The sequence below is a fragment of the Ailuropoda melanoleuca genome, chromosome 2 (genome assembly GCF_002007445.2).
Source record: "Ailuropoda melanoleuca isolate Jingjing chromosome 2, ASM200744v2, whole genome shotgun sequence".
NCBI lineage: Eukaryota > Metazoa > Chordata > Mammalia > Carnivora > Ursidae > Ailuropoda > Ailuropoda melanoleuca.
In genome coordinates, this window is record NC_048219.1 from 19009405 (window position 1) to 19079404 (window position 70000).

The 70000-nt window shown below is 46.4% G+C and overlaps 4 protein-coding genes and 1 long non-coding RNA gene across 7 annotated transcripts in view; 3 read left to right on the plus strand and 2 right to left on the minus strand.

Moving 5' to 3' along the window:
- The window catches only part of RIMKLA (ribosomal modification protein rimK like family member A), a 36200-nt gene extending 13187 nt beyond the window's left edge, over positions 1–23013 (plus strand). Inside the window, exons 2-5 of the mRNA XM_034650400.1 lie at positions 2199–2429; positions 6397–6483; positions 12639–12842; positions 15000–23013. Coding sequence (XP_034506291.1) covers positions 2199–2429; positions 6397–6483; positions 12639–12842; positions 15000–15490 — 1013 coding nt within the window. The 3' untranslated portion in view covers positions 15491–23013. The remainder of the gene's footprint in view (positions 1–2198; positions 2430–6396; positions 6484–12638; positions 12843–14999) is intronic.
- Positions 23014–26798: 3785 nt separating this feature from the next.
- ZMYND12 (zinc finger MYND-type containing 12) lies at positions 26799–56664 on the minus strand. Its single transcript, XM_019808105.2, has 8 exons — positions 56423–56664; positions 47298–47439; positions 45743–45914; positions 37963–38132; positions 35178–35300; positions 34834–34945; positions 28910–29055; positions 26799–27133 (listed from the first exon to the last, which is right to left on the minus strand). Exons 1-8 carry the CDS (start codon positions 56530–56532, stop codon positions 27005–27007), a joined length of 1104 nt encoding a protein of 367 aa, XP_019663664.1. The 5' UTR covers positions 56533–56664; the 3' UTR covers positions 26799–27004.
- LOC109490914 lies at positions 28125–28662 on the minus strand. The gene is made up of 3 exons (XR_002144268.2): positions 28638–28662; positions 28299–28362; positions 28125–28180 (listed from the first exon to the last, which is right to left on the minus strand). It is a non-coding gene; the product is annotated as an uncharacterized LOC109490914 (long non-coding RNA).
- Positions 56665–57004: 340 nt separating the features above from the next.
- On the plus strand, positions 57005–60445 carry PPCS (phosphopantothenoylcysteine synthetase). 3 transcript variants are annotated; one of them, XM_011234969.3, is made up of 3 exons: positions 57005–57159; positions 57774–57877; positions 59604–60445. In XM_011234969.3, exons 2-3 carry the CDS (start codon positions 57785–57787, stop codon positions 59922–59924), a joined length of 414 nt encoding a protein of 137 aa, XP_011233271.1. In that variant the 5' UTR covers positions 57005–57159; positions 57774–57784; the 3' UTR covers positions 59925–60445. The 3 variants fall into 3 exon arrangements, with proteins under 3 accessions (XP_011233271.1, XP_002927452.1, XP_034506303.1); XM_002927406.4 differs by having other exon boundaries at positions 57013–57604; XM_034650412.1 differs by lacking the exons at positions 57005–57159; positions 57774–57877 and adding an exon at positions 57897–58094.
- A 1995-nt stretch (positions 60446–62440) lies between these two features.
- Positions 62441–70000, plus strand: part of CCDC30 (coiled-coil domain containing 30) — a 123227-nt gene continuing 115667 nt past the window's right edge. The window contains exons 1-3 of the mRNA XM_034650427.1: positions 62441–63582; positions 68034–68161; positions 68382–68437. The gene's annotated coding sequence lies outside the window, so the exon portion shown is untranslated. The remainder of the gene's footprint in view (positions 63583–68033; positions 68162–68381; positions 68438–70000) is intronic.

The window sequence follows — 70000 nt, forward strand, 5'->3', positions numbered from 1 at the left end:
CTGGTAAGATTTCCTAGGTGTCTGTGAATCTGCTTGAGGCTGAGCTGTCTCCGTCCACCTGTGGTTGGTATTTCCAGAAACGACTGAATTCTTTTCTTCCCATTTAGAAGTTTAACTGTTCGTCTGTGGCCTCATGCTGGGATTTGAAAGCCAGACGTTTCCGCTGCTTCTCATTTCTCTAGGTCACTTTTCTGTTGCAAAGCCATTTTTCTCATCAGGTGGTACAAAGCTCCATAAGCTGGCCTCCCTTGCTCAGTGGAGTGTGTGTGCCCTGGCCGTGCCAGCCCCCCGCGTGTGGATGGCTCTGGAGAGTTTTTGGAGCAGATTTGCATATATTACCGCGTCCCATGATGTCGTCCTGGGCTCTGCTTCTGCCCTGTTTACTCACCATTCTCACCAACCGCGATACTTTTCTCTCTTTCTTTTCCTACCTTTTGAGGATGCTAATACAGGGTTTGCTTTCTTTCTCCTTTTATTTTCTTTTCCCCGGGGGCTGTAAGTGGCAAAGGAGAAAAGCCTGTATAAGTGATTCTGTTTTCTGATGGCCAAGTGAAGATATCCTGAATGCTCTTTATAAGTCATCCCTGAGAATTATGTTCCAGTTCCTCGGGGTCATGCTGTCCACAGAAGTACTGAACACAGTGCATCTTAATGATTACACCTGCCCGCTTTTGTTAAATCGAAGGAACATCTGGAATGGGGGGAAACTGCGACTTCGATCCACACGGTAGTTTCGGGGTTCTTGTTTCTTTGGTTCCTCTCGTTTTGTTTTGCTTCGTGTCTTTGTATTGACATTATTCATCCCCCAGTGGAGCAATAGTAACTTTCTTCATCAGCATCTTTTGTGTTCTCGGAATTATCTGGTTGCGTAGCACGTTGCTTACAGAGTGGAAGGCGCTGAGGTTAAAGCCCATATAGAAGATGGTTTTGAAATTTTTTGAAAGATTTTCCTTAGAGCCTTTTAAAGACTCTTTTAAGGCTTCCTAATAAGACCAACCACGTAATTCCCTGAACTCACTTCTCGTTGCCCTTCCCATCCCATTTCTGGTCTCCATGGTTCCAAATCTGTCTCCCTGTGGCTTCTGAACAATTTAGCAAACATCAGGTGCCCGTCGTGCACCAGGCGCTGTTCTAGGGGCTGGAGATAGAGGAGCGAACCGACAGACAAACAGCGCTCATGGACCGCTGTGTCTCTTGGGGTCGGAGAAGACACACCAAGGAAGTCTGCATGGAAGCCCTACAGATACTCCTGGTCCTCCACGTCTTCCCTTCAAGCTCACACTCCCAGTTTGCCAGTATGACACAGGCGTAGGTCCTTTCGCCACAGGGACCAGTTGTCTGTGGCTGCATTCTACTTTTCTTTGATACCAAATTGATGTTTAGTAGACTGAGTTTTTTTAAAGTTTTTTTTGTTATTATTGTAAAGGCAATATGCACTTGGAGACATTTTGGAAAATACAGTTAAGTATAAAATAGGGAATCCCCCATCATCCCATTACCCATTGTTAAAATGTTGGTATATTTCCTTCTAGTCTTCTCCAACTTGTATTTATCACTTTGCGTCTTGTTCTTTTTTCTACTTAACATTGGCATTTGTACATTCATTATATTCATAAAAATCATTTAAGTGGTTACATCATTTTCCAGACGAACTTTTGTCTTTGTTGTTGTTGTTAAGTAATCTGTGTGCCTGACGTGGGGCTTGAACTCACGACCCCAAGACCGAGAGTCACAGGCTCTACGGCCTGAGCCCGCCAGGCGCCCCTCCAGACAGACTTGTAAAGGTCAAGTCCTGGGAGACTAGTAAGGATTCCTTAAGTGGGCTGCACGGCTTCCATTTCATGACGTCTCCAGCCTCCTCACCCACCACACTTTGAGTACTACGAGGGCTGCAGGGAAGGAAGGTACGGGCTATATTATCTATCCCCTGTGGATTCTTTCTAACTTGGGTTACTCTCGATATACTGCTTTTCTTGTTTTTCCTCTGTCCGCTCTTTTGTGTTTCCTCATAATCGTGTGCTGCCCATTTGTGTGGAGTGTGGCATTGACTGTGGCTTTCTCGTTACTACAGGATTTCCAGTGCCATTTTCAAGGCTGTCTTCTGCTGGGTTCAGTCTTGAGGAGTCGGCTGGAGCCAGTTCCTCTGGTGGGACTAGACTGGGGCCAGCACAGAGCTCACTCTTGTCCTTCAATTGCAGGCCTTCAGCTGAACCAGAAGGCGCTCACCACTTTCCCAGATGTGGTGCTCGTGCGGGTGCCCACCCCTTCAGTGCAGTCGGACAGCGACATCACGGTCCTGCGCCACCTGGAGAAGCTGGGCTGCCGCCTTGTCAACCGCCCCCAGAGCATTTTAAACTGCGTCAACAAGTTCTGGACTTTCCAGGAGCTGGCTGGACATGGGGTTCCCATGCCAGACACCTTCTCCTATGGTGAGTGTCCTTGGGATTGGCCCGGACCTTTCCAAACCACCTGCATCTCTCTCTTTTCTCTCCCCCAAAGCGCTCTAGTATCCGGTTGGTTTTCATTGGGGATTTGTTCATCGTAGGTGATTCGGCGTCTCTCGAGTCTTTAACACGGTCGCTCCCTCCGTCTCTAATTCGCTGATGCCGTATGTGTGTGGTCCACACTGCACACCCGCTACCATCCTAGGTCCTGGGCTAGAGCAGTGAGCGAGAGCGTCCTGCCCCGAAGGTGCTCCGGGTTCGTCAGAGGTGGAGGGCAGCAAGTGAACAGGCAGCGTGCTGAGTGTCACGATACGTTAGCACGTGGTGGCCTCGGACACACGGACGGCTCCACGTGCACTTAGGAGACATCGAGGGAGGCTTCCCGAAAGAGAGGATAGCTAAACTCAGCTGAAGTCATCCAGCGGAAGCAGCGGGGACAGGGGAGTAACCCAAGCGGAGAGCAGAATGTCGATGGACCTGGAGTCAAGTGAGAACCTGACAGATGGGCGGTATTTTGAGTAGTTTGCAGATATTTGGGTGATGGAGTCGAGATGTAAGAGTAGCGCATGCAACACGGGAAGTAGGGGAGAGTGAATCCGGAGGCCGACAGGGCCTCACGCAAGGGGGTGGCCTGGTCGGAGCGTGGAGCATCACTCTGGCTGCACGACGAAGAAGGAATCAGACGGGCAGAGTAGACAAGGTATGTGGCGGTAGGCTTCGTAAACTATCCTGGTGAGCCGTGACGTCTAAACAAAGGGGGCCATGGTAAGAATGAAGATAAGCGAAGAGATCCAGGAATTACGAAGGAGATTGCAGTAACAGGACATGACGATTGGCTGGATAGGAGTTCTGTGGAAGGAATATAGCAACATGCGGGTTTCTGGTGTGGGCAGCCGGATGTGAAAGCAAACATTCACTGAGGCTAGAAACACGGGAGAGGAGAGGCAGGTTGGTGGGTAGGGGGTGAGGGTCATCGGGCAGAGATGATTTCAGTTTGGGGCACGCTCTTTCTGAGGCGTCTGTAGTATAAGCAAGTAAGAGTGTTCTGTAGGTGGCAGATAAGTGGATCTGGAGCTCCTGAGGGAGCTAGGGAATTCTAGGGAAGCGGATTTGGAAACCTTCGTTACGTTAAGTGGAAGTCACAAGAATGGATGAGATCGCTCAGGGAGAATATATAGAATGAAGAGAGGGCTGAACCATACGCCTACAGTGGTAACTTCGATGTCTATTTTACCACAATAAAAAGTAAAATTCAGTGAGAGGGTTCAAGAGGGAACCCTTCAGAGCGTGGACCAAGGAAGAAGAATGTGTACAGGAGACCAAGCAGGAGCAGCTGGAGAGGTGAGAAGGGAGAGGAGAGATGGCAGATGCCAATGGAAAGATCATTCCAGGGAGGATGGTATGATTAAAAGTGCTGTCTGGTTCTGAAAGGACAAGTAACATAAGCGCCGAGATGTGTGTTGGATTTAGCAACAGGGACTTGATGAATCCAGCTTCAGTTTAGTGATGGGGAGAAGGGCCAAACTGTCAAGGGCGAGGGAATGAATGAGAAGTGAGGAAATGCAAACCTGTTTGAGTAGCGTGACAGAGATGCAAGCTTGTAGATATGAGCTTGTTTGTTGAAGATGGGAGAGAACCCAGCACGTTTAAACTGGCGATGGAGGGGCGCCCGGGTGGCTCAGTCGGTTAAGCATCCGACTCTTGGTTTTGGCTCAGGTCATGATCTCCAGGTTGTGAGATCGAGCCCTACGACAGGCTCTGCGCTCAGTGCGGAAACTCTTGAGACTGCCTCTCCCTCTCCCTCTGCCTCTCCCACTCATGCTCTCTCTCATAAATAAATCTTTAAAAAAAATTAAATGGCGATGAAACTGGGAACTGGGAGGCTGGAGACCCATCAGAGAGAGCACACTTAACGGTGCAAGATCCCTGAGGAGGTGAGAGGGAAAGGGGTCTAAAGCACAGGTGCGGGGATGGCCTTGGATAAGAAGGACCCCTCTTTCACTGTCCTATAGGGGAGGAGAAGAGAGGAGTTAAATATGTCAGTGGATGTCAGGAAGTTGGGAGTTCCCTTTTGTTTAAGGAGATAGAAGTTTATTACATACACTGCAAGGGATCAGTGGGCAGGACAGGAGAGGAGAGACTGTGTGCCAGGAGGCAGTGGTGGGGGGCTGTGGTTAAGGGGGAGTGTGAGGGGGTGTGGGAACATTCGGAATTTTTTTTTCTTCATTCCTGTGCCTGGTTGTAAGTAGCCCGTTGGTCAGCTAGGGCTTATGGATATTTTGGGGTCACCTAACGAGCTTGTTTGTGTTCGGCCAGAGGGTCACTATGGGCCCTTCTGTTGCTCAAGCCTGTTGTCTGGAAGCAGCCTCTGCGTTCCCCCCAACAGACCGACAGTGGCAAATCTCTGTCATTTGGGCGAAGGTCTCGTCTTCCGTAGCTTCTTCACGCTGGAGAGGGGGGCAGGCTGTCCCTGACTACACTGGTCGTCCGTCTGGGGTTCTGTGCAGTTACAGACCAGAGCATGGTATTATATCAACATGCGGGTCGGAGATTTGAATGAAATTCCTTGGTGGCCAGGTCCGTGGGATTTAGGGGGCGGGGATCCTCCAGTGGTAGGTGCTGGGATCCTTGCTGAATCATCATTTGTACATGTAATTGTTGGATTTACGTAGACACGTAGGAACAAACGCTTTTTGTCTGAGATCAAGATGGCAGCTGGATGCGAGGGAACAAAGGGGAAAAGCGGGGGCCTGAAAGAAGCCAGGCGGCTGAGAGTCAGGCAGCATCGGGAGAGGGTCCCAGCCGAGTCTCTAGCGTGTGTGGATTCATTCTGGACGAGCTTCCACTGCCAGACGTGCCTCGGGTTAGAGACCTCAGGGGGACAGAGTGGGAGAGGAGAGGAAAAGGGTCCTTTGTCCTCACAGGCCCCGGGCTGTCCGACCTGTTCACCCTCAGACCTTCAGACCACATGGGGAGCTGCCCTGGCCAGAGACCTTCAGCTGTCTGAGGAGGACTGAGGTTAGCCCGCCCAAGGGCCGAAAAGAGAGAGGAGATGGAGGGAAGGATCCCTCCGAGGGGCAAGAGGGGAAATCCCTCACCCTTTCGGGCAAGGGCAGTCTGGTGGGTTCCCCCTGGGGCTTCGGATCCTCACCGAGGAGTAACCTCCCCCAGACGTCATCAGTACCCCAAGGAGTACTGGAGTCTATCCCCTGAGGGATCTCAGAGAATCCAGGCAGAGTCCTGGGCCACCGAATGTGGGGCATCTGAATCAGACGGGGCCGGGGGCCCGGGCTATGGAAGGATCCACCAGGCAGAACAGAGCAGATAGTTTACTGAGTACGGTGCGAGGGAGCTGCGGGCGGGACGGCAAAGGAGAGACTGGCTGCGGGAGTTCTCTTCTTTCTGTTTTTTTTTTAAAGATTTATGTATTTGAGAGAGAGAGGGAGTAGGGGGAGGGCCAGAGGGGGAGAAGCTCAAGCAGACTCGCCGCGGGGCGCAGAGCGGAAGCCATCCGGACCCCTGAGATCTCAGCCTGAGACGCTGACCCGCCTGAGCCACCAGGCGCCCCAGGAGTTCCCTTCTGATAAAGTGCGCTCTTTGTGCAGATGCCCCGATCGTGGACACAGCCTCGTCATGGTTTTGTTTTCATCGTTCACGCTTTGCTGAACCACGGCCATTTCACTGGACACAACTCCTGCCCCCCTGTGGGGCTGTTAGGAGGGTTACCCGAGCTAGAGCACGTGGGGCCCTTGCCACCTCCACGTACTTGGTCAGTGTTGGTTTCCTTATCTCTCTACTCCCCCGCAAGTTCACGGCTGGATGGAATGGGTTTGAATTGCTTTAATCAGAGGAACAGGAGGCCTTGAAGGAATTTGCCCAGAGGGGGCCGTGCTGGGCCGACCACTCCCGAGCATCAGCCTGACCTTCGCTGACTTTCACCTTCTCTTTGCAGGTGGGCACGAAGACTTTTCCAAGATGATTGATGAGGCTGAGCCCCTGGGCTACCCGGTCGTGGTGAAGAGCACACGCGGACACCGGGGTCAGTGCTGCTTCTCCTTGGCTTGTGTGAGGGCCGCACCCCTGCCGGCCTCATCGGGCTCGGCCGAGCGCTGCTTAGAGAGGTGGAGCGTCCCGGCGCAGGGCTCGTGGTGCCGTCCAGGCCTCTGTCCCCTCCTCGCTGTCCCCACTGTCCTTGCTGCAGCAGACCCTTCTCGTTCACTCCCTGGACTCGGCAGCAGACTCCTGACTTGACTCTGACTGGTCTCCCTAACCCCAGTGCCAGCGTGTCCTCTCTTCTTAGGGCGTCATCTCTCTGAAGCATCTCCTCTTCACTCCCTCAATAACAAGCGCTTCCCAGGGCCTCGTTGCCTCTTAGACAAAGTCCGGATTCCTCGGCGTAGCACCAAAGGCCCTGAAGCTTCACCCTTCCTTCGCAGCCTTCTCCGGCCACGTGCACCCTCCATAGGCCGCTGCAGATGGCTTCTCCTTTGCTAGCTAGTCCACGTACTTTCTTTTCTTTAAAACTTCTGTCCTTTTCCCTTTGCTAGCAATGCTGTCTTCCTCTGGCCTCTAGTGAACCTCTGTTCACCCGTAGAGGCCAGCTGGCCTCTGCCTCCACTGTCGTTTCTTTCCCCTCCACATCCCTGGTCCCCCTCCCTCTCCGCCAGCTCTTCCTTTGTGTCTCTGTGGCGCTTTGTCCACGCCTCTAGCACAGCACTGCCCTTTATGACAGTTACCCAAGTGGATGTCCCTCTCCCCCCGGCTGGCTGGGAGCTGCTCAGGGGTGGGAACCCGGTCCCAGGCCCCTCCGTCCCAGGGACCTGCTGCAGCGCTCGGTGTAGAGCGGGGACAGGTAACGGAGAGGAGCACGCATGCTGCAGGAAGTTCTCCTGCAGCGTGGGGGTGGGTACCCCTGACGGGACCCAGGGGTTACACTTCCATGCTCAGGGCATCTGCAGTGAGGGGAGGCCCCCGAAACAGACATGCACTGAGCAGGTGCTGGGCTGTAGGGACTGTGCAGTGAGCTGAGCTAGCCTCCATCACTGCTCTCAAGGCGCTGCAATGTGCAGGGAGCAGAGATGGTTGAGTCGCAGGGTGATAACCTCCATGGCAGGCTCGTCCAGCCTGCTCATGCCTGACAGAGGGGGCCAGCTCGGCCACAGGGCAGGGAAGGCCTCCCTGGAGGACAAGGAGACTGAAGTTGGAGTGTGGAATTCAAACTGGAGGAAGTGAGTAAGCAAACATACGGAAGCAGGTGTGAGCTAAGCAACCTGGGAGCCAAGGGGTCCTGTTGAGAAAGAGGAATGAGTTTGGGGGGCAGGGTGGGGCCCTTAATGCTATTCAGATAGATATGCTACGGTGCTAAAGTTCAGCATCTAATTTTTTTTTACTGTGCTAAAATATATATAATTGAGATTCAACTAATATTTTTTTTTTAAAGATTTTATTTTTATTTATTCGACAGAGGTAGAGACAGCCAGCCAGAGAGGGAACACAAGCAGGGGGAGTGAGAGAGGAAGAAGCAGGCTCATAGCGGAGGAGCCTGATGTGGGGCTCGATCCCATAACGCCAGGATCACGCCCTGAGCCGAAGGCAGACGCTTAACCGCTGTGCCACCCAGGCGCCCCTCAACTAATATTTATTGAGTGCCAGGCACTGTTATAGGCTCTGGGGATACAGAAAGGAACAAAAGAAAAACTCCTGTCCTCAAGGAGCTCACACTGTAGAAAGGTAAGACAGACAATAAATGGAAATTAAATAAAATATTTGGTATTTTCAAACGTTTTAAAAATTGAGATGTAGGGGCGCCTGCATGGCTCAGTTGGTTAAGCATCTGACTCAATTTCAGCTCAGGTCATGTTCTCAGGGTTGTGAGATCAAGCCCTAGGTCAGGCTCCGTGCTGAGCGTGCAGCCTGCTTAAGAGTCTCTCTCTCCCTCTCCACTCCCCCCACTCCTGCTTGCATGCTCTCTCTCTCAAATATAAAAATAAAAAAATTTAAAAATTGAGATGTAATTCACATAACAAACAGTTCACCATTTTTAAGTGTACAATTCAGTGGATTTTAGTATATTTACTATTGTATACAACCATAGCTGTTACCTAATTTCAGAACATTTCCATCCCGAAAAGAAACCCTGTACCTATTAGGGGTCAATCTCAACTGTCTCCCCTAGACTCTGGCAACCACTAATCTACTTTCTGTTTCTATGGATTTGCCTGTTTTGGCCATTTCGTATCAATGGGGTCATCCACTAGGTGACCTTTTGTGTCTGACTCCTTCGACTTAGCAGCGTGTTCTCATGTCCATCCCGTGCGTCCGAACTTCAGTGCTTCTGATCCCTCAGAAACAGTCCGTTGTGTGCGGAGCCCACGTTTTGTTTATCTGCTCACCAGCCGATGGGCATCTGAGTTGTTTCCACGTTGTGGCTGTTGGGACTAATGCTGCTGTGGACGTGTGTGTACAGGTTTCTACGTGGACATACGTTTTCATTTCTCTTGGGTATCTACCTAAGCCTGGAATTGCGGAGTCAGATGGTAACTATGTGTAACTTCAGAGGAACTGCCAAACTGTTTTCCACAACGGTTATGTCATTTTACAGGCCCGCCAGCAGTGTGCGAGGATTCTGATTTCTCCTCCTCCTCCCTGATGTTGTTTTATTCATTCACTCATTTATTTAGGATTAATTTTTTTTTTTGAGCACTAAGTAAAACTTTTTGATTGTGTATATTAATTTGAACGTTTGTAGCCTGAAAAGTGGGCAGGCCTAACTCTTAGAATATACGTATATGAATGTCCCCTTTGCCTTGACAAACTAAGCTAATAGTCACCAGACTTCCATCATAAAAGCAAGCCACGAGCCAAAATACATGTTTCCCAAGCATTAGTAATGTAGAGGCCCACTTTACTTATTTTTTTTAAATGAATTTTTAAAATATTTTTTGAGGTCTAATAGATATACAGCAAAATGGTTCGACATTTGTATACGTTGCGAGGTGCTCAGCACAGTAAGTCTGGGTAACATCCATCACCGTACAGAGTCTTTTTCTTATGACGAGAACTTGTAGCAACTTGCGAATATGTGATTTGGTTTTATCATCACCATCCCAGTGGGTGTGAGGAGGCATCTTGTCATGGTTTCGCTTCCTGTCTCCCTAACGATCCGTGGTGTTGAGCACCTTTTCATGTGCGTATTGGGCATTTGTAGATCTTTGGACAGCTGTCTATTCAAATCCTTTGCCCACTTTTCATTTGGGTTATTGGTGTTTTTATTGCTGAGCTTTTTTTTTTCTTTTTAAAGATTTATTGATTTATTTTGGTGGGGGAGGGGCAGAGGGAGAGAGAATCCTAAGCAGGCTCCACGCTGAGTGCAGAACCCAACTCAGGGCTAGATCCCAAAACCCTGAGATCACGATCTGAGCCAAAGCCAGGAAGAGTTGGATGCCCCTTTTTATTGCCGAGGTTTTAAGAGTTCACAACATATGAACATAATTTGAACATGTTTTTTCCCCACCCTGTAGGTTGTCTTTTTACTTTCTTGATAGTGTCCTTGGATGTACAGTAGGCTTTGATGCCGATGGAGTTCAGTTCATCTATTTTTTCCTTTGGTGGCTTGTGCTTTTAGAGGTCGTTTGTGGCTACCTAATCCAAGGTCACACAGATTCACACTTGTGTTTCCTTGTGAACGTTTTTATAGTTTTAGCTCCTACCTTTGGGTCTTTGATCCATTTTGAGCTGATTTTTGAATATGGTCTGATGAAGGAGCCCAACTTCCTTCTTTCGCACGTGGGTATCCAGTGTTCCCAGTATTATTTGCTGAAGACTGTTCTTCCCTCCACGGGATGCTTTTGTAAGTCTTGTCATAAAGCACCTGACGGTCCGTGTGAGGGTTTGCTCTGGGCTCTCAGTTCTGTTCTGTTTTTTTTTGTTTGTTTTTTTTTTTTAATTTTTTTTTATTTTTTAAAGATTTTATTTATTTATTCGACAGAGATGGAGACAGCCAGCGAGAGAGGGAACACAAGCAGGGGGAGTGGGAGAGGAAGAAGCAGGCTCATAGCGGAGGAGCCTGATGTGGGGCTCGATCCCGTAACACTGGGATCACGCCCTGAGCCGAAGGCAGAAGCTTAACCGCTGTACCACCCAGGCGCCCCTCAGTTCTGTTCTGTTGATCCGGACGTCTGTCACCTTATGGCAGGCCACGCTCTCTTCATTACCATAGTAATGAAGTAAGTTACTGTTGTAAGTCCATTACTACAGTAACAGTAACTTACTGTGGTGAGTTTTGAAATTGGAAGTTGGGCTCCAACTTTGTCCTTTCTTCTTTTTTTTCTAGATTGTGTTGGATATTTGGGACCCTTGCCTTTCCATGTAGATGAATTGTAGGGTCAGCTTGTCAACTTCTGCAAAAAAGGAGGTTAGACTTTTGGTGGGGACTGTGTTGAACCCAGAGATCAGTTGGAGAAGTGTTACTATCTTAACAATATTAAGTCCTCTGGTCCCTGAACAGGGGGGTGTCTTTCCATTTGTTTAGCTCTTTAATTTCTCTGAAGAATGTTTTGTAGTTTTCAGTGATAAGTCTTATACTTCTTTGGTTAAATTTATTCCTAATTTTTTGTTCCTTTTGATACTCTGGTAAATGAGATTGTGTTCTTAATTTCATTTTCAGGTTGTTTATTGCTAGTGTAACACGTAGTATCTTAGGGAAAAATGGATTGGGAGTAAACAAATCATAGCAGCATTTAGACTCTAGTATATGGAAATAGATCTAAAGAAGGCGTTGGAGTGGTACGGGCTGTGCCCTTCAGAGGGTTACTAATCTTATAGACCCTTATTTCCCTCTACAGTCAAACAAAAATAACTACCCTGTCCTAATGGCTTCACCGGGCTGGTATGAAGTGTAAATGAACTCATAAAAAAAGTGTGTTTGGCTCAGAGTAGATGATTAATCTTGGTCCTCTTTCCCACCCCCTTCCCCTTTTTCCTCTGTGCCTAGAGACTAGCTCCTTTAGTAACTGCAGACTAAGCCCCGTATTAGAACCTGCCACCTGCAAGGAACCAAGGAACCGAGTCCCTATATCTAGCCCCCATCTCTGCTGAAAATCCTACCTAATGTCCAGGGAACCCCCAGTGCCTATACTTGAACCCCAGCCATCTGGGGTCAGATGCCAGATCTCCTGGTGCCTAATGTCCAGCGATGGCAATGAGTTGGAGGTTACTTCTCAGTCTCCTGTGCCGCGAGGGGCTGATGTCCATCACTCTTTTTATTAAGACTTCAGAAGGGTCCCACTCCTTCAGTGTGGTGACACAGATCTTAGGAAAACCATCTCTTTGTTCCATATTTACTAACAAGGCTCAGACTGGGTGTGCTCTTGTCCGATTTGCAGAGCAAACCCATCAGGGACTCTGCTCAGATCTGTCAGCTAATATGCAAATGGAAAAGCAGAGGCCAAATAATTATAAAAGCATTGGTGATTCAAGCAGGAAATAAAGGATTTGGAGTCAAGAAGGAACGCTTTCCCTGGATTGCAATAGAAGTATGGATCATTTCTTTTAGAATTAAATAGGTATAGCTAGATAATAAGTTTCCTGTGTTTAAAAGGAGGAGGGGGTCTGTCAGTGGTTCCCTCTTTGACCTCTTTGACCTCCCAGGGCACTTCTTGCATAGACCTGTCTTCACGCTCTATCCTCCTGTATCATAGTTACCTTTTGTGGGTCTCTCTCTACCTAGCCTTGGAATTCCTCCGAAATGTGTTCAGTTAGTTATGTTCTGTAAACGTGGACTGACGCCTGCTTTGTACTCTGAGCCAGTGTGAGATCTGGGGTCCTAACAAGTGGGGTAGGGACGGACTCTGCCTAAGCAGCATCCCGGGGTGATAGGACATGTGGCTTTTGGAGCTGAGTTGACTGGATCCTTAGGATTTTATTGTGGCCTCTTCTCTGTGTTTCTGGAATACAATGTTATCTCATCCTGAAAAAAGAGTTGTGGTGGAGGGAGAGGAACCTGAGTAAAACCAAGAGAAAATAAGGTTTGAGGCCTTGATAAGAAGCGAGAGTCTGGTCAGAGAAACAGAAGGCGTGAGGTAAGACACGTTCAGAAAGAACCGGCAGCCATGTGGGACAGGGAGGTGGGAGGGCGAGGACCCTGCTCAGACGCTTCCCTAACTACTCCTCTTGCTCTTGTCTTTCATCTTAAAGGAAAAGCTGTTTTTCTTGCAAGAGATAAGCATCACCTCTCAGACATCTGCCATCTGATCCGCCATGATGTGCCCTACCTGTTCCAGAAGTATGTGAAGGAGTCGCACGGCAAAGATATCCGGGTGGTGGTGGTAGGGGGCCGGGTGATAGGCTCTATGCTTCGCTGCTCCACGGACGGCCGGATGCAAAGCAACTGCTCTCTCGGTAAGGCAGAAAAGCTCACACTCCGCTTCCCCGCGAGGGACTCTCCGTTGGGGTGCGTGCGCCCATTCAGTAAATGCCGACCGATCCCTCCTGTCTTGTCAAGTCCTCCGCAGGGCACCAGGATCACAGATAAGAATGAGGGGGCGCCTGGGTGGCACGGCGGTTAAGCGTCTGCCTTCGGCTCAGGGCGTGATCCCCGGGTTCTGGGATCGAGCCCCACGTTAGGCTCCTCTGCTATGAGCCTGCTTCTTCCTCTCCCACTCCCCCTGCTTGTGTTCCCTCTCTCGCTGGCTGTCTCTATCTCTGTCGAATAAATAAATAAAATCTTTAAAAAAAAAAAAAAGAATGAGAAACAAGCCCTGTCCTGTCACAGCAAGCAGCCCAGGAAAGGGACAGACGGGTGTAGGTGCCGTGACAGAGGTCAGGCCTGGGTATCAGGACACTGAGATTGAACCCTGACTCGTAGGGGTTGGGACTCAGCAGTCAGGTTTAAACCAGCGAGTGACATGGGGAATCCCTGTTTGAGAACAACCGACACGTGGGTAGAGGAGGGACTGAAGGCATGAGGAGTTCGGAAGATTTTTGCAGTCGCTCTGGCGAGGGGTAACGAGCGTGCGCATCGAGGCAACGGCAGAAGGCAGAGTACGTCTGCTTTTGCATCGTAGTTGAAGATTGCGCTTTTCCTATATGTCCGATCGAAGGTGCAGTTTATGTTCAGATCAAATGCATAACTCCATCCCATGAGCCTGTTGTTTATCTTGTGTTCTGTTACGGTGAACGGAGCTGTTGCAGGAGGGATAGACATTCTTGTCCCCATCACAGAAAGTTATTGTCGCCCTCATTGAATGAATGCGTATGTTGGTAATATGAAAAAAAATGCCCACGGTTATATCCGAAATGGCCCTGTGAGTGTACCAAGGCTAGTGACTAATAAAGAGGCTGAGACACAGTTCAGTCCTTCCTTCACCAACACCGGTCAAGCAGTCGCCACGAGCGGACTCCGTAGGAGTGCGACTAACGGGAGAGTCCCTGCCCTGGGACAGCTTACGGCCCCACAGAGGACAAGACGCGAAAGCAGATCAACTCTTTAATAGCCTTTTCCTTGTACATTCTAACAGGTGGGGAAGGGACAGTGTTAAGGTGAAGGCATTAGTTGTTGGACCTGAGAATACAAGTCTTAAGTCTTTCCAAGGAGACTATTATCCTGAGGTCTTAGCTCTGTCGTAGGTAAGGGCAGGCAGACACTGTGCATACGATTTTGTCTCATAAGCCTTTCCATCTCCCTCTTCCTAAAACATACTGTTACTTTTTTTTACAGATTTATTTATTTGGGGGGGGGCAGAGGGAGAGAGAGAGTCCCAAACAGACTCTGGGCTGAGCATGGAGCCCGACACGGGGCTCAGTCCCATGACCCTGAGATCATGACCTGAGCCGAAATCAAAAGTCAGACGCTTAACCGACTGAGTCACCCAGGTGCCCCAACACAATGTTAATTTTGCTTTTTCTGTACAAAAGGAATCCATTCTCATGTAGAAAATTTGGAAAACATAGCAAAGTCCTAATGAAAAAGATATTTATCATTAAAAAATATTTATCATTAATCCCACCCTTTAAAGACAGGCATTGTTAACATTTCTGTATTGTCCTTTCCAGCAATATCTTTCTGCACGGCTGTGGTCGTGCTGCATGGTCTTAAATCCTTCCAGGTATTTTTCCATGGGGTCACCAGCTCTCTACGAGCGAGCGTTATCATTCATGATTGTAAAATACGCTGCTTTCCTCTCTTGTGAGATATTTGTAGTTTCTCATTTACTTATCAACAAATGTTTAGTGAGTGCCTATCATGTCCCAGGATTTTGATTGTCCGGTATCTTAAATAACCCTGCCACCAACATCTTTGTGCATAAAGCTTTTTTCCATTACATAAGATTATTTCCTTAGTGGTAGGTCAGAGGAAGTAAACATTTTAAAAACTCTTAGATAAGAAATGACCCTATTGTTTTTCCAAAGGGCATCCTGATTTCCAAGCAGATCTTCTGTCAGTACTAAGAATACCTGTCGCCCTGCCCCTCCTCAGCATTGCCTGTCTCTTCTTTGAAGGGTCATTGTGTCCTTGGTGTCTGATGTCACCCTTATGTCACTGTGCTTTCCCCACAGGTGGTGTGGGCGTCATGTGCCCGCTGACAGAACAAGGCAAGCAGTTGGCTATTCAGGTGTCCAACATCCTGGGCATGGACTTCTGTGGCATCGACCTCCTCATCATGGACGACGGCTCCTTCGTGGTGTGTGAGGCAAACGCCAACGTTGGCTTCCTGGCCTTCGACCAGGCGTGCAATTTAGATGTGGGTGGCATCATCGCGGACTACACCATGTCCTTGCTGCCCAGTAGGCAGACTGGCAAGATGGCTGTCCTCCCGGGACTGTCCAGTCCCAGGGAGAAGAAGGAGCCAGACGGCTGCGCGTCAGCTCAGGGAGTTGCAGACGGCGCCTATGCCGTCAACAATGGGTCTACCTCTAGTGAGAGCGAGCCCGAACTGGGGGAGATCCGGGATTCCTCAGTGAGCACGACGGGGGGCCCGCCCCCCATGCTGCCAGAACCCGGCTACAACATTAACAACAGGATTGCTTCAGAATTAAAACTTAAGTGAATTCCTGCTTTTTGGCAGCATTTAAACCAAATCCTACCGCTTCCCTATAGTTTTGAGTGAATAGAATCTGGACTAATGTGATTTCATTTGCACAGAAACTAGAAATCCCATCTGGGCACTCAGCATTCTTTCTAACGATGATTTAAGCAAACGGCTTAGCTTTGTGGTTTTTACAGAGACTAATTATAAAAACACTCACCAAGAGCAACATCCTGACCGATGGACTCGAGACCGATGTCTGCTGCGAGCACTTGGATACTACGGCTGACGTTTAAGGCGCTGACTGTGTGCTGCTGCTTCTGGCTGTTACCAGCAGAGCCCGTGAACTCAGCTCCCGGCAGGAGGCACCACCGGATGGAGGCGGGTGCAGAAGAGATGGGTCGCGACTGCAGTCCCGTGCTCTTCCATACGCGCGTGTGTGTGTGTGTGTGAGATGCTGGAAGAATACACGGTTCAGTCTCTGCTCCCCGTCAATCACCATCTTGGCCATACTTCTCTGACACTCAGGATATGGTGTTTAAGGGAGCTTCCTCATTAGCATTTTCGATGAAGCACTTTGTAGAAAGTTTGAGGTGGGACGCTATTTGACTTCACTGGCTGGCAGATAGATACCCTGCTGCGTAACCGGGGCTTTCTACAAATTGCTTTGCCACTCCGAACTTACAGACCCTGCTTCAACTAATGCCAGCCCCAGCAGCCTCTTGCACCTTTGCTGCCTTTGGCCTCAGCTGGAAATGCACTTCAATGAGCTAGTGGCCACACACTTTATTTCTTATGCGTGCACTAGAATCGAACGCCATGACTTTCCTGTCAGTGGACTCTGTTCATTTGTCATCCAGAAGCCGGTGGGTTTTTATCATAGAAAGCTACTGGAAGATAATCATTTTCCCCCTTCTCTCCTAAAACTTTGTGTACTGCTCAGCTGTAGAAAGTTTTCTTGTATGCGCTGGTGTTGTGGGCCTGTTGGTAGAGAGAGCCATTGGAGACACACTCTAACCCCCTTGACATTCTAGTCCTAGCCAGGTTCCAGACACCTGTCCGTACCCACTTTTTCCAAACTGGGGAGACTCAGGGATTACTCATTGCACATTTGGGGGGGGGTTGGATAATGTAGAAAGGACACCAAGTGCTTTTCATTTCAACTCTTTAAGCAGTAGATGACTGTCCTTCTCTTGGGTGCGATCGTGGAGATGGCGTTTAATGACGTATCCTGAGAAGGAGCCAGACTCCCTTTTTAACCAAATACACGAAAACATGAGCGCTCAAGAGTTACCGTAACCCCTGTTACTTCCTCAGGAGACCGCACTCCTGAGCTGGGGTGTTGTATGGGCCGAGAACAGGTAGAATTCCTCTTAGGAATTGTCTCTGAAGCCACGCAAGGAAAGAGGCCTCACAACCTTATAGTCAGACTTCAGTTTTCACGCCACCCCTCCCCGGGGCGTAGTCCCAAGCTCCATCACCTATTTTGCTTATCAGATTTACCTTCTAACGCTCTTTGGCTGTTAAAAAAAATCATCCCTCAAAACATAAATCTACCCGTAAAGGACAACAGTGAGGAAGCTTTACAAGTGGACAGTTTCCAAGGAAGGCTCTAGAAACAGTCTGAGTTAAGGTCAGCTTCACTGGAGTAAACATGCATCTTCCCAAGGTGACTAGTTTGAAGGCAGCAACACCCGTTTGGGTGTATCAATTCCTGTACTTACTCTGCTGTCAATGTAAGATGTGTATACAGTCAAAACTATTACATTTTTTACAACACATTTAAATAGAAATTGGCTTTTAAAATATTGTGGCTAAAAGCACATCTCACCAAGTGACACTTAGACAATTGAAAAACGTTTGGCTCCGTGTCCTGGAGATGTTGTATTACACAATGGTAGTTGAAATGCAGTCCAACATGGGGTGCGTGCCACTCCGTTGTGACTCTAGTAATGTGTCTTGTACAGCTGACAAATGATTATACTTAGCACCTTTGTGCAGGTTAAGACATTCACCTTATCTCTACCACTCAGGGTGGGTTTAGAAGGATAGTTCTAGGTCTGTTCTTGTTGGAATTGTCCAAATGCTTTCTACGTAAACATCTGAACCAAGTAATGACCTTCTGGAAGCTGCATTCACGCATTCCCACTGTTCAGTGAAAGCCCAGTCTCCCCACTTTATCCAAAAGGACACTAGCAGGCCCTGTCCCGAGCAGAGCAGCTAAGGGATGCTTCCAGATTTGTCAAAGAGGGCCCATCTTCCAGCTGCTAGTGACATGTATAGTCATTGTCACCATTGCTTGAAATCTAGCCCAGCCTGGAAGCAGAGAAAGCCGGATCACAGCTCCCGCCTCCCTGCCCTGCCACCCCCCTGGATTTCCCATACCCGCTGTGGGCCCTGTGAGCCTTGGTCATGGGTCTAGGTAGGCTACACTCATTACAGCTGCCTGCAAGGCCTGCTGGAAGGAACATGGGACACACAGCCAGTTCCTGGTTCTGGCTCCCCCCTTAAAGAGCCGACAACCTTGCACAATCAGGTAGGCTCTGCCTTTCGTTTTTCCATTCTTCCAATAGGGGACGTGCCTGTTTACCTCTTGAGGGTGCTTTGAGGTTGAAGTGAGCTCATTAATGAGACCGTGCGTCACGTGGGAGGTGGTAGGAGAACTCCTCCCACACCTGGTTTTGTGAGTCTCTCATCACCCCTCCTCCGAGGGAGTCGAGGAAGAAAGAGGCCACGAATTCTTGGCGTTAGCACACGCAGCAGTGGTAGGGGGCCTGAAAAGGGATGCAGCTTCTCAGAGGCCTTACCGCCTGAAAGGAGTAAGGCTCGGTGTATTCACACAGCCTTCTGGATGTATCGTGTGTAACCTGAAACTCCTGACCCCTGTACCAACCAACAGTCTTCCCTGTGTAACGAAATTGCAGCATCTGTGTGCGGTCTTCCCATTACCTGATAGTAGCATCTTAAAACTGGTCAAAACTTGAATGCCAATAGCTCCGTCACTCAGAATATATATGATTCTGCACTTGGGAAAAATGTCTTCATGCTATCTGTCTGATTGCTGAGGGGTACGGGTTTGCGAGTATGTGGATTTGGGGCTTTAGGTCTTTAAAGTCTGATAAAACAGTGTAAGTGGATTATAAGCTCTTACTATCACCATTGCAGACTCATCACTCCCAGCTAAGAGGGGATTCCATGACAACTGGGGATGGGGAAAGGAGGAAAAGGAAGGAGAAAGGTCTTGGATAGTTTTATGCTGTTTCAGGGGAAGAAATACATTGGGATTTGGAATTCCAGGGGGAACACGAACAAATGGCTCTTCTGGGGGTTGTTTAGATGGAAGAATCATGCACACGTATTCATTAGAGGTAGGGATCTTTGACGCTCTTCTGTTTAAAGAAAATAAATCCCATGGATTCTCCTCGGTCTTGGGGAAGTGGGAGAGACATGGCTCGGTGCTTCCTTAGGTCCTGATGGATGCTGGTCTTGATGCAAGTGGAGGGGAGATGGAGGCGGCTTGCAGGGGGTTCCAGGGTCCCCCAGGTAACCTCTGCTTTTCTGCAGAATGTCCTGTGCGGGCAGGCCTGGAGCCACAGTGCTCTGAGGGGGGTCTAAGGAGCCACGTCAGAGTGAATCCAAAGCCAGTAGAACGGGGCACCGCAGCTTACCTCCCTTGCAGCTGCAGGTGACGCCTCTGTTCGCTGTCAGTCTGTGCAGATGTCTGGGGACGAGCCCTGACAACAGCCGTCTTTGTCACTGTCATGAAGCCCGTGTTCTTCCATCTGCTGCTACAGCCTAATAGCTAAGGCTTGTGCCGTTTTTGACTTTCTCTGAGACTCGAGATCAGATCATGACTTTAAAATGCTTTTACCTGGAAGACCCCCTCTCCCCCCAGCTCAGGAATATGTTGTCGGAATCCTTCCTGAAAACTGCATCATGCTTCCATTCCAAGTCTCTGGCCAGACCCTGCAGCCCTCCCTTCTAAAGCACACAGCTGAGTATGACAGCTTGATGTTCCTTCTCCCGGTGTGGCTCCCGTGGCACTCCCGTGGGCCCTGTGCTGGCGTCCTCCCCCCACCCCCCACCCCCGTTTGGTAGTCTCGCTGTGCCATTTCATGTTCACTGTGGCTCCGAGGCAACACAGAAAGTCACCCACCAAGCCAGATTTTTTTTTAAAGATTTTATTTATTTGAGAGAGATTGAGAGAGCGCACGAGCAACGGGGTGGGGCAGCGGGAGAGAGAGAAGCCGACTGCCCGCTGAGCAGAGACCCTGGGATCAGGATCTCAGCGGAAAGCAGACGCTTAACCGACTGAGCCACTCCGGTGCCCCATCAAGCCAGATTCGAGGACATGGGAATAACAGCCCTCCGGACATGAATTCAGTCCCCCATTTTATAGACGGAGGATCCGAGTCCCAGGGGCCACGACCACTTAGCTAGTTGGCCGCAGAGCCGGGACACCGGCAGTCCGATGCCCGTTCTGGTTTAGCACCCTGCCAGAGCTGGCTGTTCTTCCCTAGTGCTTAGCACTTGCTGTCATCCTGGACTCCCGGCTGCCCTTTCCCCCACTAAGCCTCTGCTCCGGATCGACGTGGCGTGGGCGTGCCAGCTCTGAAGGCTTCACCTCTTGGATGGCTTAAATGAGAGCCCTAGAGGCGTATGTGAGATTTCTATGGTGCAAGCTGGCACATGGCCTGCGCCTTCAGACCCTCCAAGACCATTCAGCCCCACCTCACACCATCAGTGATGGATGAGAGGGGGAAGGCCCCTGCTGGGCTGGCTGAAGGCTCCCTTGGTCCCAACTTGGCTGGCGTTTCCCCACTGCGGATGTCTTGGACGTGTGGAGGAGGCCTTTGTGGGCCTCTGTGGAGGTCAAGGGCTTGAAGGTCCCAAACTTCTTCCATCGGGCACTCCTGCAGGGGGATCCTGACTGATGCACGTGTTCCAGCTGCAAAGAGCCACAAAGTCAAAAGTGTCCTCCCACTTCAGTTCCACAGCACGTTCACCTGCGGCCAGCCACTAGGCCAGATTCTTACCTCTTGTGGCCCATGTGTCAGCCGGGGCCCATGTAGGCCTTGAGACCCGGGCGTGTCTGATAACTGGGCCTTTGGGTGTCTGTGATCTCTAAGGAGCCGACGTTCGGCAGCCACGGCTGACTCCAGACTTCCGCCTCATGTTAAGTAACGATGGGGTCTCCTCCCTGCGGTCCATCAATGCCACGAAGCTCAGTTCTCTCTCCTGTTCCCACACACAACGAAATTCAAACGCGCCAGTGTGTGTGGGTGCGTGTTTTCAATGACGTGGGAGCCAACGGAAGACATTACAGCAACGCAGACACGGTACCCCCTTTGTAAAGTGTTCTTTGGATACACCACCAAGGAACCCATCACCTTCTACCCCACACGTACCCGTCTCCCTACTTGGGATAAACCAGATCCACTTACGTTCTCCGGTACGGCAGTATGGTCAGTCCTTTTCTTACTGTGATTCTTGCCAATGCCCTGACCTTCGAGATCTCCCCTTCTCCAGCGGGTGGCTTAGTAAAGGCATTTTCCTAAACAAAGATGGCTCCCTCAAGAGGAACTCTAATGTCATCTCTCAAGGGGATACATTTTTCACCCGCACTATGCTACCCAGGCATCACAAACAGCCAGAGTCCCCACCGTCAGGGTCTTCACGCTCTGTGGAAGGCAGCACGGGCTCCCGTCAGTCGTGCCAGTTGGAGTTAGACATCCTCGGTGCCAATCCCAACTCCATAACCTAGAGCTCGTGTGACCTTGGGAGAGTCCCAGAATCTTGCCAAACCTTCGTTTCTCTACCTATGAATGTGATTATTTAATAAACAGTCGTGAGTGTGAAGCGCTGAGCCACGTGCCTCGCTTTCCGCAGCCTCCTGCCCGCTGTCAGCCACAAGCAGCTCCTGCCCGCGGTGGTGGCTCCGTGCCAAGGGAGGGGAGCCGGCGACAGCGGCTTTACGGCCGGGAGGCCGAGGAGGGCTGGCGGCGGCTCGTGCACGCCATGGTCTGGGCTTCACAGTTGGAACGTTCCGTCCGTCCTTGAAATCCTAGGATGCCGTAGAGTGTGAGATCTGGAGGTTTTGGCTTAATAATGAATTTGAAGGAAAGGCTGCCTCGGACACCTGGGAGGCTGCAAGCTGGCGAGCAGCCTGACCTTGGGTGGTTTAGCACCTGGTTTCTTCGGCTTTTCCTGTATGAGGTTTGCTGGCTTTGCATCAGATGGAAGGAGGAGGTGCCAGGGACTTGCATGGAATCTGTCAGACAGAGGGTGAGGGGAGTGCAGGAGGCCAGGGCTGCGCAGGGAGCTCCGAGAGCCCAGCAGCACCATCTGGACTTGGCGGGGCTGACAGCCCTGAGAGCAGAACGAAGCAGCCAGTCAAGTGGCTCATATTCCTGCTGTCCTGCGCCTGTCCTGAGGGAGGCTCCCAGCATCTCCTGTCTGGAAAGAAGGCTCATCTCCTGCGAGGGGGGCTGGGGCTCTCAGTGCCTCTGCAGGACCGACAGAGGTCTCTGGGAAGACGGGATTCGGCAGGTGGCTGGTTTGGTGTAGTCCCCCCCGGAGGTGGTGCCCGCGTGCCACTGGGCTGCTGGAGCCCGCTCGTGTGGCCCAGGAGAGGGGATCAGCGTTTGCAGGAATTTAGTGAGCTGGCTCTGAAACACAGCCATCATTTAAAAAAAAAATTAAAGTGATATCAACATATAATGAAAGTATATTACAAAAAATAAAGTATATTAAAAACATAGGTAATAAATACTCAAAACTCATCACTTCCCTATTATTTTACTGCATTTTTCTGTTATGGATGCTCTCGGGGTTATGCTGTCGGATCCTCGAGGCGGAAACGCCCTTTGACGAAAGGATGAAGGGCGTGCTGCTGCGCGTCTCTGCAAAGGCCACCGTTTGGTGACATCACGTTGGCGACTTGACATCAGCCCTGGTGGGATATGTGCTCCCCCAGAGATGGGCAGATGCCGCATATCAAGTTTCTATCCCCGGAGGGCTGGTTGTGACACGCCGAGCAGCACACCACTGCTACCCGGTGACCGAGAAAGACATGGAGCTACGTGAGCGCTGAAACCGCTCGTTCCAGGGAGGCTGGCCTGGGCGATGCATTTCTTGAAGCAGGTGTCCTGGTAGAATGTGCAGAACCGACCAAGAAAAATGCTAGAAAACGCTGCTTCTCCGCTTGTTTTGTCTTGCTTCTGTTTTCCACACGTGAGACATGTGTTTCGTTGGCTTCTCCGCTTGGGAGTGATTTGTGAGTTCTGTCTCACTGCGGGCTGTACTTCGGCTCAGTTCCCCTTCAGGAACGTGAGTCGTTGTTTCCCCTGCCTAACTGGCAAACTGAAAATGTGCTGTTTACGAGGGATATACCTTAGCCAGGCGCTGAGAGAGCTCATTTCCAAGTGGTTTCTACAGCAATAACAGTGTTAACTTCTCCAACAGGGAAGAAATCATTTATAAATGATTGTTTTGCTGTCTTTGCTTTTTATTAAAATTATTACTGTGGAACAAGATGCTTTGTGTGCCTTTGTTCCCCAAACTCTGCGCCTTTTGGTTGTTCTTTTTAAGTGAGGACCACATGCTGAAGCTACATTTTATTACTTTCATATCATAAATGAGGGAAAAGATAGAAACTTCATCCTATTCACTCGCACACCAGCTGCATTCTGAAAAACCATAATTTTCCTTTCAAACGCAGAGTGTCGTCTGAATTGTAATACTGCCAGCTCTCAACTGTCAAGATGATGGAGGAAAATACTAATGCAGATGGTATGAGCCTGTCATGGGCCTGCTCCGTGAGCTCTCCTGGGCTGACATTTGAATTGAGATTCAAAGAGCAAGTGAGAGCTGGAAGCCATTAACAGTGGCTGTGTGGGGGACCCAGAGGACTGAGAGAGTCTGTGGACCCACCTGCAGGAGGCTCTCGGGTCAGGCCGAGACACCGGGACCTGTGTCTGCATGAAACTTCACAGGCCTTCCTGGGAACACTGGTAAGACCTTTAGCAACTCACTCTGGTCAGCACCAGGCCTGAGACCCTTGAACTAAGGCTGTTCCCCAATTTGTGAGGGTCAGGGAACCCAGCCCGAGGCTAGAGATTGGCAGAGGTAATGCTCGATTGCTGTTGTGATGATTTGGGGGATGCGACTGTCCTACCACTCACACTGGGGAATGTGCCCTATGTCTCTTTTTATTCTTTTTATTATTTTTTTAAAGATTTTAATTCATTTGACAGAGAGCACAAGTATGGGGGAGCAGCAGAGGGAGAGAGAGAAGCAGGCTCCCCACTGAGCAGGAAGCCCATGTGGGACTCGATCCCAGGACCCCAGGATCATGATCTGAGCTGAAAGCAGATGCTTAACCAACTGAGCCACCCAGGCGCCCCTATTCTTTTCATTTTATATGAAAATCTTCAAATGACACAAAAGTAGAGAAAACAGTTTAGTAAACCACCAGATTTTAAATTACCAAATTTTCTATTTTTACTGCATCTACGCATTTATTTTCTTTAAGCATTTTAAAAAAAATCCCATACACCACATCTTTTTCTCCCCTGCATTCTCCAAGAGCAAGCATCTTCTTTTCCTTTTCTTTCTTTCTTTTTTTAAAGTAGGCTCCACACCCAGCATGGAGCCCAACGCAGGGCTTGAACTCACCACCCTGAGATCAAGACCTGAGCTGAGATCAAGAGTCCGACGCTTCACCAACTGAGCCACCCAGGCGCCCCAGCATGTATCTCTTTTTTAAAAGAGGACGCTTCCTCATGCCTTTACCACGTCTAAAAAAACTAGCAGTAATCCCTCGGTACCATCGACTCCCCACTCTGTCCGATTCCCGTGGCTGTCAACAAGAACTCCATCCGGCTGCTCTGCAGAGCGGGGTGTTCAGTGGGGCCGGGGGTACATGGGAAAGGGGGGGGACTGTTTCCCCGCCCTCCTGACTTTGGCTTGGGCAGAAACCGTGCCCACAGCTGAGACACCACTGGAGGGGCACCCGCTGGCTCCAGACACCTTCCCAAGCTGTCGGATCTCGGGACTTCCTCTCCTCAAGGAGCAGGGCGACGAAGCCCCCCTTCTCTTTCCCAGGCCCTGTGGTCTTCCCCGGAGACCCAGCCAGCCTCCGAGCCGCTGGCACTGCCCGCTGGCACGGCGGCACCCACTGCTGCTTCTCCTGCGGCTGTGTCCTTTCACTGCAGGAGTTTCCGCAATCGGGGAAGAGGCTTCTCCCCAGGGTTCCCTCTTTCACCAGTCGCAGCTTTTCAGATCTCCCAAAGAGCCGGGGCCTCTTCCTGTGTAGGAAAATTTTGGCTGCATTCCTCATGGGATACGTGACAGAACGTCGGAGCCGGAGCATGTTGTGTCACCAACGAGGGCACACCCCTGACGAGAGACACGGCGCCGCTGATGCCCCGCCTGCTCGGGGATTTTCTTTCGCTACAAAGAACATGAAGACAATCGGTGGAATCTGGAATAAGGTCTGTATTGTTTTTATCTGCGAGCGTCATGTCCATGTTAATTTCCTGATTTCGGTGACCGTACTGAGGAGCACATGTAAGAGCATGGCCTGGTTTTTAGAAAATACACTTTCAGTGTTGGGGGAAAAGGGGCGTCAGGTCTGCGACTTACTTTCCAATGGTTTGGAAAACAGCGACTATACAGAGAAGAAAAAAGATAAAGCAAATGCGATAAAATGTTAACATTTGGGGAATCTGGATGAAAGGTACAAGGGGATTTTTTTGCACGAACAGTCTGGAGAAATCTGAAATTATCTCAGCCTGCTCTGCTGGGTTCGCTCCCTTAATCCTTCAGTTTGGGGGCCTTTCCTTGTCTCTCTTCTCTTCCGCGGGTGATCGCCTCTACGTCCCTGGTATTCGTTACCGTCTGCGTGATACTCTCAAATTTCTCTCTGGAACCTAGGCTTCCTTTCTTAATGTCCGATTACACGCCCTTTTCTTTTCTTTTCTTTTTTCTTTTTTTTAAAGATTTTATTTATTTATTTGACAGAGAGAGAGACAGCCAGCGAGAGAGGGAACACAGGCAGGGGAAGCAGGAGAGGAAGAAGCAGGCTCCCAGCGGAGGAGCCCAATGCAGGGCTCGATCCCACAACTCTGGGATCACGCCCTGAGGCGAAGGCAGACGCCTAACCACTGAGCCACCCAGGCGCCCCTGCATGCCCTTTTCATCTCTCCTGGAGTGTCTCACCGTTCCTCAATCTTCCCCTGCCCCAGTCCGAGCACGCTCTTCTCCCTTCGCAGACCCTCTCCTCTTCCAGGACTCCTCGCCTGAGGGCACGATGCCAAAGCCTTGCTCAAACCAGAACAAGGTAAACCGTGACTCCAGTACTCACTTTGGGCTGCTATCTCATTCCCCACATTTGCTTTTGTTTCTTGTGGTGAAACTTGACTCTCGAACTAGGAATAGCATTTGTCACTGCCTCGTTCATTAAGATGTTCTGGGGATCCACGATCCTTACAAAGGTTTGCAAGCAAAGCATAACAATTTTATGATATATAATCCTAGGTTTATAACCTGGTTTCAGTAGTAACCTTGTCCATATGCTTTTAAAGCCTGCTAGTGTTTCAGTGTTTGTTAGCTACTGAAACTGTATGTTTGTGTGGACAAATATTAAAATATATTAAAATATTTATCTCCATCACATTGCCAGCAATATTGATGTATATCAGAAAAGACGTACTTTTTCTATCAAACGAACTGATGACATGGACTGTCATTCAAGTAATGGTTCATTATCTTTTTTTGAAGTATTTATTTTGTTAAACGTTGGTTTTTCATGATCTGTTATTTTTTTTTTTTGAAGATTTTATTTATTTGTCAGAGAGAGAGCAGCAGGCAGAGGGTGAGCAGACTCCCCACTGAGCAGGGAGCCTGATGCAGGGCTCAATCCCAGGACCCTGGGATCATGACCTGAGCCAAAGGCAGACGCTTAACCAACTGAGCCACTCAGGCGCCCCTCTACCGTACCATTTTAATTTCTTTGTCACTTTGTAACTATTTTTCAGAGTAATTTTCCTAACGATTTCTCTAAGAACTATAATGGACATTTAAATCACAATCTACCTTAGATTAATGCTAACTTAATTCCAGGAGGATGGGAAAACTTTGCTCCAATATAACTATCCCCCACACCCTTCGTTGGCAAAGACCTACAAAAAACATGTGTCACTGGGTGACGTCTGGTAAATATGATAAACTATTTGTGGTTTAATTACAAGTACCGTACTAATGAGCTGACAGCACATTACTCAAAGTCATACGAAGTCACAGGAAACCAAGTGCAAAGGTCAGGATAAAGATCAGTTTTACTGCTTTCTATGCCTAAAGCTCTACATTTCCTCACAGATTCTGTGCAAGAATAAAAACATGGCTACGTGCGCAGGCCCAGGGGAATGGGGGGGGGCTTCAGCAAGTCGTAGTACTTCAAAGCAGTTGTGCAAGCTGGAATATATTAGACGTTCAGTAGCCTGTCGAACAGGCCCCTGATGCCGAGTTCATGGGTCACGAAGGAATGGGATGAGCTTCTTCAGCTGAGATAAGACTTAGTAACTCTTCAATGGTGTTTCGTTCATGGAGACTGAGATGCTGTTCTTTGGCTAGACTGAAGGCTCTCATGGCATATTCTTGTGCCTGGAATAGAATCAGTTACAAAAAGAAATTGTCATAGGAAAGCTTTACGTGGGGAAGCCCCATCTCTGCTCAACCCAGAAACACAGGAAAGGACCCCTCAAGCTTTTCACACCAGCCACTGAGCTCTTGTTGGAAATTTGGGAACACCCACCAGCCACACATGTGCTGGGTGGGGCCTGGGGGACCAGAAAAACCCACGTGGCTTGACAAAAAGTAAAAATTATGACACCTTCTTAGCAGAGTGAGCTCTGTGTAGGGTCTTCCTCCTCTGAACCAGCTCTGGGAGACACAGAGGTGATAGGGGCCATCCTGGGGGCCACGTGGTCCAGAGTTTTCACCTGGACAGAGGTCTCACAGGACATCCTGGGACAGCCAGCCTCTGGGCTGGCTCTTCTTTCCCACCCTCCTATTCCCTCCCTTCCTCACTCCCTCTCTTCCTTCTTTCCAATAAATATTTATTTTTGTATTTAAAGATTTTATTCACTTATTTGACAGAGAGAGTGAGAGTGCATGCACAAGCAGGGGGAGCAGCAGGCCCCCTGCAGAGGAGGGAGCCCGACGTGGGACTCGATCCCAGGACCCCAGGATCATGACCCAAGCTGAAGACAGACGCTTAACCAACTGAGCCACCCAGGCATCCCCCCAGTAAAAATTTATTGCACGGCTACTATGTTCCAGGTACTATGATCACAGGTCAAAATTCCTGCCCTCGTGGAACTTACAGTACAGCGGGGAAGAGAGGCAATAAACAAGACAAACGAGTAAAACACCACCGTATCTTCAGTAGTGATACATATTAAGGGCAAAGATGAAGTAGGAAAGGGGGCTGGGAAGCACCAGTGGCATTAGTGGGGTTTTGCAGCTTTCGATGCGGGCGGAACCTTCATGGAAAAGAAGATGGCTGAGTAAAGACCTAAAGGAAGTGAGGTGTCAACTTTGATGTGTCCCTATTCTCTAAGAACTTCTCGTAGATGTAACACCCTTCACACGTGCCTTGGGGTGAGGACTTCCTTGAGTTCACAGTAGAAAACTGGATAGGATCCTGAACTGTAGGAAAGAGGTTTTGTCCAGTGTAAGCTTGGCAATTCAATGGAAATGTTTCCCTGTTCCCTAAGCACTCTTACCCCGCCCTAGATAGTGCCCTGGTCTTCACGACCACACTCACTTGTAACGTGCTGACTATGAGCTCCTCTAGGTCCTGGTACACAGTAGGAGCTTAGTAAAGTTTGCTGAAGGAAAGTAGAGAGGAAGGGAGGGAACGGGGAAGGGAATCTTAAATTTTCCATGATACCCACACAGAAAGGCCTCCTCTGGGCAGCCCTCCCTCCTTCTCTCCTTGCTTTTCTTTTTCTTTGTAGTGTTATTCACTATCTGAAATTACACCACGCATTAAGTGTTTCCTTGTTTATAGTGACTTCCCCGCCTCCAAAAGAAATTGGGCAAACAGTGGACCTCTCTGTGCTTCAGTTTCTTTATCTGTAGAGTGGGGAAAATAGTACAATACCTCCTTCATGAAGTTGGCCTGCCAGTTACATAGGAAAGTTCACGTGAAGTACTTAGGCTAGTAATGGCGTGTCCCTAGGGAGGAAGACAATGCCGTTTCCATGATGCAGGACAGACTCAACAAATGAGAGACATCTCGAGCATCCAGACTGCTTTGAAGTGAGGGCTTACTCAGAGGGCAAAAGCCAGTGCAACTGGGCAAAACACAGCCAAATTCAACCAGAGGAATTTCTACCTCCATTTTAGACATGGTGCTTTTCTGGGGAAACTTGCCTTTGACGAATTCATCATCAGGTAATAAAGCATGACCAGGGTTTTCAGAACAAAGATAGTTTTCTGGGGGGCTGTGTTGGATGTAGATTCTCGAATGTTCCAGATCGAAGTCAGGATCTGAACGGCTTCTGCTTCCTGGGCCTCATCTGCAATGGGAAGGGAGGAAGTTGGAATGAAGAAGGAGGCCCTGGGGAGCTGCGGAGCGTCCCCTCAAGGGTGAGCTCGGAGCTGTCAGGGCGCCGGCCTCCCGCACAAAGCACGGCAGGTTCCTCACCACGTCCGAGCAGGAGGCCGGCAGTCCCCGGCAGCTCCCCAAAACCTGCTCACCCCCACAGGTCTCAAGGTAGCTACGCTTTCTCTCTTTCAGAGTCCTGAACTCTTGATTCCTTAGGCCCCAATGCAGGAAGCTGTCCCAGCGGGATTCCTTGGGTTCCATTCGGCTTCAGCTGGAGAGCGGGAGACCCCGGGACTTCTGGGAGCCAGCAGCTTAGTCCTCTCCCAAACCAAGGCTGTGTGAGCACCTTGGCCTTTCTGCTTCCCCCAAGTAAGTCTGTTTATGCTTCCTCCCAGCAGCTTTGGGTCCTACTCTAGTGACCCTTTATTGACTTATTATGAGTTATTTGGGGCGCGTGCTTGTAAGCACTCTTTACATACTACACTTAGAGAAGAAGACGGAAAGGACACACCGTAACACTAAGGTGGCAGCCTTTGGATTTCTATGATTTCCAAGTTTTCTGCTTTCATGTAAACCACCTTTATAATGAGAGAGATCTCAATAAAGCTATTCATTTTTTAAAATCTTCGCTCAAAACATCTCCTTCAAGAAGTCTTCCTTCTTCAACGCCATCCAACTGTCCTCACCTGCTCCTTGTGGGACTCATCTTGTAATATGAGGTGCACTCGTAGGAACTTCCTTCTATTTCATGTAGGTTCTATCCAATCAACCATGCTGTATGGGTCTTTGAACAGAAACTAGATCCTCCGTCCGTTTTTATTTTATCTCGGAGGGAACGATGCTGTGCAGTGCCACTCAGCACTCACCCTTTGCTGACCAGGGGCCAGGCCCATGGATGACACCCAGCTCTGCCACTGAGAAGCTCACTGTCCAGTAAAGGAAGAGGAGAAGGCACCGGAACAAATGAGCAGTGTGACTTCAGAGAGTTTACCCTGGCTTATGGAGGGATAACACATTAGAAATGGAGGCTCTGCAGAAATCACGGGGGGCTCCGGTAGGTCTTTCTCTCTCTGCATCTGTCCCTTATGAGCCCCTAGAAAGGCTGTGTGTGGTGGCAGGGCTCTGAATTCTTCCCAACACTGGTGGAATCTCTTTGATGCCCCCATTTCGGTGTCCTCCTCAGCAAAATACAGAAGATGGCACCGATGTGCTCCACGACAGGGACAGTGGCTCTCCCTTGTGGGGACAAGGGCTGTGGATTAGGAGGCGTGAAGTCACTGTTCTGCTTTTCAGGGAGAGCTGCCACTTACCCAAGCCGGTGTCGGTCTCAAATCGTTTGCCCAGTAAGTCTATCTGCTGGATGCGAGCCTGTGAGAGCATTTGGTAGCGATCATTCAGGTATTTACTCCAGATCTCAGAGACCTGTTGGGAAAGCAGATGCAATCCGAGCAGCAGGCCAGACCCGAGCCTAGTCTATTTTGCTAGTGAAGAATCAGGGAGAAAGGAAAGTAGAATATATCATGTATCAGACCGTGTGATCTTGGGCAAGTCATTTCATCTCTCTGCGCCTCAAATTTCTCATGAATGGTCTGACACCAGCCGTAAGTTAAAAGGCCGAAGTACCAAGGCTCAACTCCCATATTCCCCAGCTCACCTTGGTGTACAACGTGTCTGCCAGGTCCAACTTTTTAAGGCCATAGAAGATCTTAGCCAGGTGGAAGTAGCCCCCCGAGGTCCTGATGTCCTCTGTTCCAAATGCACAACTGGCAAAATAAATCTATAGCAAGAGGAAGAAGGGGTGCTTTAGTTCTCCTTGTAAATCATACATCTGATAAAGAATTTGTACACCCAGAATTTGTAATGAACTTTTACAAAAGCCCAATTAAAATTAAAAAATGGGCGAAGGATCTGAGTAGACATGTCTCCAAAAAGATATACCAACGGCTAGTAACACATGAAGGGACGCTCAACATCACGAGTCATTAAAGAAACGCAAATAGAATCACAGGGAGATGCCGCTGCACACGCACCGGGACGGCTCAAGCGGCGGGAAAGAAGTGCTGGCGAGGATGGGGAGGAAATGGACCCCTCACACGCTGCTGGTGGGAGCAGAAAACGATGCCAAAAAAATAATGAAGAAAATGATGCAGCCTTGGTGAAAAGCAGGTTGGCAGTTCTCAAAAAGTTAAAACGGTGAGTTACCGTATGACCCAGCTGCTCCATTCTCAGACGTATACCCACGTGAAGTGCAGGCGTGCACCCACACAAAGACTTGGACACAAATGTTCAGAGCAGCATTGTTCCTAACAGCCAAACAGTGCAGACATCCCCAGTGTTCATCCCAAATGGCTACACAAATTGTGTATTTCCAGATGGTGGGTACTACTCAGCAAGAGAAGGAACGAAGTATTGATAGGACAACATGGATGGTCTCAAAGTAATTATGCTAAGTGAGAGAAGTCAGATGAAAAGACCACATATCATTCTGCTTATATTAAATGTCCAGAAAAGGCAAATCTACAGAGATGGAAAGCGGTTGCCCAGGGCGGGGGTCCGGATGAGAAATGAACTGCAAATGGGCGTGAGGGGCTCTTGGGGTGACAGGAATGTTCTAAACCTGGATCATGCTGATGGTCCCACAACTGTAAGTCCACTCCAGACCATTCAGCTGTACGCTTAAAGTGAGTGAATTTTATGATATCTATCCATAAAGATATGGTTGGTTTGTTGCTGGGTTTTTTTTTTGAAAGGTAGGCTGAAGGATGGAGCTTGAATCTATTTCTTAACTGCGTGGCCCGGCTCAAGACAGCACCTGTGCCTCTGCTTAATTTGTTGTAGGTGAGCATAGAGAGAGAAAACGCAAATGAAGAAGTGTATCAGACAGTCTCCCAGGTGGAACTAGATGGGACTTTCAAAGTATTTCCTGAAGGTAGTTTAATGAAAGGATTATTTAAAGAGACATACAGAGGTTAAGGAACCAACAAGAGCTAGTGAAACACCAGGGACTATCAACAGCAAGAAACTATTACTGTCCTGACTCCCGAACAGAAAGGGAGAAAGCAAGGTCCCCAGGGCCCCACGAGAGCGAGAGCTATGGGAGAAGGCCACCTGCCAGGAGCTGTGGCCATGGAGGAACACCGCCCCTGCCAGAACTGGGATGGAGCGGAAAGGCAGCAGGGAGAGTAGATACCCAGCCTCTATCTCTTCCCAACATTCACTCCTCTGCCATGCTTCTCACTCCCTAAATCCAATGGAAGCCAGAAAGCAATGGATTCTGGGTTGTGTAGTCCGTACAGGTCAGCCTCTCAGGGCACAGCAGAGCAGAGAATGGATTTGGGGTCAGGGGATGTGGAGACTAACCAGCACAAGCACGTTTCCAGTGGATTTATGGACCTTGTGCAGTGGAGGAAACCAGAGGGAGCGTGCCCAGTGCAGAGGCTAAAGAGAGAACCAACCGGTGCTGAGACCGCCTCTTGACCCTAACCTCATGCAGATTCCAGGCTCAGGAACTTTTCTCTCTAGTCACATTGTCCACTACTGCAATCCTGACAGAACCCTCATTAAATTTTGCAAGACCAGCTCCATCGTCACCCTCCTCCTCATCTTATCTAACATTTGTGCATAGTTTTATAGTTTATAAAGAATGTCCATATACAAACAGCTCATTTAAATTTAATAACCGCACTCTGAAGTGGAAACATTGATGTTATATTAAAAATGATAGCAAAACGCTGCATATACAGTGTCCTATTATTAATCTCTTCAACGACCCAACGAGGCATAGGCTATTTGATGATTTCTGTCTTATACTTGATGACAGANGCTTGATGACAGAGGTGAAATAATTTGTCCAACACTATGTCCAAGAGTAGAAGTAAAGTCCTTCTCTCAACCACCGTGCTGTTCTGCCTTATTGCCCTCAGAGCAATCGGGCTTGGAGAAGTGATGTGACCTGGCCAAGGATACACAGCCAGGAAGTGGAAAGGCTTAAACTCAGGTTGTTACAACTGTGTTCTTGCTACTATCTCACCAGTCAGTTGTCAACAGAAAGTTTTAGGGAAATGCTCAGTTAAAAAAGAACAAACAGGGGCACCTGGGTGGCTCAGTTGGTTAAGCATTTGCCTTCGGCTCAGGTCATGATCCTGGAGTCCCGGATTCAGCCGCGCATCAGGCTCCCTGCTCAGCGGGAAGTCTGCTTCTCCCTCTGCCCCCCACCCCACTTGTGCTCTCCCTCTCCCTGTCTCTCAAACAAATAAAATCTTAAAAAAAAAAAAAAAAAACAAACCAAACTAAGCATAGCTGTTCCCAGAAACATTCAGGTGTTATAATTTAGCTTGTTTACATCATTGGCCAGATGATAACGGGCTTCCTTGTAGTTTTCCTTAGCTATATGGAGAAGTCCCAGGTTCCGATGCAGTAAAGAGTGGGTGGCATAACAACAGTCAGTTGACTTGAGGACTGTCCACTGGGCTTGGGATAGATATTCCTCAGCTTGGACAATCTGGCCCAAACCTGCCCAAAAGAAGTAAAGAAGGTTATAATTCATACTCTGGCCAGAGGACACATGATGAAATGTGAGTCACTGCCCATTCATTCATTCATCGCCTCAAACATTTATTGACACACAAAAACTTGCACATGGACATTCATAGCAGCCTCGCCATAATAGCCAAAAAATAGAAACAACCTAAATGATCATCAGCCGGTGAGTAGATCCACAAAATGTGTATCCATGAGTGGAACATTCTCCAGTCATAGAAAGGGATGGAGCACTGACGTATGCTGCCACACAGATAAACCTTGAAGACACTTCACTAAGTGAAAGAAGCCAGACATAAAAGGTCACATATTGTATGAGTCCATTGATATGAAATGTCCAGAACAGACAAATCCATAGAGACAGAAAATGGTGGCCTGGGACTGTGGGGAGGGAGAATGGCGTGTGACTACTATTATGGGTATGGGGGTTCATTTTGGGGTGACTAAATGTTCTGAAATTAGATGCAGTGATGGTTGCACAATCTTGTGAATATACTAAAACCACTGAATTGTACTTTATTTTTTTTAAAGATTTTATTTATTTATTTGACAGAGAGAGAGAGACAGCCAGCGAGAGAGGGAACACAAGCTGGGGGAGTGGGAGAGGAAGAAGCAGGCTCACAGCAGAGGAGCCTGATGTGGGGCTCGATCCCATAACACTGGGATCACGCCCTGAGCCGAAGGCAGACGCTTAACCGCTGTGCCACCCAGGCGCCCCTGNTTATCTCGGAGGGAACGATGCTGTGCAGTGCCACTCAGCACTCACCCTTTGCTGACCAGGGGCCAGGCCCATGGATGACACCCAGCTCTGCCACTGAGAAGCTCACTGTCCAGTAAAGGAAGAGGAGAAGGCACCGGAACAAATGAGCAGTGTGACTTCAGAGAGTTTACCCTGGCTTATGGAGGGATAACACATTAGAAATGGAGGCTCTGCAGAAATCACGGGGGGCTCCAGTAGGTCTTTCTCTCTCTGCATCTGTCCCTTATGAGCCCCTAGAAAGGCTGTGTGTGGTGGCAGGGCTCTGAATTCTTCCCAACACTGGTGGAATCTCTTTGATGCCCCCATTTCGGTGTCCTCCTCAGCAAAATACAGAAGATGGCACCGATGTGCTCCACGACAGGGACAGTGGCTCTCCCTTGTGGGGACAAGGGCTGTGGATTAGGAGGCGTGAAGTCACTGTTCTGCTTTTCAGGGAGAGCTGCCACTTACCCAAGCCGGTGTCGGTCTCAAATCGTTTGCCCAGTAAGTCTATCTGCTGGATGCGAGCCTGTGAGAGCATTTGGTAGCGATCATTCAGGTATTTACTCCAGATCTCAGAGACCTGTTGGGAAAGCAGATGCAATCCGAGCAGCAGGCCAGACCCGAGCCTAGTCTATTTTGCTAGTGAAGAATCAGGGAGAAAGGAAAGTAGAATATATCATGTATCAGACCGTGTGATCTTGGGCAAGTCATTTCATCTCTCTGCGCCTCAAATTTCTCATGAATGGTCTGACACCAGCCGTAAGTTAAAAGGCCGCAGTACCAAGGCTCAACTCCCATATTCCCCAGCTCACCTTGGTGTACAACGTGTCTGCCAGGTCCAACTTTTTAAGGCCATAGAAGATCTTAGCCAGGTGGAAGTAGCCCCCCGAGGTCCTGATGTCCTCTGTTCCAAATGCACAACTGGCAAAATAAATCTATAGCAAGAGGAAGAAGGGGTGCTTTAGTTCTCCTTGTAAATCATACATCTGATAAAGAATTTGTACACCCAGAANCATTCAGCTGTACGCTTAAAGTGAGTGAATTTTATGATATCTATCCATAAAGATATGGTTGGTTTGTTGCTGGGTTTTTTTTTTGAAAGGTAGGCTGAAGGATGGAGCTTGAATCTATTTCTTAACTGCGTGGCCCGGCTCAAGACAGCACCTGTGCCTCTGCTTAATTTGTTGTAGGTGAGCATAGAGAGAGAAAACGCAAATGAAGAAGTGTATCAGACAGTCTCCCAGGTGGAACTAGTTGGGACTTTCAAAGTATTTCCTGAAGGTAGTTTAATGAAAGGATTATTTAAAGAGACATACAGAGGTTAAGGAACCAACAAGAGCTAGTGAAACACCAGGGACTATCAACAGCAAGAAACTATTACTGTCCTGACTCCCGAACAGAAAGGGAGAAAGCAAGGTCCCCAGGGCCCCACGAGAGCGAGAGCTATGGGAGAAGGCCACCTGCCAGGAGCTGTGGCCATGGAGGAACACCGCCCCTGCCAGAACTGGGATGGAGCGGAAAGGCAGCAGGGAGAGTAGATACCCAGCCTCTATCTCTTCCCAACATTCACTCCTCTGCCATGCTTCTCACTCCCTAAATCCAATGGAAGCCAGAAAGCAATGGATTCTGGGTTGTGTAGTCCGTACAGGTCAGCCTCTCAGGGCACAGCAGAGCAGAGAATGGATTTGGGGTCAGGGGATGTGGAGACTAACCAGCACAAGCACGTTTCCAGTGGATTTATGGACCTTGTGCAGTGGAGGCAACCAGAGGGAGCGTGCCCAGTGCAGAGGCTAAAGAGAGAACCAACCGGTGCTGAGACCGCCTCTTGACCCTNGTTTTTTTTTTGAAAGGTAGGCTGAAGGATGGAGCTTGAATCTATTTCTTAACTGCGTGGCCCGGCTCAAGACAGCACCTGTGCCTCTGCTTAATTTGTTGTAGGTGAGCATAGAGAGAGAAAACGCAAATGAAGAAGTGTATCAGACAGTCTCCCAGGTGGAACTAGATGGGACTTTCAAAGTATTTCCTGAAGGTAGTTTAATGAAAGGATTATTTAAAGAGACATACAGAGGTTAAGGAACCAACAAGAGCTAGTGAAACACCAGGGACTATCAACAGCAAGAAACTATTACTGTCCTGACTCCCGAACAGAAAGGGAGAAAGCAAGGTCCCCAGGGCCCCACGAGAGCGAGAGCTATGGGAGAAGGCCACCTGCCAGGAGCTGTGGCCATGGAGGAACACCGCCCCTGCCAGAACTGGGATGGAGCGGAAAGGCAGCAGGGAGAGTAGATACCCAGCCTCTATCTCTTCCCAACATTCACTCCTCTGCCATGCTTCTCACTCCCTAAATCCAATGGAAGCCAGAAAGCAATGGATTCTGGGTTGTGTAGTCCGTACAGGTCAGCCTCTCAGGGCACAGCAGAGCAGAGAATGGATTTGGGGTCAGGGGATGTGGAGACTAACCAGCACAAGCACGTTTCCAGTGGATTTATGGACCTTGTGCAGTGGAGGCAACCAGAGGGAGCGTGCCCAGTGCAGAGGCTAAAGAGAGAACCAACCGGTGCTGAGACCGCCTCTTGACCCTAACCTCATGCAGATTCCAGGCTCAGGAACTTTTCTCTCTAGTCACATTGTCCACTACTGCAATCCTGACAGAACCCTCATTAAATTTTGCAAGACCAGCTCCATCGTCACCCTCCTCCTCATCTTATCTAACATTTGTGCATAGTTTTATAGTTTATAAAGAATGTCCATATACAAACAGCTCATTTAAATTTAATAACCGCACTCTGAAGTGGAAACATTGATGTTATATTAAAAATGATAGCAAAACGCTGCATATACAGTGTCCTATTATTAATCTCTTCAACGACCCAACGAGGCATAGGCTATTTGATGATTTCTGTCTTATACTTGATGACAGAGGTGAAATAATTTGTCCAACACTATGTCCAAGAGTAGAAGTAAAGTCCTTCTCTCAACCACCGTGCTGTTCTGCCTTATTGCCCTCAGAGCAATCGGGCTTGGAGAAGTGATGTGACCTGGCCAAGGATACACAGCCAGGAAGTGGAAAGGCTTNACTTGATGACAGAGGTGAAATAATTTGTCCAACACTATGTCCAAGAGTAGAAGTAAAGTCCTTCTCTCAGCCACCGTGCTGTTCTGCCTTTATTGTCCTCAGAGCAATCGGGCTTGGAGAAGTGATGTGACCTGGCCAAGGATACACAGCCAGGAAGTGGAAAGGCTTAAACTCAGGTTGTTACAACTGTGTTCTTGCTACTATCTCACCAGTCAGTTGTCAACAGAAAGTTTTAGGGAAATGCTCAGTTAAAAAAGAACAAACAGGGGCACCTGGGTGGCTCAGTTGGTTAAGCATTTGCCTTCGGCTCAGGTCATGATCCTGGAGTCCCGGATTCAGCCGCGCATCAGGCTCCCTGCTCAGCGGGAAGTCTGCTTCTCCCTCTGCCCCCCACCCCACTTGTGCTCTCCCTCTCCCTGTCTCTCAAACAAATAAAATCTTAAAAAAAAAAAAAAAGAACAAACCAAACTAAGCATAGCTGTTCCCAGAAACATTCAGGTGTTATAATTTAGCTTGTTTACATCATTGGCCAGATGATAACGGGCTTCCTTGTAGTTTTCCTTAGCTATATGGAGAAGTCCCAGGTTCCGATGCAGTAAAGAGTGGGTGGCATAACAACAGTCAGTTGACTTGAGGACTGTCCACTGGGCTTGGGATAGATATTCCTCAGCTTGGACAATCTGGCCCAAACCTGCCCAAAAGAAGTAAAGAAGGTTATAATTCATACTCTGGCCAGAGGACACATGATGAAATGTGAGTCACTGCCCATTCATTCATTCATCGCCTCAAACATTTATTGACACACAAAAACTTGCACATGGACATTCATAGCAGCCTCGCCATAATAGCCAAAAAATAGAAACAACCTAAATGATCATCAGCCGGTGAGTAGATCCACAAAATGTGTATCCATGAGTGGAACATTCTCCAGTCATAGAAAGGGATGGAGCACTGACGTATGCTGCCACACAGATAAACCTTGAAGACACTTCACTAAGTGAAAGAAGCCAGACATAAAAGGTCACATATTGTATGAGTCCATTGATATGAAATGTCCAGAACAGACAAATCCATAGAGACAGAAAATGGTGGCCTGGGACTGTGGGGAGGGAGAATGGCATGTGACTACTATTATGGGTATGGGGGTTCATTTTGGGGTGACTAAATGTTCTGAAATTAGATGCAGTGATGGTTGCACAATCTTGTGAATATACTAAAACCACTGAATTGTACTTTATTTTTTTTTAAAGATTTTATTTATTTATTTGACAGAGAGAGAGAGACAGCCAGCGAGAGAGGGAACACAAGCTGGGGGAGTGGGAGAGGAAGAAGCAGGCTCACAGCAGAGGAGCCTGATGTGGGGCTCGATCCCATAACACTGGGATCACGCCCTGAGCCGAAGGCAGACGCTTAACCGCTGTGCCACCCAGGCGCCCCTGAATTGTATTTTAAAAGAGTGAATTTTATGTATGTGAATTGTATCTCGGTTAAAAATATATGTACATGTATACTTAATATCTTTTATGTACCAGGCCTTGTGTGCCGTGATGAGGATTCCAAGATGAACCAAAGCCATTGCCTCTGAAAAATTTACAGCTGGGTTCAGGGAATGCATGTGTGAAATATATTTATAACACAGTATGAGTGCAATAAGGTTTGGAAGTGGCAGAGAGTAGGAGGTGTTTAATTCTATAGATGGGGTGGAGGGGACAATGGAATGGGGAGAGGCATGGTCAATGCTATGGACTGAATGTTGTATCCCCCCAAAATACATAGGTGAAGCCCTAATCCCCAAAGTGATGGTATTTGGAGGTGGGGCCTTTGGGAAGTGATTTGGTCATGAGAATGGAGTCCTATGAATGGGATTAATGCTGTAAAAGAAGACATTCAAGAGGGGTGACCCCCCCCCCNTCAAGAGGGGGGCCCCCCCCCCCCCGCCATATGAGGATAAGTGAGAAGAGGCTGTCTCCAAGCCTGGAAGTGGGTCCTCACCAGACACCGAATCTGCTGATACCTTGATCTGAGACTTTCAGCCTCCAGAACTGTGAGAAATAACTGTTATTGTTTAAGCCACCCAGTCTGTGGTATTTGTTACAGCAGCTGAACCAAGACAGGAAAATCTGAGCTGCGTTTTGAGGATGAATAGAAGTTTTCCTGACAGAGAAGGGAGGACGGGCTCCCGGGCACTGTGTCACTGTGGTGACACAGACACAGACCGGGGGAGATGTGAAATAGCGGGCTGTGTTTGGAGAAGCATATACGGTGTGATGCTGGAGCACAAAGCGTGAGGGAGCAAGTGGCAGGACAGGAGGCTAAGGAGGTAGCCGGGGGACAGGTCACGGAGGGCTGGAGGGCTTAGTAAGTTGCACCGAGGAGCTGGAGGCATGTGGATAAAAACCGGAGGATTTTCAGAAAGGGAGAGGATTGGGTTTCGATTTGGAAGGCTCTCCAGGAGCCAGGGCGGTGGAGGGACCAGAGGGCAAGAAGCGAGTGGAAGACTCGCTAGAGGACTTCCGAAGCAGCCCGGGCGAGGACTGATGAGAGCCCGGACTGCGGCAGCGAGCGAAGGCGAAGCCGACCCGCCAGAGACACTGAGGGGCTGCAACGGACAGCACACGGTTACCAGGTAAAAGGCCCCTTTATTTCTAACACTCAGCTACCGTCGAAACTTTGTTTGGTTGTAAAGATGCATAACAGTGTCCTGCCTCCCTGCTTGCCTCCTACGGAGGCTGTCAGAACTGGACAGAGAACTACCCTGCCAGCCTTCCGCAGAGCAGGAGGCACGCTCTGGGTGCGAAGTATTTCCTGTGATGGGTGCGGCGGCAGAAACGGCGCCAGGAAAGGTCGGGAGACGAGGACACAGACCCCTCATAAGTCAATCTTCTGTTCTGCTTGTCCTTCCTCCCAGGGCTAGCTCACACGCAGGCATTACTTATTCTAGCTGTAATCATAGTCACTGAATTAAAGGAGAGCCAAAGAAGAAACAATCGAAGGGAGGAAACAAGTAACTTCGCTTGACTGAAGTTCAAACTAAAATGGGAAAATACTAGATTAGAAGCAAGAGGCGGAGGCCCAGGATCCTGGCTCATGCAGACGTGGCAAGTCATATCTTCCATCTGGATTTTCTCTATAAAATAAGAGCTTCAGGCTGAGGTCATCTCAAATTTTAAAGAAGCAAACGACTCTCAGCACAGGTTATTTACATGGGAAGAAAATTGGCAGAGGGCACTGACGTATGTTGGAAACTTTTCACCTTCATCATGCGGTTTCTCTTTAAGAAGGCAATGCCAAGAAGGAAGGCCCCAAGGCCAAGGTGAACTAGGAACTAAACAAGCATCCAAAGGAAAAGGCATACGTGGGAGAAAAAAAGCCTTGAGGCCCCGAATCCAGAGAGCGGGTATAGTGAGGTGGAGGGATGTGCTGCTCCCCGCGGGTCCGAACGAAGGCTGGCCAGTGAGTGCGTAAGTTTAGGCATGCTCCTACCTAGTGCTTGCCTGGACAGGTGTAGGGATGGAGTGGAGGCACTAGATACACACCGTTGCCAAAGGAAGTGAGACTATCCTAAAGGGTCACGTCACTAGCCTATGGAAGAAAAAGAGAAAGGATAGCCAGTTAAGGAGTAAGGGCCCTTGTCTGCAAGGTGAGACAACAGGCTTACCCTGGGCTGGCAGCTGACCAGAGAGACGTAAGAGGGAAGATTTTGGAAGGCTTGATGACGAAAGTAAAGCAGCACAGAGTAAAGCAGTCACGGATGATCATCGTGAGGCTGGGAGGCACCCCGGGGAAGGAAAGGGATTCGCACTTACTGAGGGCCTGCTATTTACTGAATGCACACTACACGGCCATCTGCCTCTGTGAGCTAACTCCGCAACAACCCTGAGGGATGACTACCCGAGGAGGACCGTGCAGAGCAGGAAACTTCATTAGTTCGCGCCACCACACTTTCACGGAATGTAGTCTCTACCACTTTGCTAGATGCTCGGTGCATACTGGTGAGTAAACCAGACGTGATCTCTCACCACAAAGAGCTTGTAATAAAGGGAACCAGATGCATAATAAACAAAGAAAAATAAAGTGCTATGAAGGAAATGAACAGAACACAGTCATCCAAAAAAGCAGGAAGAAACCTACCTTGATTGGATGATTACAGAACAGCTGAGAAGGTGATATTTAAGCAGGTACCCGATGATTGAAAAGAAGCCAGCTATATGTTAGGAGAAAAAAAGCATTCCAGGCAGCAGGAAGAGTATGTGTAAGAGCCTTAGTAAGAAGAGCCTGATACCTAGCACCACCCAACCAGTAAAGAAAGAGTGGAGGGGTCCCTGGGTGGCTCAGTTGGCAAAGCATCCGACTCTCGATTTCAGCTCAGGTCATGATCTCAGGGTTGTGAGATCGAGCCCTCTGTACTCAGCAGGAAGTCTACCTGAAGATTCTCTCCCTCTGCTCCTCCCCCCACTTGTGTGCACGTGCACATGCATGTGCCCTCGTGCTCTCTCTAAGTAAATAAATTTTTAAAAAAAGAGTTGGATTTTAAATTTTTTGTTTTAAATATTTAATTTATTTATTTGACAGAGAGATAGCCAGCGAGAGAGGGAACACAGCAGGGGAGTGGGAGAGAAAGAAGCAGGCTCCCAGCGGAGGAGCCCGACATGGGACTCGATCCCGGAACGCCGGGATCACGCCCTGAGCCGAAGGCAGACACTCAACGACTGCGCCACCCAGGCGCCCCAAGACTTTGAATTTAAACCCAGGTTCCCTGGTTCCAAAGTGCTGACTAGAGTGAGGGAAGATGAGCAAGGTGGCTCTTTGAAGTGTTACTGAAAATATCATCTCTAGTTGATTAAAATTCCAAAGTTTTACCTAAAAGAAAAGGTTAAATACCTGTTATTTTTTCCACTCCAGTCTAGAGGAATCTCTTAGATGAGAAAGAGACATGTGCACAAGGAATGTGATTTATTTAAGACTTTCAAAAAGGTTGGCAAGGTTTTCAATGACTGGGGGAGGTATAATGAGAACTTCCATTTAGACGGAACTTTCCAGCTTGCAAAGCGCTCTCATGTTCATTACACACAAACTCATTTAATCCTCACAACAATCCTGTGAAGGGGACTCAGATTCACCAAATGCTTTCCCAGCGCCCACCAGATGTGAGGTCCTCTGAGAGGAGTTTCTGAGTACCTCCTCTGTGCTAACGGCTGTTCTGGGTGTGAAGACACTCTGATGAGTAGGAATAGGGACAGCTGCAGTTCTCCCTGAGCTTACAGTCTAGCGGGAAAGAGAAACTTTAATTAAGTAATCTCATCAATGGATATGTAATAATTAGTAGTGGTATTTTGGGGTTTTAAAAAGATTTTATTTATTTAATTTTAGAGAGAGCTCGCACGCAAGATGGGAGAGGGGCAGAGGGAGACGGAGTGGGGAAGAATTTCAAGCCGACTCTCTGCTGACCACAGAGCCCAGGGCAGGGCTCGATCTGATGATCCCGAAATCATGACCTGAGCCGAAACTAAGAGTCGGTTGCTTAACTGACTGAGTCACACAGGTGCCCCTGGATATATAATTATTATTGAAATAAGTGACTAGAAAAGAGAAAGAGGTTTTTAAAGGGGTACATAAAGAAACCTGATCCAGTCTGGAGGCTTGGCGAGGCTTCTAGACCAGGGGGTGGTAACTCTTGAGCCAAGACCTGAAGGATCTGAATAGGACTAATTCAGGTGGGGGGTGTGGAGGAGAGGTGGGGAGCATCGCTCAAGAAGAGCCTTCCAGAACAAGAAGAGAGGCGGCCAGTGTAACCAGAAGGGAGAGAGAAGATGTAAGATGAGGTGACAGGATTCATAAAGGCTGGACGAGGCTGCATCTCACAGGCTGCTTGGGGGAATCTAGTCTTTCTTTAGTGGAGTGATTTGACCCACATTTTGTATAGAGGCCAGCCTGGAAGGAGGCCAGAGATGTGAAGAGTCCAGTTGTTAGCAAGCAATAGTCCAGATAAGAAATGGTAAGACTTTGGCCAGGGTGAACTTTTCCAAAATCCCACAGCTAGTCAGCATCAGAAACATACAGAACCTGGGCTGTATTTCCTTGTCCAGTGCTCTTCCCTGTAGTTTTGGTGCAGGGACAGTCTGGAATGGGGAGCCAGACATGAGGGGGGTGAGGAGGGCATTCTTGAAGTTATGTGGCCTGGTACGGGGGAGTCAGAGCCCAAACCAGTGAGGAGGGGATCCATGCAGAAGAAGCAGCCTTGAATGAGGAGTAAGAGCCCCTGGAAGGAGAGAAAGGCATCTGCAGGAAAGAGTAGGGTTGGAGATGGGAGATTGGTTCATACAGGGGAACTGATGAAATATATAAGTATATTAATGAAAAAGGAAGGCAGTGTTCTCACTGTCACAGAAGAGAACTACAGATATAGAATGGGAGGAAATTAGATTGAACCCTGTGGTAGTGTTGGACTGAATTTAGAGGTACTGGTATGGACCCATAGTCATAGCTCTATCTATACAGAGAGAGAGTGGGAGCGGATGAATTTAGAGGTAATGTGTATACATTGTTATATTTACACATATTCCCTAACTCTGTCCCCTGAGAAGGCTTGGGAGCACCTACCTCAATAGCAAGGCATACGTCTAGTGTACAACTCTTGCCTTCTGAATTCCATTTTTTCACTAAAAAAATCAAGGCTCCTTGGAGGTATGTTCCAGAAAGCCGGATGGTAATTGAAGAACCATGGGGATGTGTCAAGGAGACATGGAAGCCAGTTTGAACAGGCCGCCACTTGCCAAATCAGGAAAAACCTCAGCACCAAATTAATGACAGTGACAGATTATCAATCCATTGACTAGGACAGGGAACCAAGAGTTCATACTGATACAAATAAATAAATGAATATATTGGAAGTCTGATGGAATGGGATATTTATATGGTTTCAAAATACCTCCCCATAAAATACTTATTAGTTGTGAAAAGGAGGAAGAGTATACAAAGGAGCCTGGCAGATATCACCTTAATAAGGTGACTTAAATGAGTGTCATCAGGAATGGAACAAACTGAAAACATGTGCCGACTTGCAGGATGAGGCGTGAACAACACAGCAGCACTCCTGTGACACTCACCTGAGGGCCGTCGTGAGGAAACATCAGAGAAACCCAAATCGAGGGACGTTTTGTAGAACACTGGCCTTTAATCTTAAAAGTGTAAGACTCCTACAAGTCCAGGAAAGACTGAGAAACTATTCCAGAATGAAGGAGACTAAAAACACATGGCGACAAAATGAAAAGTGTGATTTTGAGCTGTATCCTTCTGTTGACAAGGTGTAATTGGGAGGACTGGAGAAACATTGAACGGGGACTGCTCAGTAGATGACAGCAGACGCTGGGCGTACAGTGGATATGAAGGAGAACGTCGGTGGGAATGCGTCAGGCAAGCAACTCACCCTCACATAGCTGGGGGAAGACAGGTTCTTTGTACTGTATTTCCAACAGTTTTGCCTTTTAAAAGTTTGCTTTTTTAAAAAATACAGTGGCAACTAAAATGCATAAAGGGGTTGCACAGTAGCTAAAACACTGCACAAGCTCAAAACTGCGAATTCCCCCCAAGACGCTGATTCTCTTCCTGTAGCACCCGCCACGCGGGATGGAGCTCCGCCGCACCTGTGCTGCCACCCTCACCCGCAGCGTGGGCTACTCGTTCTTCCCTGTCCCAGCCACAGCAGCAGGCTCCCAGAAGCCCGCTGGAACCACGTGACCCTGACACAAAGGTAGATAAAGGCAAACACCGCACTCAAGCTGAGTCAACACAACTCTCCTAGGAATTTAGCACTGGAAATCAGATGCTGACTGTTTCTACTACCCTCCTTGAATCTGGAGGTCATGGAAGTTCCGTGGAAATTCCACTACATCTGATATTTGGGGGGAGCTGTTTCCACGGTAGGCATAGGGCAGAAAAATCTGGTCTGCAGAGATAGCAAATAAAACAGATGCAGAGATAAAAGCAGAGACAAGACACAAGGCCCAAGAGAGAGAGTCTGTTACAACATTCAGATTCTAGGACCTCAGGAAGCCTCAGTTTTCCTGGGACACTCCAGGGTCCTCATAAATGTCCTCCTTTTGCTTAGGCCAGCCGGAGCGGACTTCTGTCAGTAGTAGCCAAAAATGCATGACATCTGCTTCCCCACCTTGTGCCCAACTTTACAGCAACACGGCTCTTTTATAAAAGGTATCTTGGTGCCATTGCCGAGGCTGTTGACTGAACCCAGTATAGTACTCCTTAAGGGGCTGGGGGGCGGGGGTCTCAAGTCAATTCACTTACCAAGGCTCGCCTCGGCCAACAGCAGGTAAGCAGGCACCAGCTCCACGGAGCTCAGGCCGTGCACGTTCATGCGGAAGCGAAGCGAGTGCAGAGCTGCTGGGACAGCAGCTTCATGTTTTCCTTCAAAGAGGTATTTCTGGGCCACGGTGTAGCAGAATTCAATCAAATGCTTCTGTGGAAGAAGAAAACTAGACCATCTGAGGCAGTCTGAAGGTCAAAGGTGGTGGTGGACATGGGTACACGTGGGGTAAGGCCACTATCTAATGAACTGGTTGAGGGCACCTAGTCAACCTGCTTGTATGAAGGTGGACATGAGACCCAAAATAGGTGATATAAAAAGGGAAACCCGGATTGTGAGGGCCTTGAGGTCCAGGAATAAGTGTCTTTTCACCTAGGTTCATTCATCAGCCTGAATGAGTGCTCAGGATAAAGTTATTAAATATTATTTTTGTGTTTATAATAAAATTGTAGTTTAGCAAAACTATCATGTCTCTGGACATCCTAAAACTTTCTGACTTTCTATTTGAGTTGTAATTTTGAGAGAAACACTTATCTTTTCCTCTGGAGTTATCCTGCTTAGAGAGTATCAGAAATAACTTAAATTCTGCATTGTTCCAAAGCCCTTCTCAAAGTGCCACAACACTAAAATTGATGAATCTGGTGTTTTGAGATTTATGGCTTATAAAGCCTAATTTTTTAAGAAAAACTGAGATGCCATCAATGCCATAATAGAAGTTTTTAAATCTCCTTTATGAATTCACTAGTGTATTTATACACCATTTTTTTAAAGATTTTATTTATTTATTTGACTGAGATAGAGACAGCCAGCGAGAGAGGGAACACAAGCAGGGGGAGTGGGAGAGGAAGAAGCAGGCTCCCAGCGGAGGAGCCTGATGTGGGGCTCAATCCCATAATGCCGGGATCACGCCCTGAGCCGAAGGCAGACGATTAACCGCTGTGCCACCCAGGCGCCCCTATACACCATTTTTGACCTCCTACTATGTACGTATGCTCTTATCAATATACTTGGCATATGCGGATGTTATGGCTGAATTTTGTTCCCCTCCCAAACTCATATGCTGGAGTCCTAACCCCTAGTACCCAAGAATGTGACTGCATTTGGAGACGGGGCCTTACAGAGGTGATTAAGTTAAAATGAGGCCATTAGGGTGGCCCCTGATCCAATTTTACTGGTGTCCTTATAACAGGAAGAAATTTGGAAGACACCAGGCATGCACGTGCCCACAGGAAACCAAACCTGCTGAGACCTACCCTTGATCTTGGACTTCTGGGTTCCAGAATTGGGAGAAAAAAAAACATTCCTGCCGTTTAAGCCACCCCGCTTGTGGTATTTTGTTACAGCAGCCCTCGGAACCTAATACAGTAGGTATTCAGTAACTGTGTGGAGAACAACTGACTGAGGACATAAAGTCATAAAACCAAGTCTCTGTCCTCAAACGGTTTCCAGTGTGGTGATCCCGACGCGGTACACCCTTCGTCCTGGGCGGTTTCGCGGCCCCGGGAGCTAGGCCTGCCCCGGCCCCGCAGGACCCACCTGCCGCTGCTGCAGCTGCTGCAGGCCGTGCTGCCGCTCCTCCTCGGAGTTGTAGAAGGGCATGGAAGTGCGCAGCGGAATCAGCAGCTGACATATCTTCTCATGGATGCTGCTCCAGTCCGCTCTTTGATGAACCACACCACTGACAATAAAAACATGGACTTCGTCATCTTTCTCTTTGGCCTGGCCTGAGATTCTAGCGGCCGCACCACCAGCCTCGCCCTAAAAACTAGAAAAGGGAGCCCAACACGTATCAGGCAGGGAACCCAACGCCATTTCTGACACAAATCTCTTTTCTTTCATGTGGTTATTTGATGGTGTAACAACTAGCGGGGCTGGGAGGCTCTTGTTTCTTCAGGCACAGGTCACGCTCTGAAGTCACGTGGTGACGCTGGGGCTCTTCTGGTTTTCTGCTTCGTTAATCACCACAAAGTTGACTTTTAACCCAGCCTTGTTCTAAAGCCGTTGTCAGAATATCTGAACATCAAAGCCGATGGGCGTGAGGGTCTTTTTGGGGGGAAGAGAAAGGAATTTCCATTCGCTGAGGCTCTAGGGGACGCTGTGCTGTCATGGGTGCCACTGGGTTGCGTGGCTCTGGAGAGCACCTCTGACATGGTCTTCTGTGTTCCAGGGGCACGCTCCCACCAACACACTAGGAACGGCCCCCCACCCAGTGCTGCAGCAGGTGTTTTTGCTAGTAACTATTTAACTTTTTGAGAACAAAACAAAAGCTATTTCGAAGATACGGAAGCACAGGAGTGGAGAGCCTAAGGAGTTAGCTAAGCCTATACTCCAGAGCCCGCTGATTTTTAGCTCTCCAGAGGGAAGCACTGTGACAGTTTGGTAGAAAGCTTTTCTTTGTTTTACACACAGTTTTACATACTAAACTAAATACAGTTTAATATTTTTGAACACTTAATTGGACAGGACTGCAGTCCTACAGAGAATCCACTCCCATTCCTTAAATAATTGCCTCTATGACTGATTCCCAAATCTATTACCCGATTCTGACCCTTTCTCCAATTATTTTTTTACACTTTTAAATTGATATATAACTCACATACCATAGAAAATTCACCAATTTAAAGTATAATTTAAATTCAGTGGTTTTTAGTATAATCACAAGGTTGTAAAACCATCACCCTATCTAACTCCAGAACAATTTCATCACTCAAAAAAGAAAACTCCATTTGTTCTAGCTGGTTCTCTCATTCTTTCCTCCACCCACTGGTGCCCAGAAACCGCAAATCTACTTTACGTATTTGCCTGTTAAGGACATTACATATAAATGGGAACAGACAATATGTGATCTTTTGTGTCTGGTTTCTTTTTTTTTTTTTAATGATTTTTTATTATATTATGTTAGTCACCATACAGTACATCCCCGGTTTCCGATGTAAAGTTCGATGATTCATTAGTTGCGTATAACACCCAGTGCACCATGCAATACGTGCCCTCCTTACTACCCATCACCGGTCTAATGGGATAGACTTGTGTCTGGTTTCTTAGACTTAGAATAATGTTTTCAAAATTCATCCATTTCATCACATTTATCAATATTATATTCCTTTGTACTACTGAATAAATATTCCACTGTATGGTTGTATCACTTTTAATGTTTATCCTTTCATCAGTTGGTGGACATTTCTGTTGTTTCTACTTTCGGCTATTATGAATAATCCTTCTATGTACATTTGTGTATAAATTTTTGTGTGAACGCATGTTTTCAATTCTCTTGAGTATGTGCCTAAGAATGGAATTGTTGGGTCATATAGTAACTCTATGTTTAACTTTTTGAGGACTGCCAAACTGTTTTCCACAGAGGTTGTACCGTTTTACAGCCCAGCAGCCATATAGGAGGGGTTCACTTTTTCTATATCTTTGCCAACACTTGTTACTGTTTTGTTTTACTACAGCCATTTAGTGTGTGTGAAGTGGCATCTCATTGTGGTTTTATGTTGCGTTTCCTTGACAAGTAATAGCGTTCAGCATCATTTCATGTGCTTATTGACCATTTGTGTATCTTCTTTGGAGAATTATATATTCAAATCTTCTGTCCATTTTTAAACTGGGTCTTTTATCTTCTTATTATTGAATTTTAAGAGTCCTTTACATACTCTAGATATAAAATCCTTGTCCGATATATGATTTGTAAGTATTTTCTCCCATTCTGTGGGCTGTCTTTTCAGCTTGACAGTGTTCTCTGATGCACGGAAGTTTTAAATTTTGGTGGAGTCCAACTAATCTATTTTTTCTTTGGATCCTGTGCTTTTGGTGTCATATCTAAACTGCTGCCTAATCCCAAATCACACAGATTTCCAACTATGCTTCCTTCTGAAAGTTTTATGTTTTTAGCTCTTAAATTTAGCTCTTTTTGTCTATGGTGTAAGGTAGGGGTCCAAATTCATCTTTTGCATGTGGCTACGCAGTTAACCCAGCATCATCTGAAAGGGACCAGTTGAATGGTCTTGGCACCCTTGTTAATAATCAACTGACTATAAATGTACGTGTTTATTTCTGGACTCTCAACTCTAATCCATTCATCTATATACCTATCCTTATGCCACTACCACACTATCTTCATTACTGCAGCTTTGTAGTAAAATTTGAAATTGAAGAGTATGAGTCCTCCAGCTTTGTTCTTTTAGAAGACTTTTTAGCTGTTCTGGGTACTTTGCATTTTCATTTAAATTTTAGGATTAGTGTGTCCATTTGTACAAAAATGACAGAATTTTGTTAGGGATTGCATCAATAGATCAATTTGAAGTGTTACTATCTTAATAATATTGTCTTCTAAACTATGAATATGGAGTGTCTTTCCATTTATGTGGGTCTTTAATGTCTTTCAAAAATGTTTTTTAGTTTTCAGTGTATAAGTCTCACCCTTCTTTGGTTAAATTCCTTTCTTTTTTTGATGCTACTGTAAATGGAACGGCTTTCCTAATTTCATTTTCAGATTGTTCATTGCTAGCATGTATAAATACAACTGATTTTTACACATTGATGTATTCTGTAATCTTGCTGAATTCATTTATTAGCTCTAATTATTTGTGTTGTTTTCATAGGTTTTTTAGGGATTTCTCTATGTAAGATCATGTCATCACCAAACAGAAGTACCTTTACTCCTTATTTTCCAAGCTGGATATCTTTTATTTCATTGTCTTGCCTAATTGCCCCAACTAGCATTTTTAGAACAGTGTTGAATAGAAGTGATGAAAGCAACATTTTTTTGCCTTTTTAAAAAATATTATGCTAGTCACCAAACAGTACATCATTAGTTTTTGAGGTAGTGTTCCATGATTCTTTGTTTGAAAGCAACATACTTGTCTCATTCCTGATTTTTGGGGGGAAAGATTTCAGTCTTTGATCACTAAGTATGATGTTAGCTTTGTGTTTCTCCATAGGTTATTCACTGATACCCTTTACTAAGTTATGAAAGTTCCTTTCTATTCCTAATTTGTTTTTATCACAAAGGTATTGGATTTTATCAAATGCTTTTTATGTATCTATTATTGTGTGGTTTTTTTCTTCTCTTCTGTTAAGATGATGTCTTAAATTGATAGTAGTATGTTGAACCAACCTTGAATTCCTGGGAGAAACGCCACTTGGTCATCCCTTTTATATGCTGCTGGATTTGGTTTGCTAGTATTTTGTTGAGAATTTTTTGCATCCGTATTCATGAGGTATATAGATCTGTAGTTTTCTTGTGATGTTTTTGTCTGGTTTTGGTAGTAGGATAACACTTATCTTATAAAAGGAGTTGGGGACTTTTTCTACCTCTTTTATTTTTTTGGGAGAGTTTTTAAAGAACTGATATTAATTCTTCTTTAAGTATTTGATAGAATTCACCAGTGAAGTCATTTGGTCCTGGGCTTTTCTCTGTGGGAAGTTTCTGATTGCTAGCTAAATCTCTTTAGTTACAGATCTACTCAAACTTTTTTTTTCTCTTGAGCCAGTTTTGGTAGTTCATGCCTTATAAGTAATACATTTCATCTAGGTTTTTTATTTGCTGGCATACAACTACATGGTATTCTCTTATAATCTCTTTTTTTTTCTGCAAAGTTGCTAGCAATGTCCCCACTTTCATTTCTGACTAGTAATTTGGATGTTCTGTTCTTGGTCAATCTGGCTAAAGGTTTGTCAATTTTGTTAACCTTTTTAAAAAACCAACTTTTGGTTTTGTTGATTCTCTATTGCTTTTCTATTCTCTATTTCACTTATCTCTGCTCTAATCTTTAATATTTTCCTCCTTCCACTAGCTTTGGGTTGAGTTTGCTTTTCTTTTGCTAGTTTCTTAAAGTGTAAGGCTAGGTTATTGATTTAAAATCTTCCTTCTTTTATAACGTATGTGTTTACAGCTAGAAATTTCCCTCTGAGTACTGTTTTCACTGCATCCCGTAAGTTTTAATATTTGTGTTTTTGTTGTCACTTCATTTCAAAGCATTTTCTAATTTCCTTTGTGATTTCTTCTTTGACCCATTTGTTGTTTAAGGCTGTGTTATTTCCATGCATTCATAAATTCCTCAGATTTCCTTCTGTTATTGATTACTAACTAATGTCATTCCACTCTGGTTACAGAACACACTTTATATAATTTCAATCCTTATAAATTTATTGAGACTTGCTTTATGGTCTAACACATGGTCTATCCTGGAGAACGTTCCATATGCACTGGAGAAGAATGTATATTCTGCTGTTGGTGGAGGTGTTCTATAGATGTCTGTTAGGGTTAGTTGGTTTATAGTGTTGTTCAAGCCTTGAATTGCCTTGCTAATCTCCTGTTCATTATTTACAGTGGAAAACTGAAGCATCCAACTATTATTTATTTCTTCCTTCAATCTGACAGTTATTACTTTGTACATTTTGAGATTCTGTTGTTGGGTACATAAATCACGAATTTTTGCATTTCTATTGCTTATTGTATATTTTTACTCAAATGTGACTAAGTTAACTGTTTGATTCCAATTACACATATTCTAAAACTGGTAACAATAAGCTAGCACAGGGCCAGCAAAGTTTTTCCATAAAGGGCCTAAGAGTAAATATTTTAGGCTTTGAAAGCCACATGGTCTCTGTTGCAAAAATTCAACTCTTTTGTTGAAGCAGAAAAGCAGTCATAGATGACATATAGCTTTGGTCAAGCACTCTCTCGCCCTCCTTCCTTCTGGCGTAACAGAAATGCAATAAGGTATTTTCTTTATAAACTGCAACTGCTATCACAGAAATGGTAAAAGCATTAACAAAATTTTCATAGAGAATTATTGTACACAAATCAATAAAAGCACTTACCAGCCAGGATACAGAGATAGTTGCGTTCCACAGGGTACTTACTAAATAGGGGCTTCCTGAGTAATCGTGTGAGCAATGGAAATATTAATTTACTGAACTACCTAGACTTTTTTTGACATATCTTGCTTTTCCAAATAAAATGAGCATTATTTATATATTCATGAGCTCTCTCCTTATTCGTCTGTTTCACCCCTAACACACAACACAGGATCATGCATAAAGAAGGAGCTGAAAATTATGTTTTCAATCAGGGCTCATAATCAAGTAGCTTGTGAGCCAGACGTGCTTTGTTTGGCCATTATCATGTTTTTAAAACTGAATTTGGATGTCATTAGGCAGGACACTCATTCTGCAGTTTACCACAGATTCTACTGTCTCCTACTATTGAATACCACTGCACTGCTGTTTTCTCTTCCTGGCCAGTGAAAGCATTCTCATTGGTGCCCCATATGTTCAATAAAAGGAAAACTTATTTCAAATTACTCTTATCTATATGCTATGATTTGCTCACTATAGTACTGAAGCCTCTTTTACCTGTCTGTAATGTTTCAGTGAGTACTTTACTAAAATTGCCTTTTCTTACAAATGATCAGTTCCCTGGGAACATTCTCACAATGCAATACAGAACAGTATGTGCAAGATTACACAGACCGTATAAAACTGATATATGTATAGGAAAAGGATATAAGGAAATTGATCAAAATGTCAGGTCATTAATCTCTGGGTTGTGAGATTATGGATTATTTCTCTTCTTTATTTTTTATATTTTCAAGGTTTCTACAGTGAGCACGGTTTACATTTGCAAAAGGAAAAAACTCTTTAGCAGAAAAAGAAAAAAAAACTTTCACAAATTTGGGTGGACTGTCCTTCCTGCTCCTTAAATTAGAATGAGGAAAAAGAATATTTATTGAGTGCCAACTTGGTCTCAGGCATGACACTACATGCTTTACATTCAACCAAAAAACTCTGTGAGGGAGGAGTATTAAAGCCCCCATTTCTGAGATACAGAACAATTACCTCAGTTTTATTTTATGGGAAAATCTTTAAATCACCAGGACACAAGCATATAGAAATCTGGAGATTACATGCAAACAAAGAATCATGGAACACTATATCAAAAACTAATGATCTACTGTATGGTGACTAACATAACATAATAAAAAATAAGAAAGAAAAGAAAAGAAAAGAAAAGAAAAGAAAAGAAAAGAAAAAAAGAAAGAAAGAAAGAAAGAAAGAAAGAAAGAAAGAAAGAAAGAAAGAAAGAAGGAAGGAAGAAATCTGGAGAAAAGGGGTGGGGTGGGGGGGAGGAGAAGACCTTAAAGAGAATTAAAGGCAGTGAAAAAGAAGAAAGGAAATAATGGTGGATAAAGGCACAGGAAATAATAATTTATTCATGCATTCATCAAATATTTAGTTTCATCTATTTCAAGATACTTTGCAAGAGACGGTAGGGTATACATAGATGGGTTTGACACAGATCAAAAGATAGCATATGTATGACAGTCCTTCTATATGCCTCCAACATAACATCCTGCCTTAATGGAACACAATAAAATTGACATAACACACTTGCCGACAACGGAAATGAAGAAGGGAAGAGTCAACTGAGAGTAGAGAGTGACTACAAAGTGAGTTGAGAGGAAGAAGGAATTACTTCTGGCTGCAGGGATGAAGGCGAGAGGGAAAGAGGTAGATGCTCATATCAGCCAAAGGACTCTCACCTCTCCCCTGAGTGCCAGGCTGGTACTTGAAGTTGTTCACTAGCCATCTCTCCCAAGTGACCTGAAGGCCCTAAACTGCGTCCACAACCCAATCCGTCACCCACCACCACCTCCCTCTGTGTTAATAGGTTTACTATCCAATCAGAAGTTTGCTTATTCAACAAATGATCACTGAATGTCTGGTATGTGCGACCACTAGGTTCAGTAAAAGACACAGATATTAAACAAGTAAACACAAAATTAAAAAATACCGGAAAAACGAAGAAAAAGGTGAGACAGAAAAATAAGAGGAGTATTTTCAGAAGGACCTTTCTGAAGAAATAACGTTTCTGAGAAATGAAGGATGACAGGGCCCTAGGAAGATCTGTGGTTGAAATGGAGGTTCCCAGCAATGAGAACAGCCTAGGAAAAGAAACTGAGGTAGGAAAAGACTTAGCAAATCAGAACTGAAAGAAAACCTCTGTAATTACATCAAAGAAGAGAGGGGGTGAGCGTGGTGGGAAATGAAGGAACAGAGCTAACTGGGGCTTTGTAGTTTCTGCTACAAATTCTGAATTGTATTCTACATGTAATGAAGAAACAGCAATGAAAACACAGATGTCACCCCTCCCTTCATGGGATATACAGACCTAGTGAGGAATACAGAGTATTAAACAACTGATTTCAATCTGTGTCATAAGTTTTAGGATAGGGAATATATACAGTGCTGTGAGAGCACTGAGGAGGGACCCCTAATTCAGTCTGAGGAGGTATATTCACTCCACTGGGACCACTGCAACAAATTCTTAATCAGTTATGCAGCCTCCAGGGTCTACCTTCCAATTTATCTTCCACACTGCTACCTGTCATCTTTCCTTAACACAAATGAGAGCCCATCAAAACCATCCATGACCTCCCAGAGGATAAATTCCAAACGTCTTCATCTCATGTCACCATTTGGCCCTAACCTGTATCTTCTCGGTTAAAACTCCTACTACCACCTACAGCATGGTTTTTAAACTTTCTTTTTAGTGATACATTTTATCATTACAAACACACATAGCCACATAAAACACTAGGAAGTTTCAAGAAACAATTAAAGTAGGATTACTTTGATACTTTCTATTTTATTCTACATTTTTCCCCTAAAATGTTTGTTGCTTTATTCATGAGGGGATTTATTCATCCAGTGGGTCTAGTCTGCAATTTGAAAATCAGTGACTGCCTCCTCCACTACTACCTTCTCTACTCAGCTCTGAACAAACCGTTCTTTCACCCTTTACCCAAGTAGGCCTGGACACCAGGAGTACCCTGCCCTTCTGTCTTCGTTGTTCATTCACCTAGCAATTTCCTACTGACCTTTCAAGAGTCATCTCAAATTATTCAGAGAAACCTTTCCAGATATTGCCCCAGTCACCACGCTTCCACCCTTAGAGGTCCCATGAAATAGCACACCCTGAATGACAGTACTTGTCATGCAGGGTCTATTATAATGACTTTTCAAAAACAAGTTAGTCGGCTCTGGACTAGGTTTCTGGACATCAACAACCTAGCTGTTTTATCTCAGGTCCAACATAGGGTCTCATCGGAAGCAAAAGTCAGGGGGATGTTATGTTGAATAAATGAAAACTCACCTCATTTTCTACTACCCTCCCCACACTCTTACCACCTTGGCTGTGCGCTGCTTTCTGCTGCTCGAGCACACCAGCCCTTCCTCCCTCCGGCCTTCCTCTTCCCCCAGCACTAACAAGGCGCACTGCTCCTATATCATCTTCAAATCAATATGTACCCTTAGAAAGGTCATCTGCCCAACCTCCCATCACATTTCCTTTGTCCTTATGGCATTTATGACTCTCTGAAATTATCTTTTCGTTTACTTATCTATGTTCCTCATTAGTATGTTAGATCTTTGAGGGGGCACAGCCCACCGAGTATCCCCCAGTAACTTCGGCTGCTAGGACCATGCATAGCGCACAGTAGGCGGTCAACAAAACCTCTGGTGACGAACGAGGGAGTGGGAGAAGAGGCAGACACAGAAGTCTTAGGGACCTGTGTCGAAGCCACCTTGAGTGTTCCCTGGCAGAGCCGGTGCTATGGCTTAAGCAAGACACCCAGGTGCCACATTTGAGGGCCTACCAGTAATAAGTGACCGTGCAGGCCGTGCACACCCGCTCGGCCGGGGCTTCGCACACTTCGCAGCGGAGCGGGCGCCCCTTGGGCACGGCCAGCGGGTAGATGATGTCCATGTTGCCGCCGGCGGAGTCGGTCTCCAGGACGGTTGCCCGGAGAGGACACGCGGGACGCCGGCGTCACGTGACCGCCATCGGGCAGCCTCGGTTCCAGATTTCAAGCGCAGGGGGGAGGGGCGTGACTCCACTGACATCTAGAGTGTATTTGTGGGGCTGAAAACCAACAACAACACAAAACTCCTTCTCGTTAAGTCCCGAAGGTTAAACGGCCGAGCAGTCTGACTTCCCGGAATCTAAGTCCGGAAAGGCCGATATGGCGGCTGACGGGAGGCAGAAACGGCCAGTTCTTTACCCGAGCAGGAAACGAACGTGAGGGACGGGACCCTTCCAGATGCCCGCCCAGCCAACAACCCCGGCCAGCTCAGGGTCGCCTCTGCGACGCTGCGGGGCAGAAGCCGGACGCAAGCCCGCACGAGGAGAAAGCAGGCGCCGGCGGGCGGCGCCTAAGGAAAAGGCCCGCCCCCTGCCTGGTGCGGCTGCGCGGGGACCGGGATCCGGGCAGGGGCGCGGCGCGGGCGGCAGCGGAGCGGCGCGTGCGCGAGTGCGGGCGCGCGGGGACTGATGGCGGAAGTGGATCTGGTCGCCGAGTTTCCCAAACCTGCGGATGCTGCGCGCTACGCCGAGGTTATGGCTTGCTTCGCCGCCAGGCTGGGCGCGCAGGGCCGGCGGGTGGTGTTGATCACGTCCGGCGGCACCAAAGTCCCCCTGGAAGCCCGGCCAGTGCGCTTCCTGGACAACTTCAGCAGCGGGCGGCGCGGTGCTGCCTCGGCCGAGGCCTTCCTGGCCGCGGGTTACGGGGTCTTGTTTCTGTACCGCGCTCGTTCCGCCTTCCCCTATGCCCACCGCTTCCCGCCCCAGACCTGGCTGTCGGCGCTTCGGCCCTGCGGCGCAGCCGCTTCGGGCTTGCTGAGCCTGGAGGCCGAGGAGAATGCGCTTCCGGGCTTCGCGGCGGCTCTGCGGAGCTACCAGGAGGCTGCGGCTGCCGGCACCTTCCTGGCCGTGGAGTTCACCACTTTGGCGGACTATTTGCATCTGCTGCAGGCTGCGGCCCAGGCGCTCAATCCTCTGGGTGCGTGCGCTTAGGAGTTCAGAGTTTCCTGCAGGCAGAGCCTTTCTCCCCAAACACTTTCCCCCTCACCTTTTCATTATCCGCAGTCTAACAGCCGGGGAGCCTGAGTTGAAAGGAGCAGATCCCATATCCCACTCCAATTTATTACACCCTGTGCTTCTCTCTGCAGGCTCTTCTGCGATGTTTTACCTGGCTGCGGCCGTGTCAGATTTCTATGTTCCTGTCTCAGAAATGCCTGAACACAAGATCCAGTCATCTAGGAGCCCACTGCAGGTGATGGGCGCTTCTCTTCCAGAGATCTGATCCCCCATAATCAATCTTGGGTTAATTCCCTCTTGATCTGGAGATGGCCTTTCTGCATTCCGTATGTGATAGGCACTAGGGATACAGAGATGAATAAGACACCGCCCTCCCTCAAGAAGCTCACAATCTAGTGAGGGAGCTGGACACAGACTAATTACAATACAGAGTGAGAAACGCTCTAGTAGAGGTACGTACAAAGTGCAGTCAGAGCATGGGGTGAGTGAATCTTGGGGAAGTCAAGGAAGGCTTCCTGGAGGAAATGACATAAACTGGGTTTTAAAAGATGAATAGAGAGTATAGCAGACAAAGTGGGGAAGGTCATTCCAGATAGAGTACAAATTGGAGTTTGGAAATGAGCCGTGTGCTGTGAACTGAAGTTGTTTGGTAAGACTGGAGAGCAGGGAGAGTGGGGCGCAGGGTGGGCCGGCTGACCGAAGAGAGCTTGTTTCATAGATTTTGTATTCCTTTTTAAGGAGCTTGGACTTTATCCTGTGGAGCTAAGGAAAACAAGTGGGAGAAGGAGATAACAGTATTTATTTGAAAAAAACATTCTGGCATCAGTATTAAAGGTGAATTAGGGAGAGAGTGGCGGATGTAGGTCAGATGACGATGATTGCTGTATTTTAAGGAAAGGGTATGGGGTGACTAGAAGTGTGGTTGAGATGTTGAGGTGATCTGGCATCCTGGAACCTGAGAGAATTCTTAATCATTTATGATTCAAGCAGAATTTAAATAGGAGAAACTACCTGTGGGACACTTGCTGACTTTGTAGGATACTTAATTTGTTCATTTCTTCAGTAAATATTTATTGAATACCTACTGTATGCCAAGTACTGTAGTAGGACCCGGAGATAAAGCAATGTAAAGAAACACACTGGGCCCTTGTGTTGCTTACAGTCTTCAGAGACATAAGTAAGTCAAATGCATACTGTGTTAGGTACTGAAAGATGCTATGCAGAAAAACTAAGTGAGGAGTGGGAATATAATCCCTTTAACACTTGCTAACTTTCTGAAATCCTGATAATTATCATCGTAATTTCACACTTTTAAAATTCTGGGAGGATTAGTTTATCCTCTCTTTTTTAGTTCTTTCTTGAAAGTACACAAACCAGCTCAACATTGTTAGAACAGTCAAGACTGGTATAGTAGGAGTTTTGATCAATTGAAAATAAAATCAGTTCTATTTCTTCAGTGCTAAGATGTGTTATGAGTGACAGTTTTTAAATGAAATCAGATAGCCATTCTACCAGTATAAGGGATATTTTAGGCTACGAGGTTTAAAAACCCAACGCTAATTAAACTTCTGCCAAAGTTACATTTGCGTTACAGATTTGCGTGAATAGATTTGTTTATTTGAGTGTTTGGTTTAAATAAGGGGAATATTTAAGAAAATATAATGCTGTTTTTCAGAGCTCTGTTAATGGTGATGAGGGTGGTAGGGCAAGGTTAATTCATAAGACATGGTTTTGTCTCAGAATTTGTATAACGTCTTGAAATTACGAATCCTTATGAACCCTACAGATCCAAGGGTCTTAAGCTAAGCATTTAAAATGCTCTGAAAAGTTTGACAATGAGAAATCCCACTTAAATCGACACAGTCAAAAATCTGAGTCCCTGCTTCCTTAGTTTCCCATGAGACTGACCTGGTAGATATTGACTTTTGTTTGCTTATTAAGCTTTTCTTTTTCCAATACAGATAACAATGAAGATGGTGCCAAAAATGCTTTCTCCTTTGGTTAAAGACTGGGCTCCCAAAGCATTTATAATTTCCTTTAAGTTGGAGACTGACCCTTCCATCGTAATTGATCGTGCACGGAATGCTTTAGAAGTTTATCGACATCAAGTGGTGGTGGCCAATAGCCTTGAGTCACGACGGTCCTCTGTAGTTATTTTAACGAAAGACTCAGAAACCAAGATATTGCTGTCAGAGGAAGAAGTAGGAAAAGGCATAGATATAGAAGAGAAGATAGTGGGTGATCTTCAGTCTCGACACATGGCTTTTATACATGACAACTAAAAAAGCCTTTGTAGGATCAAAAATTATTCAGTGGATCAGGGCTCTTATAAGTGGTAAAAACAAATCCTTTGCTTTCATAAAGACAAAAAATGAAGGGAAAAAACAGTGAGTGGTATGCAGGTGAATATAGTTTGGTTTTTATCTTTTAACGATCATTTCATCCTGAGTAAAAATGAAAACAAAAGGAAAGCAGTTATGACCAAACCACCTGACACGCTCATCTGATTATCACCTGGATTTTGAAAATGAACATGAGCTGTTCCTCACCTTTAAAAAAAAGCTTATTGGAAATTATATTCCTCAACATATACATGTGAGGCCTGAATATCAACCTTCTTCATACTAGGAGAAGGATTACGGATGCATGAATGGCCATGCCTTAAAGATCAAATATTTCTTGATGCTTACTATGTGGTAGGCCCTGAGGATTATGAGGATTAAAAAGATGAATAAATATGTCTTTGTCTGGGAAATGGATGTATGAAAAATAAAGTGCAATAAAGTGTGTGCCCAAAAGCCAACATGATGGAAATGATGTTTTTTGAAAATTTATCAAAGGTGGGAGTACAAGAGGAGGACACTTCCCTTAAGATAGATTGCGCGTAGAATGATGAGCTTCCCACTACCTTCACTTTTTGCTCCTTTTCCTAGGTTGACTCTCTGTTTGAGTTAACAGTTTACCTTTCAAATATTCCAGAACTGTTCTTAAGGGAAAGGACTTCTACCTGGGGCCTGGAAAGGGCCTGTTAGTTATTTTTGCCCTGAGGGAAGCTTTCCTATGTGGTAAGGAGTAGGGGCTTTGAAGCCATCTCAGCCAAGTTTGACCCTTTAAGCTGTATTACCTGTTACCTTTGTAAGCTTAGACCATTGACTTAATCTCAAGTTCCTCATTTATAAAATAGAGATAATAACTCTCTCTGCTGAATAATGCCCTTTGTTGTGAGGATTAAATAAAACAGTGAAGATAAAGCGTTAGTCGTCTGGTGTCTGGAATGTAGACTTTTTTTTACCTGCGCATAAATTTTTCTCAGCAAGGAGGCATTCTGATGGTGTCTGACCTGATCCCTGAATTCTTGAGTTTTCAAAGCTCCTCTCACTGTCCTGGGCTTTAGGTTGGGAGTGTGCAAGAAATGTGGTTCCCTACAAAAAATGCCCTAAGTGATCTGTAGGATGATCCAGAGTGCATGTTGAGAAACTACCATTAATCAGTAGGTAGAAGCAGGAAATACACTTCACATACTTGATTTAAAATGCGATGATATTTCATGGAGTCGGAAAGTGTAGCCCAATGTGTCTGATGACAGTGGTACAATAAATTTTAGCTGAAAAGATTTGAGCAGAGGTGCAAAGATGGCATTGAAACATGTCATTCAATCAAGAAATGTGACTTTCAAGCAGAGGAAAAATAACTGCAGCAATCAGGGCTGTTCTGGAAACAGTAGTCCCACCGAACAAAAATTTTTAATTAACTTAAAGTCTAAGAAAAATCTCAAAGACAACAGGCTCTGTCAGCAGTGGCTGCAGTACTGAAGGGCTAGGAAGCCGAAGACTGATTTTCTTCCGTACATCTATAGCTTCCTGTGGGTGGTGACTGTCATGATGTTTGAAGTCCAACGAGGATAAATGGAGTGAAAACTAGAAGCGATCTTAATCTTTGTGCCTACCCTAACTATTACTTCCCTTAGGAACCATTTCCTATCCTGTTTTGTTAGGCTTAAACACACACCACTTTCCTACATGGAATTATTTAAAGTGTTTTCCAATTCCAATTTAATTCCCATGTGGAACACTTAAACAGTATTTACACATGTTAAAATTCCAAGAGGTTTTTTTGTTTTTTGTTTTGTTTTAACATTAAATAGAAGTATGCAAAGAAAGAAATAATGAAAAGGAATGCGAGTCGATGAGAGCAAATGAGAAAGCACTTGATCGAGATTGGAGGACCAAGAAATGTTTCCCTGAGGAAGTGACACTTGAACTGATAAGCAGGAGTTAAGTGGACTGGAAGTGATGGTGGTGAGCATTTTAGATCAGAGAAAACACACTTGTAAGGTAGAAATGGTTGAAGTAAGGAATGAGATCTGTCCAGATAACTTGCAAAGCTTTGGAAAGGATCCCATGTGGAACTAGAATAAGACCGAAATGTGGGTACCCATTTGGGATATCAGCAAAGCAAGGACCCCCAAAACATGGGTCAAATCAAGCTTTGATGAACTGACTAGAATCTTGTAATAAGAGCATTTAAATGAACATGATATAAACCAAGCCTCTCTCAAGTTGTCATTCAGAAATTTTTATTTTGCACGACATAGGTGGAGGAACGGTTCACTTAAACTTAATTTTCTAGGACTTCCAAAGGGCTTCTGTCTTAGGGACAGTTCTAGTCAAGTCCGATTTCTTCATCTTTACAACAATAAAGCCGGGTCCAAAAAATGTGATTTGCCTTAGGCGCCCCAGGTGGTGACAGATCCAGGATTAAAATTCAGAACTCTGACCCCCTCCCTTTTAAGAATGAAATTACATCTAGAAAAATAACACCAAGGTTATTAGGCCGGGTCTCCACTTAAGGCCTGGCGGGAAGCTACTTGAGAGTTACAAACGTCCGCTAATGAAAAGGAGCCTCAAAGTAGAAAAAGCGCACCTGTGTTGTTACCATGGTTACTGGAAAGCCAATGGAATGAGCCGTATTTTCGTTTCAGCCGAAAAGCCCCGCCCCACGACCCGAAGGCCAATGGTGTGCACTGTCTCCACAGGAAGAGCAGCCCCTGAGCCAATGGTGCGCGTCGTTTCTATGGTTCCCGCCGGAAGGACGCCTCGGCGTCTCTGCGACGAGCGCGGTTGCTATGACGCCGGGGCCTGGGCAGGCACCTGCCGCCGGCCGTGCGGTGGAGTGGAGCGAGCCGGGACCGTCACGGCACTTTCCGAAAGACAGTCTCTGGCCTGGTTCCTGAGGGTCCCGCGGTTCCCGCCTCAGCCCCGAGGAGGAAAGAGCCTTTTCTGCGTTCCTTTTCAGCGTCCCAGGTCTTTCCCGCCTGTCTCACCAGTGTGGCCTGGAACCGGAGGAGAGCCTCTCCTGGCTCTGCCTTTGTAGTGGCGGCCTGGAGTGATTCTGCCTGCAGAACGATTCGCCCGTCCCCTGGGAGCCAACCGCCCCAGGCCTTTAGAATTAGGCTGTCTGTCTTATGTAGACAGAGCTTGCAACCCCGGCACCCTTAGTTGGGTGGGCGCTCCTTTTCTCAGTGCCCAGGCGAAGACGCAGCCCTGCACAGACCGCTGCGCCTGACCCGCCTGGCCGGTGCCGAGGCCTCCGAGCCACGGCTTCCCCTGGTAGGCTTGTGAACAAAGAACTGCTGTTTTCTGCTTTTTCGCCGTATGTTCGTCATGCGGGACCTTAAATGCCGTTGAAGCTCTGGAGAGGCCTTTTGTATCTTCAGCATCGACGTCATCAAGTCAGTTACCTTCTGCCTTTCGAGCTACAATCTCATCCGCTTCTCTCATCGCCTTGAGCACCAGTTTTCTCACCCTGCTCATTCCACAGCCATCACAGCCATTTTCACCTTTTCTTGTCCACGCTGTACGTCACCGAATGTCCATTCGTCTCCACCACCTCTGCCATCTATAGACCGCCCCCCTCTGCTTTCCTGCTACAATGCTTTGGGTAGCTAAGTATGCCACATTCTCCAGCTCTGGAATCATTTGGAAGATTTTGTTTCTCTGCACTATGGCAAGCTTCCTGTCTTGGGTAAACTAACTAGCATGGAGAAGCGCACATTGGTAAATACAGACAGTAAATTTCTGCAAGCCTAGTGCGTTTTGAAAACGGAGGGGGGGGAATCAAAATGCATTTTTAGGCCCGTCCCAGGCTTATATAAAGAAAGAAGAGTGTTCCTTGCTCAAGTGAACACTATGTTAGATTTGCATGATGTATTCATGCACGCGAAAAGATCATTCAGAATGATCACGTAGCCATATTTCAGCTTTAAGCCCATATGAACACAATGCCTTGATACGGTCGAATTTTCTGGAGAAGAGATGCTTGAAACAGTTCTTGTGTCTTCTCTTCATGTCAGTTTCTTTCTTTCTTTCTTTCAGTTTCTTTCTTTCTTTCTTTCTTTCTTTCTTTCTTTCTTTCTTTCTTTTTTTATTCATTTTAGAGAGAGAACGGGTGTGCATGAGGGAGGAGGCAGAGGGAGTGGGAGAGAGAACCCTCAAGCAGGTTCCCAATGAACATGGGGATGGGGGGTGGGCTCTCCCAGGACCCTCAGATCAAGACCTGAGGTGAAATCAAGAGTTGGCTGCCCAATGGACTGAGCCACCCAGGTGCCCCTTCATGTCAGTTTTTTTTCTTTTTTTTCTGATTTTATTTATTTGAGAGAGAATGAGAGAGAGAGAGAGAGAGAGAGAGCATGAGAGTCAGAGGGAGAAGCAGACTGCCCACTGAGCAGGGAGCCTGATGTGGGGCTGGATCCCCGGATCCTGAGATCATGACCTGAGTCAAAGGCAGATGCTTAACTGACTGAGCCACCCAGGCGCCCTCATGTCAGTTTCTTAATCAGAAAACATTCTCTGTGATGTGAGCTAAGAAACAGAAACAATGAGGCAGAGTGATTGAAAATAAATATTTTTGGCAAGGGACCAGGCTTAAAAAGACCAGAACATAGAACCTTAAAAAACAGAATGAGATTCATTTAGAGCCAGTGAAATTTTCTTTTAGTTGGAAAACTTTAATTTGTCTTAAAGTATCTATTCCTTGTTGAGTCTTACTATTTCTTTTCAGTATTCAGGTTTAAATGTAAACTTATTTTGGAGATACGCACTTTTAGTGGGTATTTGGGGGGCTAGAATAATTTGGATATTGTTATTTTCTCATGCCAATTACAGCACTTATCTGTGACAGCTCATACTTGCAGCCAGGTCGAGTTTCCAAATACTGAGAAATTCAGCTTTCTCTTCTATCACAGATTGGAAAAGAAAAAGTAGTTCTGGGGGCATCTGCGTGGCTCAGTCGGTTGGGCATCTGACTCTTGATTTCGGCTGAGGTCATGATTTCAGGGTCGTGAGATCAAATTCTGCGATCAGTGTGGAGTCTGCTTGAGATTCTCTCTCTCCCTCTGCCCCTCCCCTGCTCACACTCTAAATAAATAAAATAAATAAAATCAATCTTTAAAAAAGAAAAGAAAAAGTTCTGAAACTTTTTCAATTTTCCACATTTAATGGATAAATTCTAACCTTTGAAAAGCCGAGTGTTAGATGCTGTATTTCAAGGGTCTTACCTCTCCCCTTCCAATATGTATTTACTGAACAAACATCATTAGGGCAACATTGAAAAGTTACTTTTTAAAAACTTTCCTCTTACCCTAGGACAGTGGCTCTAAACCCAGGGGGTGATCTTGCTCCCCATGAGACATTTGCCAAAGGATGGAGATATTTTCAGTTGTCACAGCTGGGGATGGATGTGTTACTGGCACCTAGTTGGCAGAGGCCAGGGATGCTGCTGTACGTCCTGCTATGCACAGAACACCGCCCCCCCCCCCAACGACAAAGAATTAGCCAGCCCAAATGTCAATAACGCCGAGGTTAAGAAACCCTGTCCCAACATATCAAGTTCATTTTTCTGTTCTGGGTCAACCCTTGCTCACGATGTACGTTTTTACATAGCTGTAATGATAGTGTATATTTTGCCTTTCTTTTTCCTGTTAATTTTATATTTTAAGCATTTAAACTTTGCTACATTGTTTTCAGTTTTTTGAAGAGTATTTTCCTCCTCATTTTACTTGGGAATTGGGAAGGAAAAAACTATATAATTTTTATACAGTTTTATGCAAAGTTTTATACAAAAATATAATATGTATTATATTTAAGATGCCTATAATTTTTAAATTATATTTGTGTAGAAGGGAGAAAGAAGGGTTAAGGTAAATAGCTTATCTGGGTATATCAGTTTTTGTGGCCATGCTGTTTACTTTTGTTCCCTAATGTCACTCTAAGACAGTGAGATCCAAAATTCATCCTTTGCTCAGAGCCAAAAGACATGCTGTAACGTGAGGTATGGTCCTGGCCCCTTCACTGTAGTTCGAGGCACCTGTAGGGGAAATAAGAACAAAAAGCAATGACTCTGCACCCATTCTCCTTGCCCTCTTTCCATTTAAAATTCTTTGTCTGTCTCTCAGTTTGCTTTGACAGTTTTACTAACTCATTCTTTATATCTGGAAGCAAAAACTTTTTAAGATAGTTAATGAACATTTATTCAGTAGCTACTTTGTAGAGAATAGTTTGTGGGTATGCTTTGTTATGTGGGTAATTTTAGATGCAGTTTAGATGTTAGAGCATTTATAATTCAAATAATGGATTTTTTAAAAAGATTTTATTTGAGAGAGAGAGCACAAGCAGGGGGGCGGGTAGAGGAAGAAGGAGAAGCAGACTCCCTGCTGAGTAGGGAGCCCCAAAATGGGCTTGATCCTAGGACCCTGAGATCATGACCTGAGCAGGAGGCAGATGCTAAATAATGGATTTATATTACCTCAAGATCTGCTTTTTTAGAATTTTCAAATTACTTAACCATTGAGTCTCAGTGAACCAACCTTCTGGAAAAATATGTGTTCTGGGATGTCATAGCAGAACAGGCAGAGCAGCCCAAATGATAAAGTCATGGAAATATAAACAGCATGATGGGGATCAGTCAGTATACTGGCGTGGAAGACTGACGTCAAGGCGTGGCAGAAGATAAGGCTGTAGAGACAGGCAGGACTAGGTTGTGAAGAATCTCTGGTCCCAAGCTGAGGGATTTGAACTCTTCCTGAAAGCAATGGGAATGAAAAGCAGCAAGTGATTTGCATTCAGAACAGTCAGTCTAAGGGCTTTGGATGGGGGCCAGCCTGGCAGCAGGGATATCGGTGAAGGATGCAGTGAAACAAACTGGTCAGTAATTGAGGAGAGCCTCAATAAGGCAGCGCCCTTAGAGGTAGCATCTGCACATTCAGCGACTGGTCATTAATGAGAGTGGGATGGATAAGAAGGCAGGGCCACAGGTGACTCCCAGGTTTCTGGCTTGGGAAACCATATTGATGGTGATTTTATTAACCGTACAAGACAGAAGGAGGAGCAGGAGGAAGGGAGAGATGAGTGGATTCAAGCTGAGTTTTCATTAGACAATTTGATATGCATTGGTCTTAAATAGTATACTCATTTTATATTGTCTTCTTAGCCTACATCCTCTTCTCCGGAATTTGTACCTCTCCGCCAATCCTTACATAAAGAGTAGGCTTTAGTGGCCATATTTGTACCTTTGCTTTCAACCCATTCCAGTGACAATGGACTGAATGAGGATGATACAACTAACTTTGGAGAGGGGGACATGGTTCATTGGATGAGCAAAAAATAATCATCTCTCTTTCATGAATTTGAATTAAAAGATAAAGAACAGAAATGACTTAATCCGAAAAGTTAGATAGGCTTGACATGTGAATGGCTTTTCCTAGCCTGGCTGAGGAGCAAGCGTAGAAAATCAATCCATGTGGAAAAGCAAGTAAATGGGGGCAGATTCATGTGGAAACTCAGAGATGAAGGACCTCATGGGTCAGGATAGACTAGTTCAGTCTGGTCCAGGATGGCCTGCCCAGTTCCGTATCCAGTTCCTATGTAGTCATATTTATTTTCCAGCATATGCCCTTTTATCTTATTTTAAGTAACATTTCTGTAATAGTTGGGATTGGTTGGCCATGAGGGTCAGAAAGCTCAAAATAAAAATGGCTTGAGGGGCGCCTGGGTGGCACAGTGGTTAAGCATCTGCCTTCGGCTCAGGGCGTGATCCCGGCGTTATGGGATCGAGTCCCACATCAGGCTCTTCTGCTATGAGCCTGCTTCTTCCTCTCCCATTCCCCATGCTTGTGTTCCCTCTTTCGTTGGCTGTCTCTATCTCTGTCGAATGAATAAATAAAAATCTTTAAAAAATAAAATAAAATAAAATAAAATAAAAATGGCTTGAAAAAGAAATTTATTTCTCCCAAATAAGAGTGAAGAAGCAAGCAGTCCAGGCTGATAGGGCAGCATCTTGAAATTGTCAGAGAGTCACAGATTTCTTCTCTCATGATAGTATATTATCTATGGCAGGTGGCTTCCACCCCATGGTGTCCAGGATGGCTGCTCAGGCTTCAACTATCTTGTGTGTATTCCAGCTGGTAGAATGGAGGAAGGAGTGAGGAAGAGTGACCCCATTCCTTTCAGAGCACTTCCTAAAGGTGGCGTAAAATTCCATTTATATTCCATTGGTCTGAACTTAAGTCACACGGCTGTATCTAGCAGTAAGGCAGGCAGCCATATGATCATTCAAGAAATCAGTTCTCTTATGCTGTGGGAAAAGGGAAGAATAAATATCGGGGGACAACTGGCAGTCTTTGCCACATGCACTTGTATATGTTCTAACTTCAGTGTGTTTCTGTTTCTTCCCATTTTTTCTAGATAGAGCTGGAGCTTAGCAAAGATGGATTATTATTTAATCCTAACAACCGCATGAGGTAGGCCTTATTATTAATCCATTTTATTTGGGGATAAATAAAAGTTTAAAAAAGTTAGGTGACTTGCTTAGTCACAGAGCTAGAAAGTGGTGGAGCCAGGGTTTGAACCAAGGTATGTCAGACTCCCATGTCCATGTTGTGAATCACGAGGACAGTGAGAAAGGCAGAGAGCCAAAGGCAGGATTCTTAGGACTGGCAGCATCTCAAGGGACTGTGGAAGAAGAGGAGCCCAGGAAAAATACAGAGAAGGAAAGGCCAGAGAGGCAAGAGTAAAAACAGGAGAAAGTGATGTCACAGAACAGAGAAAGGAAACACTTTCAAAATAAGGGTGCAGAGAGATCATATAGAAAAATTACAGAAACATGTCCAGTTTGATTGGCATTCTGAGGGTTATTGGTAACTGATATTTTGAGTACAGTGGTAAGAACAGAAGTCAAAATGCAGTTGAGGAGGGGAAGACGAATTAGAAGGAGGAATGTGGTGGGGTCAAAGGAGGGCTATTTTTGTATCTTTATTTTTTTTTAAAGATTTTATTTATTTATTCGACAGAGATAGAGACAGCCAGTGAGAGAAGGAACACAAGCAGGGGGAGTGGGAGAGGAAGAAGCAGGCTCATAGCGGAAGAGCCTGATGTGGGGCTCGATCCCGTAATGCCGGGATCATGCCCTGAGCCGAAGGGAGACGCTTAACCACTGTGCCACCCAGGCGCCCCTGTATCTTTATTTTTAAAACCAAAAACATCCTTTTTTTCCCCTTTTCTTTCTTTCTTTCTTTCTTTCTTTCTTTCTTTCTTTCTTTCTTTCTTTCTCTCTCTCTTTCTTTCTCTCTCTCTTTCTTTCTTTCTTTCTTTCTTTCTTTCTTTCTTTCTTTCTTTCTTTCTTTCTTTTCTTTCTTTCTTTCTTTCTTTTTCTTTCTTAGAGAGTGAGAGCCTGTGTGGGGAGGGGCAGAGAAAGAGGGAGAGAGAATCTTAGGCAGGCTCCACATCCATTGTGGAGCCCCATGTGGGGCACGATCTCAAAGCCCTGAGATCATGACCTGAGCCGAAATCAGGAGTCCAACACTTAACTGACTGAGTCACCCAGGCACCCCAAGACCAGAAACCACTTGAGTGAAGGGCAAGGGATCAGTAGAGAGGGAGATAATGAGTATACAGAAAAGAAAGAGCTTCCTTGAAGAAGCAATATGGGATGGGCTCTAGAACACAGGTGAAGACGCTTGCTTTGATCAGGAGGATGGACGTCTCCTCCACTGAGTGGCGAAAGAGAACGAGGTCTCTAAAGATGAAGGCGAGTATCTTGGTGTAGTGGAAGAAGTGGACAGAGCTTCATGATGACTTTAGTTTTACTAGTGATGTGGGAGACAAGGTCATCTGCCAAGAGACCTATTTAAGCAAACTTAAATAGATATAGAATAGTCAAATGGTCAAACTTTTCCAGGGCTGGGATTTTCAGGGAAGGTGGGACAAGGGGCAAGATAACTGGGGACATTGATGAGAAATTGCAATGATCAGCTATTGAGTCCAGGCTTGAGAGGAAAAGCCAAAAGGTATCTGGTAGTTTGAGA

Bases quoted from the DNA above. Each gene is read 5' to 3' on its own strand.
- ZMYND12 (XM_019808105.2), bottom strand. From the start codon at position 56,532: ATGGACATCATCTACCCGCTGGCCGTGCCCAAGGGGCGCCCGCTCCGC. The intron at 47,440-56,422 runs GTAGGCCCTCAA...TTTTATTGTCAG, and splicing joins TGCACGGTCACTTATTACTG to TGGTGTGGTTCATCAAAGAG. The intron at 35,301-37,962 runs GTAAACAAGCTA...CTCTTGCTATAG, and splicing joins GTTATCATCTGGCCAATGAT to ATTTATTTTGCCAGTTGTGC.
- PPCS (XM_002927406.4), top strand. From the start codon at position 57,097: ATGGCGGAAGTGGATCTGGTCGCCGAGTTTCCCAAACCTGCGGATGCT. The intron at 57,605-57,773 runs GTGCGTGCGCTT...TTCTCTCTGCAG, and splicing joins CCAGGCGCTCAATCCTCTGG to GCTCTTCTGCGATGTTTTAC. The intron at 57,878-59,603 runs GTGATGGGCGCT...TTTCCAATACAG, and splicing joins CATCTAGGAGCCCACTGCAG to ATAACAATGAAGATGGTGCC.